Below are 72,089 nucleotides of genomic sequence, written 5' to 3' on the forward strand. Positions count from 1 at the left end.
CAGAGAAACCCTGTCTCCAAAAACAAACAAACAAAAAAAACCAAAAAAACAAACAAAAAAAATGGAGAAAGTATTATGGCTTATGAAGCTGTAGATGCTATTACCTATAATGCCATAAGATAGAGGTCAAAGGAATTTTATAGGCAAAGAATAGCAGAAGAAGGCAAGAAGGCCACAGAAGTAGAGCGTGTATTGGGCTGTAAAGAACCCAGCAGAAAACAAATGCAGCAAAGAACAGATTCTCCCACAAGACCTCAGATGGGAGCGTAGTCCTACTAATACCTTGATCTCAGAGCAACAGCGGAAATTTAAACTTGGAGCCTCTGGGGCTACAAGTAGGTAAATTCATGCTGCTTTAAGCACCCAGCTTATGGTAACTTTTACATTGACCACTAAAAGCTAATGCACTTGTGTTCAAAGATATTACATGTAAAGCCCGTCCCTCTGCCACTTTTCTCCATGGAAGGATAACAAGCAATTATTGCTACTCATTAAACTTTTGCTGATCGCTATTGGTAAAACATGGTGAATGTGGTTAAGAGACAGCCGTGTCTTTCCCGAACCATTGTTTAGTGCTCCCTTTCCATGGACCTTTCCTCTCTTGGCAAGCTTACTGCCAACCAGTCCATAGATGACTAGAGGGAAGACAGATTTTCAAAAGTGTAACTTCAATATGCCATTGTGTGCTAGAGGATCCAAGTGTTGACCTTGAGTCTGACCACAACACTATTGCATTGAAATTCTACATTTAGGAAGCTATCTAAAATTTATATTATTTATGTTCTGAGACTTTGCTTTTATCGTGTAAGAAGTTTAGCTCCAAGCAACATCCAATTACTTGACTGGAGAAAAGCCTCAACAATTATGCCAGTAGTGGGCTCTGCTGCCTTTGATTTGCAAAGATCTTCTCAAAAACCATTGTAAAAGAACTTCCACTTCATACATCAGGCTTCTAAAGGCCTTTGATCTGTAAAAAGGTATTCGTGGTCTAAATAACCACTGCATTCTTATAGAAATAAGTGAAATCTGGACTTAAAATAATTGACACCTAAGGGAAAACTTATTAAATGTAATCTTTATGCACCATATAAAAGGGTTTTTTAGATCAAACATTAAAGGTGACTAAATCCTTTATTCTTTATTCAAAATTAGTTATATCTGCTCACCATTAAATAAGGAACAAACTCTGTAAAAACAGAAACAATACAAGTGGATGCAGTCTTACAAACTTGGCCACATTTAAAACACACTTCTTCCAATTTAATTCCAAGTACAAAACAAAGGGGAAAAAGCCAGATGGCACATACACAGCAATAGCATAGAATGACAAATTTAGCTAACAAAGTTTTCCATCTTTTAACATAGCACCATTTTTCACACAAGTGTCCTAGATGGGCAAATCTCTGAAAATCCATCATTCTTAGAGGAGTCTATTTCATAGAGAATATCTTGCTTCTTAGAACATTTTACTTTTTTCACAATTGCATTTATTCTGATCATCTCATTGTAAGTTAAGGTCAAGAAGGAAACTGTTCTTGAGTATAAGGGATTTTTCTCCTGGGATCTCATTTCAGTTAGTAAAAGCCAGATGACTACAGAGTAACTACTTTCTGCGGCTTCACAGTGCAGTGGACGGTGTTTTGAGAGTCACTTAAGAGGAGCAAGAATTCTTTTAAGGATTTGGGATGAAAATAGCACACATGTAACAGTGGATTTGAGGAGTGGACCTGTGAAAGTAAAGCTGAAGCTGCCCACTGTATTTCACACGGTTTCTGCTGCTGTCAGGGAGGATTGCGCTTCTTTGTGAGAATGCAGCTTGATATGACTCTAGCTTCTATTAAGTAAAATCGTCTTGTTTCCTCATTTTAAGGCATGTGTCCAGTGGTTGTGAATGGTCAATAAAAAGATAGGTACTATTTTATTTCATGGCTTGACTTTCTTCCAAACAATGACCATAAAGTTCATATTTTTTATATATAAATATCTTTGCTTTTCATGACAAGTCATATTGATTCCATGTGTATTCCCTAATGAAGATGAATCATACTAAACCATGGGCACACATATCCATACACCCCTCAGCCTCAAGATCTGTTATTTGCCAGCTTGAATTTTATATGATGGTGGTTTCCCTAAGAAGCAGGAAATGAAGGTGTGAACTTATTTAGATATCAGTACCTATAACAGAAAACTACAACTTGTAGGAGAGTGGGGTGCTTGTTCTTTCCAGCCATCCGGCTAGCTTCACTCCTGAAATTCACACAGAAACTGTATGCATTTAAACACTGCCCATTAGTTCTAGCCTCTTATTGACTAACCCTTTCATCTTGATTTAACCCATTTCTAATAATCTGTATGTTACCACGAGGTCGTGGCTTACTGGGAAAGATTCAGCATATCTGACTTGGCAGCTCCATGGTGGTTCTCTCTCACTCTGCTTTCTTTCTCCCAGAATTCAGTTCTGTCCCCCCCACCTTACCTAAGTTCTACCCTGTCACCAGGCCCAAAGCAGTTTCTTTATTAACCAATGAAAGTAACACAAATGCAGAAGGACCTCCTACACCAACAATTCATTCTTTTGAGGCAAAATTATTTTATCTTTTTAATCTTTTATTGAAAATAGATTCTTTTCTCATATAATACATCCTCTCCTCACTCCTTTTAGTTCCTCCCTACCTCTTCTTCCCTCCCCTTCAGATTCACCCCATTTCTGTCTCTCATTAAAAAAGTACAGGCTTCTAAGAGGTAACAAACAAACATGACAAAATAAAATAACATGATATACTATGAATATCATATCAAAGTTGGACATGGTGACCCAACCAGATGAAAAGGGTCCTAAGAGTAGGCTAAAGAATCAGAGACCCACTTGTTCTGATAGTCAGGAGCCCCATAAAAATACTAAGGTATTAAATATAATAGATACACAGAGGGCCCATTAAAAACCCATAAAGGCCATGAGCTTGCTGCTTCAGTCTCTGTGAGCATATATGCACCTTGCTTAGTTGATTCAGAAAACCTTGTTCTCTTGGTTCCCCATTCCCTCTGCTTCTTACAATCTTTCCAACTCCTCATCCACAGACTTTCCCAAGTTCTGCGGGGAAGGATTTGATGGAGAACTCCAAGTTAAACTATTTCGATGTATGTAATATCTGGCTATGGGTCTCTATATCTGTTTCTTTCTACTGCTGGAGGAAGTTTCTTTGTTGATGACTGGATAAGGCACTGATATATGAGCTTAGCAGACTATCTTTGGGCACCATTTAAGTCATTTGACTGATTTTTTTAGACCAGTCATTTTTAACCTAGGTCTCTGAGTAAAGCTAGATACCCCAGGACTCTCAGCTATTTTGTCTTTAGTTCTCGATTACACAAGTAATGCCAGTTATGGGTTTCTTCTTGTGTAGTGAGACTTAAGTCAAATCAGACATTGGTTGGATACTCCTACAAGTTCTATGGCACCATTGCCCTGGAATATTTTACAGGCAGGAACGATTGTAGGTTAAAGGCTTGGAGACTGGGTTTGTGTGGTAGTTTCAATGTAATTGGCCCCCATAAGCTCATGGAGTGGCACTATTGACAGGGTGGCCGTGTTGGAGGAAGTGTGTCACTGTGGCGGGGGGCTTTTAAGTCTATGATCAAGATATTGTTCACTGTCTACTTTCCTGTTGCCTTCTCATCAAGATGTAGCCAGAACCACATCTGCTCACATGCCTCTGTGTTCCCCACCATAATAGACCAAACCTCTGAACAGTAAGCCAGCACCTCAATTAATGTTTTTCTTTATGAGAGTTGCTATGGCTATGGTGTTTCTTTACAGTAATAGAAGTTCTAAAACAGATGGGATTTTCGCTGTGATAGACCTGGCGATGTTTTTGTTTGAAGGAATTTGGATTTTGGTACTTTGAGTTAAGACAACAGTGGAATGCTTTAAATACTGCTTAATGGTCCATACTAATAGGAGCATGGAAGACAGTGGTGCTAAGGTATTTGAACTGTTTGGGCCTGGCTGAAGAGGTCCCAGAGGTAAAGAATTGTAGAATGTTGCCTCTTACTTGTGTGATATTGTGGTAAAGAATGTGACTGGTTTTTGCCATTGTCTGAAGAGTCTGCCTGAGTCTAAAGAGAAGAGTTTGGGACTAATTCTATTGGCAGAGGAAATCTCAAAGCAGCCTAGTATAGACTCTGATGTGTGAGTATTCGTGGTAGCTCTAATTAAGATATATAATGAAAAAGAACAAGCTGAGCAACTAAAAATACGAAATGTTCACATTGAGAAAAGAGCACCTGGAAGTGGAATAGATAAATCCTGTGTTCAAGGTGATTAATGAATTAAGAAATTGAATAAATTGAGGGGTGACCTCAGGGCAAGATCCCACCCAGCTAAGTTCCCAACTTGTGAAAAGAAACTAACAAAGAACTTAGAGCTGGATTTGGTGCTGCACGCCTTTAATTCCAACACTTGGAAGGCAGAGGTCAACAGATCTCTGAGTTTGAGGCTAGTCTGGTCTAGAGATCCAGTTTTAGGACATCCAAGTTTAGATGGTGAAGGACAGAGAGCAGATGAAGATGTCCTTGAGCAAGAGGGTCATGTACCAGCCCCAGCAGGCAGCAGAATTTGGCACCATCATCCATGTGGTTCTGGAGTTAAGAATAGAAAAAAAAAGGGGGGGGCTATGGCATCTGCCCTGGAGACTAAGGAAAGCAGCTAAAGCCAGGCATATAACAGGGGTGTCCCTGTATGGAGGCCCCATTTCTTAAAGCTGTGAAGTTGAAGCTTGGATTGCCTTGGAGAGTCTAAGGTACTAGAGAGTCAGTCCTGGGATACCTGCAGAGGAGAGCTGCTAACAGGGAGTGGAACTAATCAAAGAAAAAGAAATGTGTTTCAGTCCACAAGCTGAAAGGAACTGGAGATCTGAAGATCATTTTGACCTCAGACATGAAGATGCAGAGTTTGGAGTTTGCCCAGCTGGCTTTTGGTCTTGCTTTGGTCTAGTATTTCCTCACTATGCTCCCTTCCCTATGTTTTGTAATGGTGATGTATATCCCATGCCATTATATATAGAAGTGTGTGGTCTGTTTCTATAATTTTGGTTTTTATAGGGAATTGCACTTCAGAGGTTGCATGAATCTCAGAAGATACTTTGAATTTGGACTTGTAACCATTGTTGAGACTGCAATACACTATGGGGATTTTTGAAGTTGGACTAAATGTGTTTTGCTTTATGATATTGTTATAAGTTATGGGGTCAGGGTTTGGAATGAGGTAATTTGAATATAATTGGCCCTCATCATCACATAAGGGGTGTCACTATTAGTAGATGTGGCTTTATTGGAGCAGGTGTGGCATTATTAGAGGAAGTGCGCCACTGTGAGGGAGGGCTTTGAGTTCTCCTGTGCTCATGATACCACCCAGTGTCACAGTCCACTTTCCTGTTTCCTTCTGATCAAGATATTTAGAGACAGCACCATGTCTGCCTGCACACCGCCATGCTCTCAGCCTGATTATAGCTGACTGAACCTCTGAACTGTAAGACACCACCTCAATTAAATGTTTTCCTTTATAAGATCGGACAAGGACATGGTGTCTCTTCATAACAATCGAAATTGTAAGATAGTTGGTATTCATGTTTGTCTTTTGGTAACCTGCACATTAGCTTCATACACCAAAGAGAAAAGAATGTAGGGTTGAAGGCTTCATGCAGGCACCAGCTTGACTTCTCTATGTTCAATGAGTTGTGTGGATGTTGTCTTTGGCAATGGGGCCTCATTGTTAGTTTGCTAAGAGTAACTTTTTGTCTTAGCATTAGCTTGGGTTGTTAGGAGATTTCCAGAGGAACTGCTTAGTAAACGACTCGATTAATGCAACCCAGTCCCTTCACTACAAGCCTTGCCTGGTTACAAGAGATGGCCTGTTGAGACTCTGTATCCCCATTGCTAGGAGTCCTCATTTGGATGAGTATTGTAGATTCCAGGAAGTTTCCACTGCTCCTGAATTCCAGCTGTCTCTCCCATTTATTCTAGCTCACCCTCCACCTGATCCCTCCCACTTTCATCCCCAGTCCTATATATTAAATCTATCCCACTTCTCCTTCCTATAGAGATTCATGTGTCCCCCCACACACACCTCTTTACCTAACTTCACTGGTTCTACGTTTTGTTATGTCTATGTAGCTTTGTTACCATTTATTTAGCAGCTAATGTCCACTCATAAGTGAATATACACCATATTTACCATATTTGTCTTTCTGAGTCTGGTCACCTGACTGAGGTTGACTTTTTTGTCTAATTCTATCCATTTGCTTTTTAATGTAAAACTTGATGTAAATATGGTTCAAACAAAAGAAAGGATTTTTTTCTTTTTAACTCAAAGAGCAAGAAGAAAGTTTTAATCTTCACAGTGATAACAGTCACATGGAGAAAAAGACTACTGAGTAAGCTGGGCGGTGGTGGCGTACGCCTTTAATCCCAGCACTCGGGAGGCAGAGGCAGGCGGATCTCTGTGAGTTCGAGACCAGCCTGGTCTACAAGAGCTAGTTCCAGGACAGGCTCCAAAACCACAGAGAAACCCTGTCTCGAAAAACCAAAAAAAGAAAAAAAAAAAAAAGACTACTAAGTAAACATTCCTAAAAATGGGGAAGTAGCACTGAGCTCCCCCAGTTAGTAGTCTGAGATTTTGAAAATGTTGGGGAAGTTTGCTGTTTCTTTTGGGGAAGTATGAGAATGTGGGATGTGGCTGATTCAACAGTAGTTGGTAAGCCTGGAGACAATCCCTATAAGAAACTGCTGAGTCTCATAATGTGGAAAATTGGAAAACAAGGAAAATTACTTGCAAGTTTTAACAAACTCTGGAAGTCAACTGGGTGAAGTAATATGCTAAGTTTCCAAAGGCTTGTTCTAAAATATTTAGTAGTTGGCACAAAGGAAAACATGCCTTGCTGTATTATTCGTATCCTATGTGTGGTACACATCTGGACCCTAATGTCTAAGGGCTTGTGTTCTAAATTGTCTGCAGAAAGAAGAATGTTGTTTTATTGCAAACGGCTCCCTGCCCTCATTTGAAAATGGAAGCTCAGAGTAAAACTTATTTGCTGTAACCAAACCAACATCAAGATCATTGGAATTTGAGCAGTTGTTTTAGAGTACCACGGGATTTTCCTGTTTCCATATTTTCTCCTTAAATTATACATCACCTGACCCTTTTCCAAGACCCTGGTAGTAAGCATGGTTTAGAAGATCAAGCACAGGGCCTCTGAGAGAAACATCTGTTGTAACTATTGTTTTTCAGGTTCGGGTTGCCCAACAGTTCTCGTAGGCAGGACTTTCCAGTCCTTACTTCTGTATGACTGAGGCCTCTTGGTAACTGCAAAGGATAAAGGGCCTTTAGTTCAGTATTTGAGATAAATGGGTCCTGAAGTTCTTTGCACTGAAAATGTTTCAAGAAAAATAGATCTGTGGTGATTGTTTTGCCTTGTTTCTGCTTTGGTAAGCCATATTGGGTAAAGAACTCATCAAGCCCCATGGACCTGGAGCTGCCAGTGGTGAAGAGATGGAAGCAGCTGTTTCTTTAATTGTTTGTTTCTTTCCTCATCCAGTCCTCACCTCTTCTTTTAATCTCCAACATTAATAAAAAACCGAAGCTTCAAATTTTCTGGAAGTTGGTTCTTTCAGGTCAGTGTTTCTCTCTGACCTGATTTCTCTGTCCCCCTCCTCACAATCAGCCCTTAGCCTGGCTATTATCCCTTAAATGGATCAAACAGACAAGGGTAATCTGTACTCTAATACCATGACCTGGTTTTGTGTCCACTGCTAAGGGTGTATAGAGCTCTGGAAGGTAATTACTTAAGCTGAACAGCACTTCATCTGTTCTGACTGAGCTTTAACACAATGAAGTCTCTGACACTCAAAACCATCAGAGAACCACTCAAGGGAACTTCAGGGAACATTTCTCTTGTTCTTTAATGACTAAATTCAAAATTAATTACAAATTTTATTATTTTAGAAAAAACAAATAACCTGATGCCCTTAAAATAACATGCAAAATTTATTGCAGAGTCCACCTTGCCAGGGAAGTATGGCAGTAATCATTAGGCCTGACAACCAGAGCAGGGAAGTGAGATATCCCATCCTCAGTGTAAAGCACAAAGGGGAAAGAATGAAACACAAGTTGAGTGAGGCTTTAAGTTCTCAGAGCATTCGTCCAACTTCAAGCTTCCCCTGCAAGGCTGCACCTCCTAATTCTCCCCAGACAGCACCGCCTACCGGGGCCAGGTCTTCAAATGCCAGAGCATATAGGGATATTTCTCATTGAAATCACTGTCTCCTTTAGTTTGTGATTGACAGTCGTTTGGTCTTTTTTGACCATGGTAAGTTTTGGTACTATTGTGCTGATCACGGTTTGGGAGACTGCTGACACTTTGTGTTTGTTTGATCTTTTCTTAAAATGTGATTAAGGATGTGCTTTGGGGACAATTCTCCCTCCCAGATAAGCTGCATTTAACTGTGTTCAAGCACAGTCCACAATGTTGGTGTCTATTTAATCTTGAGTTAATGTCTTTTGTGCTTCCAAACCTCAGTAACTGCTTTCCCCTTTTTAATTAAGAAATATTTTCATAGAGATTATTTGAACCTTAAAAATAATTTCCTCCTCAATGTTAGTACATGACTTCTGCCATTTATCTAAGGGTCTTGCTTATGTCACCTGTTACAATGGTCTTCCGATGGCTATTTTCTCTCCCCTTATCCCTATATATTTATCTCTTCGAAATATTGCACAAGAAAGACTTGCCTCCTCTGCCTCCTTTATTTGTGTGTAGAGATTTGTGTTTTGCGGAATGCCAGGTATTTGCTTCATTGTCTAGTTGTCTGTCACACTCTCTGTACTAGCTAGGTCCCACACATGAGCACAACTGATACAACAGATATACACTAAAAAGGGATTCCTTGGTGTGGCTGACTTGATACAGCTTAGTTGTCCAACAATGGCTCTCCTCACAATGAAGAAGCTGAGAACTGGGTATCTGCTCCGTCCACGAGGTTGGTTACCTCATTATCTTCATGATGCTGAAGATTCCCAGAGAACCACTCGTTTCACTTCATATTAGGAATCTGATGGCACTGAATTCTGGTGTCACCAAGGAAAGCAAAGCAGCAGGAGGGACATGATAGAAAAATTTACCAGCAAGCTGAGATGTGATGGTAGTGAAGTAAGAGCAAAGATTTTCCCTGAAACCTCATTTTTTTTTCTCTGCTGCTACTGGAAGATGCTACCCATATTTAATATGGATGTTCCTACTCCAAATATTGTTATCAAGAAAAGCCCTCTCGGGTGTACCCGGAAGCTTATTTCTTAGTTGATATCAGGTGCAGTCATGTTGACTATCAAGATTTAGTATGACATTGTGATTTAGTATTTAAAAAAATCCTAAGTTCTTACATGCTTTGTGTAGTATTCCATTTACAATATAAGATGCTCAAGCCCACATAACATTTTTCCCTATCCTGGACTGAAACTATTGTTGATATTGTTGTCATTATTAATTTACTGAAGAGAAATATTTGTAAGTCAAAGCCGAGGTGGTCACTGCCACTGTTACTAGCATGTCATTTCTGTAGGCCCTTCCAGTGGGTAAAAGAATGTATGCATGTGTGCATGTGTGCACGTGTGTGTGTGTATGTGTGTGTGTGTGTGTGTGTGATCCAGCCACATACCTACAGGTCTTTATAGCATCTCTCTGTGTATCTATGTGAAAACATAGAAATATGCTGGCACTTCGGATTCCCCAGCATCACAAGGCTGTTTGGGTTCTCTGTATTTGGAAATTATGATTTCTCGTTAATAGACAAAGAAACTGAACAAGTTATCTCTAGTTTACATATTTTTTTAGCACTTGCAGATACTAAACTTATTGTAAGAATTATTCTTATATTTATTCATCAAGAAAACTTCCAGGAAATACAAGAAATATATTTCCATGCAGAGATTTCATCTTCTCAAATTTTTACATAGTAAAACAGATTAGACCTTTTGTTTTTCATTTGTTTTTCATGTTTATTCATTTGTAATGATGATGGGTTTGAGGATCACTGTTTTCTAATTATGATTGGTTACCCTCCCCATTAAGAACTGAGTAAAAATTTACAACTTTCCTGAAATTACATCGACTTTCTGTTTTATTTTTCTTTAGCTTTTTATCTGTCTTACATGATGCTATCTGGTCCATCTTAAGTTGATATGATGTGGGTCCAGTCCAGTCACTTGCTCTGAGTATATTGGGATAATTTTCTGCTTCCATATTTAAAAGGTCTAGCTATATGACCCCATTTTAAAAATCAGTAAATTATAGCGTCATGAACATATTTCTGGACTGTTTTCTGTTCTATTGATGCATGTTCTGTTCCTTCACTTTTACCATACTGTCTTGATTATGCGGATTTATATGTGCTTGCATTGGATAGTTGTATTTTTGTTCTTTATTTCTTCATTTTTAAGAAATGAAGATGAACTCAAAACCAAAGAGCCAGTTAACTTGGTGAAAGAAATTTCAACAGAAGACAATATTCAAGCTGAGATATAGTTTACTACTTGCTTATTTTAGCCAGATTTGCCTTAAAAAAAATCAGAACATTGATGTGTGATTGCCCTCTGTATACAGTAAATACCATTGGTTAACAAAGTAACTGCTTTACACCTATAGCAGAGCTATAGCAGAATAGGGGTAGGTGGGGGAAAAATAAAAGGAATGCAGGGAGAAAAGAGGAGGAGTCAGAGAGAAGTCATGTAGCCCTGCCAGAGATGGATGCCTGAACTTTAACCAGTAAGCCACAGCCACGTGATGATACATAGATTAATGGAGATGGGTTAAATTAATATGCAAGAGTTAGCAAATAAGAAGCTAAAGCTAAGGGACCAAGCAGTGATTTAAATAATATGGTTTCTGTGTGATTATTTCGAGGCTAAGTGGCTGGGCACAAACAAGCGGTATCCTTACTTCTGGACAAAAGGCACGCCAAAAGAGATGGGTGAAGAAAGAAGCCTTATTGCAGTTAGAAGTGTAGGCACAGCAAACAATAATAAAGCAATAGAATTTTTAGAGGTAAAAAGTCATTAAAGAGAGCTATGCAATTGTACTGGACAATAGACCAATAAGAATGGTTCCTGAAGAACCTGACTATGCCCTCAATGAATGCAGGATATAAAAATGCAATCCCATTAGAAAACAAAATAAAAGTCTCTCAAAAATTTGAAAGGGTATCTCAATAGAAATTCTACACAGAGGGGAAACATTTTCCCAGGTTTACGAATCTAGGCATATAAAGGCTACTGTAGCTATGCTTCAGGGACATCCAGCTGCATCTTGAGTGGGCACAAATATTTAATATCATTTATGTGTTCAGAATCTGCAGACATGCTGAAATCAGTTTATGGAGTCAAAGAAATTTGCAGTAAAACCCCAAGATAATCTTTGAGAGGTTAGATAAATTCTGCAGGAATGGATTCCCTGAAAAGGGACCTCTGAATAGACTTTACATAAAGTTTTAATGGTGAAGGCTAAATTTCCATATAAATCCTTGATATGGGGACACAGTAAACATGCAGTGTCTGTCACAGGAAGTTGCAGGAGCTCTTTGTGGCTACAGAGTGATCTCTCATGAACTACAAGTGGCAAGATCATAGACACACAGCTACTAAAGCCTGTTGGAGTTCACATTATGCCACTCTATGTCTGGATGTCTCTCATGGTGTCATGGAATTTAATATCTGTCACTGGGATCCAGTATTGTTTTTGTTCGATTTTTCCTTGCTTTCCTCCTGTTATTCCTTTTGTAGGCGGATTCTAACCCTGTGCCATTGGAAGTATGAAGTATATAATTTTCTTTTTGACTTTACAAAGGCTTACAGCTGAGACTGTTTTTTGTTTCCCTTGAACCTCAGAAAAGACTTTGGAATATTTGAATGATTTTATAATTTTTGTGATTATGAATTTTCCTATTTTTGTTAATACCTTTCTCCATTTGTGTTATAAATAGAATTAGAAAACACTCCATCTTCACATTTCTAAACAAAGTTTCTAAAAATTGCAAGCAGTGTTTATGAAGGATTTTCCAAATGGAACTTTAATGGTCTTGGGGCAATATTTTGGGCAATACATAGGAATGCATGCTGTTTATAATCCTTTCTACCTCTGCATTGAAGGGCAGTATAAGGATACATCCATACTAATTTATACTAAATGTTAAAGAAAAGGATGCTCTTAAGGTATAATGATGTGTTAATACTCATCAGTTGATTTTAAATAACAGTGATTATTCTGATGTACGATATGATCATCTAAAAGGTTAGAGAAAGAATAATGTTCTACAATGTTCAAGTGAACACATGTGCTCTCATATTGGAGATGAACAGCAGTGTGTGTGTGTGTGTGTGTGTGTGTAATGGGGTTTCTGTTTACCCACTGAGGCACGTGTGGAGACGAGAGTTGATTTTGGGATGTTCTCTATTGCTCTCCACCTTAGGATTTGAGACAGCATCACTCACCAAACCTGGAGCTAGATGGTTTTGCTAGACAGACTGTTCAGGAAGTCCTTGGGATCTGTCTGTCTCTATCTTCCAGCCTTGGGGATACTGATATGTACTGTCATGCCTGGATTTTAATGTGAGTGTTGAAGATCTCAGCTCAAGTCATCCTTCATGAGAAGCAGGCACTTTACCCACTGATTTATTTTCTCAGCTCCTTATCAGAATTTGAGGAATCATGAATTCCTTGCTCTAACCACAGACGGCCCATAAAGCCTTGAGGGAAAATGAATATTGAATTGGATTTAGCATCAACTACTTCCTAATTACATTTTCTGAAAGAGCCCCAGAATTTATTTACTTCACCAAGACACCGAGATAGTTTTACACTTTATGGGAACAGCAGCATTTTCAGATTGAAAACTCTATAATTATGCGCGCTGAAAAGTATCACTGTAGTTAAAAAGATAACCCATACTTATATGTCTTTATTAAACCTCCAAAAGGAAGATCAAACACCAGCACTTGTCTCAAGTGACAAGCTGTATATGCTTTCCTTAGTATCTATGACATTACCACGGTAAAGAGAGTGGCCTAGTCTCAATAACTTTATATGACCAGGAGGTAAGAGCATGGAGATGAGTCACCATGGTGGCCATTGCCACTTTCCTAACACAGCCTCACTCAGATCACAGTTACTAACCTGGGTCAGACAACTGGTTAGATTTAAGAGTTTACAAGAATTGGTTAACATTATTAAAATTAAATCATTGTATTTTATTTACATTAAAATGCACAAACATACCAGACAGTGGTGGTGCATGCCTTTAATTCTAGCACCTGGGAGGCAGGACAGGTGGATCTCTGTGAGTTCGAGGCCAGCTTGGCCTATAAAAGCTAGTTCCAGGACAGACTCCAAAGCTACGGAGAAACCCTGTCTCAAAAAAAAACAAAATAATAATAATAATAATAGTAATAATAATAAAATTGCACAAACATATTATCATTTTCACATTTCATGAAACCAAAGATGGAAATAACCAAAGACTTTCTTAAAATGAGATAGCATGAGTACCTTTCTTTTGTCTAAGTGGTGTTGGGAGGATACATTGGGCAAATAATTTCCTAGGTCTCTTGTTCTACTTCAAAAGTAAAATACTTACCATAAAAGTAAAAATAAAGAAAACCTATGATAGGTTCTTGCATATCATAATTTAATATGAAAAATGTATACGGAACAATAAAAAATCACAAGTTGTACTAAGAACTAGAATAATCATGAGTGAACGAGTAAAGGCAGTGAACGGATGACAACATAAAGTGACACACATGTTAAAATTACCCAGCTAGTATTTTAAGGCTTTTACAACAGAAATGCTTCCTAAAACCATCATGTATTCTCTTGGAACAAATAACACATTCGAAAACCTCAGCCAAGAAATAGTCATAAAAGAGCATTTCTCCAGTTTGGATCATAAATGTCCCCACAAGACCCATGTAGTAAAAGAGTTTGTCCCCACAGTGGCACTAATGGGAGGCTGTGGGGGAGCTTTGAGATGCACAGCCTACTTGGATGTCTTTCGATCACTGAAAGTGCTCCTTTGCAGGGGACTGCAGGATACTAGTCCCTGTTTTCTCTCATTTCCTGTCCTGGTCATGGCACAGGTGACTTTGCTCTCTGTGTCTTCTTGCTGTGATATGCCACCTTATAACACGCTTGAAGCAGAAGGGACAGCTTATTATTGGGTAGAGCATGAAAAATTGTGAGTCAAAACACTCATTCCTTCATTATAGATTGATCGTCCTATATATTGATTGTGAATATGGAAAGTCAGTACATACAAGAAATAGCAAGGTCGTGTTGAATTAAAAGTACAATTTATGGTTAGAAACGTGTTGAATGGGTCAGTGGTAGGCGGAGATTACTGAAAACGTGATGGAGGATGTCAATAGAGATAACTTATGCTATCTGGGGATAAAGTAAATGAATGAAATCAGTGAGCAATATATGAAAGAACGCTGACAAGCTACGTGCTGCATCATCCCATTCCGGAGCAGAGCCCCGTGTGACTGAGAACTTGTGCTGAAGGAAAGGGTGATGCTGGCCATGTTTGGCAAAAGATGTGACCTGACCTCATAGACGTCATAAGCCACGTGAATCTTCAGGATGGTGAATCTGAGAATTCACACTAACACACATTGTAAATAAATGCAAAGGACTTCAATAAACAAACAAAAAACGTGAAAACAAGCTAAGAAAAGATGTGGTTTCTTTTCTCTTCTCTCTCTTTCTCTCTCTTTTTTTTTTGTAAAATCCCAACTCATAACAACAGTTTTATCATTTTAATCTAGCAAGACAAGGAGAAAGTACTGAAAATATTTCAAGTATTTAAAAATAAGATTTGAGCCACAAATTTTAAAATCAGACATGTAAATTATTTTTAAAATGAAAGGAAACTAGAGCTATTTGAGGTGGAAGGAAATGGATAATTTGTTAGTAGGATCACGGTCTCATATAATGGCTCACTGATGTTCCATCAAGAGAACAAAATTTATAATATAAGAAGGCTTGGAACTTCACAAATAGGAATGAATGTTCTAATTTTCATAACTGCCCTAAATTCTATTTGACTCCCTACATATAAATATTTTTATTTTACTTTATTTTCATATAATATATTTTGATTATATTGTTCCCCTCCCCCAAGCCTGCCCAGATCCTATAAAACTCCCTACCCACCCAACTTCTTGCTCTCCTTCCCCTTCCCTCTCATTCTTTTTCAAACAGACACACACACACACACACGTATGAGCACACATGTGTGCAAAACAGGAGGGAGATGGAAACAAAACAAAAACAACACAAAAAGAATAAACAAACAAACAACAACAACAAAAAAAAAAACCAGTCCATTTTGTATTGGTCAAGTGCTTCTGCCATGGGGTCTGCCCTGGAGTTTGGCTGATAAACTCTGACCTCTATTGATCAATACTAATTTTCCTGTCCCAGAATGTCTCCATGGTGAATAGGTTCTTGATTAAGGGTGTCCACATTCCCTTTTCAGTGCTGGGATTTTGTCCAGTTTGAACCTGTAAAGGTCTAGTGCGTGCTGTCTTATGTGTGTCAATCGTATTGTGTCCGAAGATGCTGTTTCCTTAGTGCAATCCACCACCTCCGGCTTTGACCATATTTCTGCCTGCTCTTTTAGATAGACCCTGAGCCCTCAGGGGAGGAGTTCAGTGTTAACATCTGATTTGAGACTGAGTGTTCCACGTATCTCGTTCTCTGAACATTGCCCAGTTATAAACTTTTAACACCAATTGCTATGGTGCTCAATGGATATAAAGGAGATATTTGATATAACTATATTCAAATCCAAATGATCAAAGACCTCGGTGTGAAGCCGGAAATTCTAAAATGACACAAAGATAATACAGGCAGTAACTACCCAACAGCAAAGGCACAGGAAATTCTTTCTGACATGAACTTCCCTTGTTCAGAAATTCAAACCAACAGTTCACAAATGTGATGACATGAAACTACAAAGGTTCAGTGCAGAAAAATGAACAATTAGTTTAGCGAACAGCAAGCCCACAAGTAGGAAAGAATCTTTGTCACACACACACATGCACACACACACACAAGCACATATACTCACCCCCTAAATGTACATATGTGTGTGTGTGTATGTGTGTGTGTTCTGTTCTATCTTTAAGTATATTGAAAAGTATTCCTTAGTTCCTTTCTTCTCTTTAAAGCTCTGTGTTCATATATAGAACCCATATAAATATGTAAATTAGTTGAGTGAACAGCAAGCCCACAAGTAGGAAAGAATCTTTGTCACAAACACACGCACACACACACACACCTATATCAGGCAAAAAATTATTATCCATCATATACAAGGCAATGACATATATAATATCAAGAAAACAATATCATAAACATGGATTTTAGATATGAAAGGTGTTAAGGAACATTTTTTAAATGTTCATTCTTCTTAGCAATAAGGTGAATGTAAATCAAAGCTACTTTGAGATTTCATCTTACCATGGTCAGAATGGCTGGTGAGACAACTCATTGGTTAAGAGTAATTGCTGATATTGCAGAGGCCCTAGATTCAGGTTCTAACACCCAAATCGTAGGTCAGAACTATCCATAACTCCAGGTCCAGGGCATATGATGCTTTTTTGACTTTCATGGACACCAGGAACACATGTGGTAAGCATACAGATAGGAAACACACACACACACATATAATATTTAAATGCACACACACACGCTTATATAAAGCAGAACAGAATACAAAGAATAAAACTGCAGCTGATATGGATAAAAGGGAAACTAACTGTTGATGGGAATGAACAGTGGTCCAACTGCTCTGAAAATCAGTGCAGACATCCCTCCTGGACATACTCTCAATCTACTGTGCATCCTGCTACTTCCCTATTGGTTGCTGCTCTATTCACAATAGTTAGAAAATGGAATTAGCCCGGATGCTGGCCAAATGGTAAATGAATAATGAAAATGTCATACATATATATATATACACATTGGAATCCTATTCAGCTACAAATAGAAATGAAATGATGGAATTTACAGGTAAATGGATATAACTAGAAAATGTTATGCTGAATGAGGTAGCTCAGACCCGGGAAAAAAATTCCACATGTTCTCTCTAATATGTTGTTCCTAGTTCTGAATATTTAAGTTTCAGCGAACAAACTGAAGTAAATGTGGAAGCCAAGAAAGCAGAAAAGAACCATTAAAGACCTGTGGGAAAAACTTAACTGAGGAGGAACATGAGGGTTAAATCAGTTAGAAAAGGAGGGATGGGTACATACTACAAAAGTATTTGGAAAAGCTATAGGGAAAGACATTATTTTATAAGCTTAATTTAAAAATATATAACATATATCAAATTTTATATGATTAGATTATATGTATACATTAAACTGTATATGATTAAATTATATATATATATAAACAAATGTATAGTTTAATTAGATTTACCCCACATAGTCATATAATGATTCCCCTAGAGGGCATAGAGTATCAAACCAAAAGCACAGTGCCAGGCAAGAGACACCTCCATTCTAGTTGTTTTCCTGTGATCCCAGAGACCCTTCTAAACAATATTGGCTATTATCATTGGTCTTGGTTGCATGCCAGAACTTGAGGGTAGGATCCTATTGCTGAAGACAGTACCATACTTCAGTGACAAGACTTGAAGACAGGAAACTTATACTGATCTGGAAGACTCCTTCCTGAAGGGTCTCATACTATTGGAAGGTTATATGCAAGCTCCTACTGGAGAGAAATTATCAGTAATCCTAACCAGTAGAAAGCGTGTACACATCAATAATGACCACCTCAGTAGGTTGCCCAGCAGTGGGGCTGGAGAGATGGCTCACCAATTAAGAACACTATACACTCTTAAAGAAAACCTGAGCTTGGTTCTTAGACTCCTAGGTAGCTCATAGACACCTGAAGCTCAAGTTTCTTAGTAACTGATCCCTTAATTTTTCCTCTGGGAGTACCTGCATACATGTGTATAAACTGACACAGACAATCATATAGACAGATAATTCTTAAAAAAGATATGTTCAGTGGCACAAAGATCTTGAGGATAATCAACATCTATGTGATAAGATACAAGACTTACTCAGTTGTAAGGAAGTTATAGTTAATACCATAAAACTATCCAAAAAAAAATCTATTGATGAAGAGACTGTAGATCCTAGAGAAGAACCCACCTCTTTTCACAAACTGATACCGAATCCAACCACCTTCTAAGAGTTTATTCTTATATCCATTGTTGTGATTTGAATAAGAACATTCCACATAGGCCCATAGAGAGTGAAACTGCTAGGAGCTATGGCCTTGATGGAGGAAGGTGTGTTCTCAGTAGGGGCAGGCTTTGAGGTCTCAGATGCTCAAGCCAGGACCAGTGTGGCATTCTCTTCCTGCTGTCTACCAATCTAGATGTAGAACTCTCAGCTTCTTTTCAAGCACGATGCTGCCTTCACACCACCATGAGACTCACCATGACAATAATGAACTAAACCTCTGAAATTGCGAGCCAGCCCCAATTAAATGCATTCCTTTTAAGAGTTGCCATTGTAATAGTGCCTTTTCACAGCAAGAGAAACCATAATGAAGGCAACTATAGAAAAGTGCCTCTTTCACTCCTCACCTAAGAAACTTCATTGTGCAGCGGTAGAGATTATTATATTATCACAGCTGGTCAAAGTGCAGAGACGAAATGACCTTGGAATATCCATACAGAACATCTATGCAACAACTCCTATACCCAAGGCTCAGATAACATTGTGGAAGAGATGGCAGAAAGGCAGTAAGAGCCAGAGGACCAGGAAGCCTTCTGGACAGCACTAGGATGTTACATCAGTCACACTCCTGCATGGATAGTGAAAGTGATCTATAAGAAAACTGAATGAACAATATTTCCATATTAAATTAAATTTAAATCCTGAGAAAATATTAAACTGATCCACTGGAAAGAAGAGAAGACATAAGAAATGGAGACAAAATAAGCAAAATAAATGAATACAAATAAATAAAGGCAATAAAGCATATTGGGTGTAAACCATAATGTACCAATAAGTATCTTAAATATAAACTGTGTTAATGTGTGAATTAAGAATTTGGCAGAATGGAAAAAAATATGTTATTTACAAGACATTCGCTTCAAATATTATGATACACTTTAAATGTAAACTCGTAGAACATGTTTGGGATCTAGAATTACACTAGGAATTCTTAGATGACGTAAAACACACATGCTTTATACTGAAAGTCATAAACTGAAATAAAAGTATTAAAACTTCTTCGTAGAGAAATATGCCAGTTAAAGGACGAATGATAGACTACAGACTCCAAGGAAACATTTTCAATGCATGTATTAGACAAAAACATTGTATCTAAAATGTTGCATGGAGAGTCAAAAGACTCAAGACTAAACGGATAATCCATTTGATGAGTACGCAAAACTGTAGTCAGATATCTTAGTAAAGAGGACCCAGTGAGAAACTACATGCAAAGAGATCAGCATCGTTCGTCATTAGAGAAAAACAAATTAAAGCTATAATGTAATATTACAACCATATTAGCATGTTAAAATAAAAAATAAAATTAAGTGTGAAGTCATAAAACACTGAAAAAACTAACACAAAATATTATAAGCACACATACAAATGCTGCTAATTCCTGTGGAATTCCATCTTAGCAGCTTTTAAGTGACTGAAGAAATAAAGCTTTAAGATCCCAGGGAAACAATCTTCTTGGTGCATCCCGGGCTTTGAGAGCATCTAGCATTTTACTCCCAGCATCAACAATGGTTTCTTTTCAGCTCTTGAGGCTGTTGAAGTGTGCGCATGTGTGTGTGTGTTAAGGTATTTATACTCCCCTGCTGAAGATGTTCGCTGGTTTTGTGTGCTCTTATCACCAAAGCAATCGCTTTAGTGTTTGTCCCCAGCCTTCCTTTGGTGGACACATCCTTATAGACTGAGAATCAGCTATAGCCCTCAGCGCTGGCCTCTTTTGATGACTGTAAACAGTTCAGAACACTCCTAGAAAAAGATCCCAACAGGTGAAGCTGACCAATGTTAGCTTCCTGCTCAGCACAACAATGTGTAGCATGCTGCTGGGGTAGAGTTTGCAAAGAGAGTGTCACAACACTGGTAATTTAGCAGCCTGTGACCCACATCTTTTAGCGTTCTTTTTTGCTACTGATTCTGTCTTCTATAACTCTTCATCTCCTCTGACATTTTAAACTCAGACTAGCATTTACATGACAGACTCTGTTACCCCAACAAATTATTTCTGAGAGTGGACTCTCACTCTCGAGGTCTTCCCATTTCTTCAAATGCTTCATAGACAACAACACAAGTCTATTCTATTTTAATTAAGAAAGCGTATTTGTGTGTGTGTGTGTGAAGGTGCGATGAGTCCTCTGTAAAAACTTTAGAATGATTCCACCTTTGCCTAGTGAGATTGGATTATAGGATATTTCTAACCTCTATGGAAGAAATATGACTGTAGACTCTGTCTGCTAGAAGGAACTCTCTTCTTTATCTTCCTATTTAGACTACAACGGGGCTGGCAAATTGGGGCTTCTTGTGTTATAGAACCCCAATGATCCTGACTTCATTTATTATTCAGGCATCTCATAAAAGAAGAGCATTTTCTTCTTTAATTGGATATTTTCATCCTGTTTAATAAATTATCATAATTTCAGCAGGGTTTTTGTTGTACCTAGAGATAGAAGCCTATTGTTGTGGTGACAGAACTGTCAGGCATTCAGATAACTACCACTATATAAACTGCACTGCACTTGCCAAAGGACCCTCAGTTTGTCCTTTCTTCAAAATGGTTTCATCAAAATAACTCTGTACAAATTTTCATGACGACTCCACTGTAGAGGGTTTCCATTCAAATCTGTTGGAGGAGAGGGCTACTTGTTTGTCCTGGCCGCACAGAACCAAAATAATTACACAGAAACTCTATTAATTAAACCACTGTTTGGTCCACTAGCTTTAGCTTTTTATTGACTAATTTTTATATTATTAATTTAACCCGTTTTTATGAATCTGGGTATCGCCACATGACAGTGGCTTACCTGCAAACTTCATGTCTGACTCTGGCAGCGTCTTCATGGCTTTTCTCTAACTACACCTTCCCCCTCCCATGCTCTTGGCCAAGCTAGTTTCTTTATTCATTAACCAATAAAAGCAACACAGACAAAAAGACCTCCCACACCACAACTCTCTCTGTGAATGTGGACCATCTTGAAGCTATAAAAGCAAAGGAGGAAAATCACATTGATTTTATAAGTTTCCATGTGTTATCTGGAATCTGGACTATATACTAATTCCACAACCTTACCAAAACCATAGCTAAATTGCAACAGACCCCATTGTTATAGTGGCTACTCTTACATCACTTAATTTATAGCTACACACTCTAATATCTTATCCTTCTGTTTCCCACTAAATAGGAAATGTAGTATACTAGAATATTAACCAAATTGCTTTCATGGCACTGGCACTGGTTATGGCTTTATATACAACAGGGAAAAGAAGTATTGAACTGGTTTAGTATCCAGGAAAAGTGAGGAAATGTGGCGTTTCTAGGGATCCATGCTTCCAACATGAGTTGAGTTTGGACACTTATGTACGAACTTGAATGGTCTATTAATGTTCAGTATGTAAATTTGCCTAGGTTTCACTGCTACAAAGTAACAGTTGAGTCAGAAGCCTTATTTTAAAAAGGTCACTTATACCTGTTTGGGAAGCTCTGTGCTGGTATCATACTGTCTATGAAATTGAGAGAGATAGCATTATGAGACAGGAGCTGAGACTTGGGAGGGGCTGCTTTTTTTCTTTCTAAGTGACTTTCTCTTGAGTACTAACATGTGGGTCCTCTCAGAATCACCTCTGTCCTTTCCACAAGCAATGATGTCAGTGACCTAAAGACCTCTCAATGAGTCCCCACTGCTTGAGTGTGCTGCCCTAGCTTACTTGCCATACTGGCCAGCAACCTTCAGACACATTAGTCTTTGAGAACTACAAACAACCATAGACAAGCGACATTACTACACATAATAGATTATGGATGGGCTACTGTTGATATTGACAGTTGGCCCTGCCTCGTGCCTTTATTTTCTTGGGTAGAGGATGGATTATAGTCATGTTAGAATTAATATCAGAGACATCAGAGTCGACTAGAATGACAGGACTCTACCTGACTTCCCTCCTACAAGAAGCTTTTTGTATACCCTGGTTTATTTTCCTAACATTTTGTTTACTATTTCATGAGGCTTAAACATGATTCTGCTTTTAGTGTTATCTGTTCTAGTCCTTTCCTTGCATGCCTACCTTAATTCTCATGCCTAGCTAAAGCAGGATAAGCTGGTTTGTGTATATATTTGCAGCTCTCCCTTTTGTAAAAATCCTTCTGTCTTTTCCACTCTCTCATTAGATCATAAGTGCTTTTGCAATCCCCCACAGTTCTATGTATAGTCAACTCTTGATTATCTGAGCTAATGGAGGGGAGCATTAGCATGGATGATATCAGAGGACAAATAAATTTCCCAGGGGTGTGCATCAATTCTATGAGAGCGTCTGAGTCCCGGAGGCAGCAAAGTGAAATAAGCACAGAGCAGGAAGCATTTTGAATGAAAGAGTGAGATGTCACATTCTCACAGGGCCGTGAACTGCTGCTGCAGCTGCTAGTGAAATTTCATTCCACCCTGGCCAGGCTGTCAGGAGATTCTCAGTAGAGGGGCTCTGGGGCTCTTTGGGCATGAATTCTTTTCCACTGGACCTCTTGCTTTTGGCACCAGTGTTTGGCATGGCACAACATGGGGCCAGGACAATGAAAATGCAATGAAAGAGAAGTAATAGGGAATTCTTGGCAGAGCAGTCAACAAAATAGAAGCCTTTTGAAGCAGGGCATTGGAAGCTCTGTTAGTGAAGGTCTTGCCTTCAGGGGAGAGCCCGGTAACTGGATAAAGTTTCCTGTTCCTTCGACTCCAGCTGCCGGCTCATGCATTCAACATGACGAGTGTTTTATCAGCTTTGAAGGAAGGTGAACAAGCAAACAGGAAAGAAGAAAAAAGTGTGATTATAAGTAATAGAAGCTCTCTAAGTCACCCGGAAGCCATTATTTAAGAAATACGCTTTCTGTGATCACCACAGATACTTTAGGAGTAATTATAGTATGGTTTTCTGATTTATCTGGTTGAAAATTTTCTTTGATATTTGAATCATGTCTAGACTTCTTTCTGCCCCTCTTGTGTCTTCTACCCCCACCTCAAATGTGTGATCTTTTCCTATAATCATTGGAATATATAATATATATCTGCAATGTGAAAGATGCATACACATCACAATATATATGTGGTATCTATACACATATGCAACCTACTATATATTAAATATATATATATATATATAATGTATATTCTCCTGCTGAGTCCAGTTAGTGTTATATGTACATGTGTTTAAGGCTGATTATTTAGGATTGGAGCTCATATCTGAAGAAAACTTATTCTCCCTTCCTCAGAAGCCATTGACTTTCTATAGATCTTTGGAGAGTGGCATTGTGAAATTTTTCTCTTTTCATGTAGGTATGTTGACTGATGTGGTTTTTTGCAGTGCTATGGGATAATGATCTTGTACCCTGTACAAAATTTGTCACTCATATTGGTTTAATAAAATGCTGATTGGCCAGTAGCCAGGCATAAAATATAGGTGGGGCAACCAGACTAGGAGAATTCTGGGAAGAGGAAAGTCTCAGTCTGCAGGCACCACCCACACACAGAGAAATCAAAATAAAAATGCTACACTGAAAAAGAAATGTACCAAGTCACATGGCTAAACATAGATAAAAATACGGGTTAATTTAAGATGTAAGAGCTAGCTAGAAGCATCCCTGAGTCATCAGTCCAATGGTGTTGTAATTAATATAGTTTCTGTGTCATTTTTTGGGTCTGAAAAGCTGGAAAATGAAAGCACTCTCTGTCTACATTGCAGGTCTTGTGAAAGCAATTAAAGTTTTGAGAATTTATGGGAGCAACATCCTTGTCATCTTAGTTGTCCAGGTCCACAGGTTATTAAAATAGCCCCACCCTCTCTTCTGAGGTGTTCTTGGGTCTTAGGCCGTGTTTTAGATATCTTATTTAGGATCGGCCAAGCTAATGCTATAATCACTTGTTCTCTCTGCATTTTGACTAGTGTGGATCTCTTTAATAATTTTCTTCTGCTATGAAGGAAACTTCTTTGATAAGTAATGGAAGCTTTACTTGAGTATAAAGGTAAGAATTCAGAAGTCATTTGTGGCCAATATTAATTTAACAACATGTTAGTAGTTGGCTTTCCTCTAGGGCCTATGACCTTTCTAGCCATGGTTGTGTTTATAGTATCAGAAATGAATTCCCTTCAATTGATCATGATTTAGGTTCAATTAGACTAATGTCTTTATATTCAATATATGAGTCCTACTAGTGCACCACTGAGAATTTTGTTGAGGGGGGAGGTCTGGTCATTGTTGTGGATCTCAGGCTTTACAGTCAGATAAAGGAAATGTACTTTTGATATTTTATTCTACCTTGGCAACTGACATACCATCTTTCAACACTATGAGCACTATTGCTCAGGAGGAAGCTTTTAGGTCAATAGTAGTTCAATTTCTCCTACACTTGTTAACAAGGAATACGGTGTCTTCAGCAAAGGGGTCTTAATTCATGTTCTGACAGAAAATAAAGAGCAACAGAATCATCCTATATTAATTTTGTGGTCTCTTGACCCACAAAAACTTGAATAGAATTATTCTTTGCCAAGTATTTGGGCTTTAGTAGATAGTCTATCTTTTCTGGTAGATTATTATCCCACTAGGTGGAATGCTTGATTAATATGTAATGACTGCTGGGAGAAAGAGATTAGCCTTTTCTAGGAATGGGCCCCCTTAGTGCAATGCAGAGGGTACTTCCTGAAAACATAGACACACAAATAAATCTGGACTCAGAAGTTTTTACTTATGTCTTTGTTCATAAATATACATGGATGTATAAATAATGATAATTATCAAAGTAAAAGAGGGTATCAAATAGAAAGTGGGGACCATAGGAGTGATGAGAGGCAAGGTACCTAGAGATTGTGGGATGGAGGAAAAGGAGGAAGAAAATGATGTAATACTACTTCAATTAAAACATATTTTTAAAAAAATTGTATATATTATAAACATGTATATGCTTCTAAATTAGAAGGGTTCTCTATGGCTTTTCTAAACATCCTTGGTTTTTAACGTTGACAAATCCCTTCAAAAGCAGCTCTATTTGGTTATGTGACAGGGACACCAATGACTTTACCACTCTTTGAACACAGACTGTATTTCATGATACACTTAGCCTGTTTAATCTTAGCAAACCTAATTAATCTTAACATTTACAACAACCTCATGAAATAATTACTATTACAACCACGTTATATTTGAGGTAATAGAAAGTCCATTTTTAATTGCTGCTCCTAGTGTCACTCTGCTAGAATTATTAAACTGGACTGCAAATCTTGGTTTTCCTTAAAAGTGTTTAGTCTTCCTTTCACATTAGACTTTCTTCTTGTTAATCCTAGCTATAATTTATGAAATGTTTCTAGTGTGAGTACACTATACTAGCATGCTTTTTCCCATTGCTCTTAGCTTAGGTACATCTTGTCATATCCATTTCACAGATGCAAGTGGATGAGAGGAGTCAAGGTTACTGGCATGTTAAACTCAAACAACTTGTTGGGACCTTTGACCCTTGTCTTTCTCTATGGTGTGCTTCATTCTTCAGGGTGGCATTATTTAACTCACATGGACTTTTCTATAATTGATCCTAAAATATTGTTTTCGATGGTCACTAGAGCCTCATAACTTCTTTATTCTTGAGAAATAGTGTATTTCAATTGCAGAAGGATTGTTTATATATCCTTATCCACTTAAACATGCCCATGTGCCACAGGTACCACCCTCTTATCCCAGAGTCTAGTTCCACACACTGCCAGGCATGTCTCTAAAGAGACTGGGGAAAAAAGAAACTCTAACATTAACACAACACGACTTTATATAAGAGAGGCTTTAGTAGGAGTCTCTTTCATAAATTTGCTTTGATTCTACCTTGTGGAAATCAACTTAGATCAAAGGAGAAACAGCACTTGCCTTGCTGAGTATGTTACTCACTGTCTGTGAAAGTAATGAGGCACCTTTGATCATGGAATTGTTGATTCACAAAATAGGGGAAGAGGCTAATGTCCTAAGGACATCAAGATTCTTTATATTTACTTAAGAATATAAATTTCTTTCCTTCTTACAGATGTGTACACCATCAGGGAAAAGGCACAGACCACGCCTTGTGAGAAATAGAAGAAGACTTGCTGTCCCATCCCATGTACAATGAACATCTGTCTGGGCAGTGTCTCCTTGGGTTCATGAGAGAAGTTGATGGCCTCTTTAGTGAGGAGATGGCTGGAGCACAGGGCAAAGACAGGATTGAAGTTCAATTGCTTCTTTCCCAGGGGTGCAACTACCCCTGATATCTTGACCATCTGACTTCCTGGCACAGCTGACTACTGTCTCTGGTGGTTAAGGAGAGTTGGATGAAAAGCTTTTAATAAGACAAAATTAGGGGCCCTAGAAAAGGCATGAATCTCATCTGTTCTGCATGGTCTAGGTTGTAACCCACAGAACTGTCCAAGTTGACTCCTGTCCATTGTTTTCCTGCACCACCTCATAGATCAGGACTCCATGTCATACACAATTACCACTTGGGTAAAACTCCAGTCAGAATCTTGAGATCTGTGTACTGGCCCCATCATCTGTTCTTTTATAGACCCATCCTTCCATGAATGAAAAGATTGAAAAAAGAAAGAAAGAAAACAGAAATGCAAACAGACTAAGTTTCCGTGTAATAATTGCTCACCATCTCCATGATGAATGACTACTTGGTATTTATTTCCTTCAAGGTGCAGAAGTAGGGTGTCTCACAAAGAGACATACAGGTCTTAGACTTGTACTGAATAGGCTTACAGGGAATCCTGTAAGGATTACAGGCTTCAGGGTTGGATCTTCTTCATTGTCCCTGAACACAGAGGCTGGTTCTCTGACTTTCCTTCAAGGTCATCTGCTCTTCTTTGTACTCATATGTCCTTGCCGAATTTTATGCTTTCTTTTTGATCTTTCTGCTTTTCAATTTATTTATGTGTGACAGCCTCAATCATCCAGTGGTTATCAATTCAGTAAAATCTGTCTTGCAGAATGTCCATTTTATCATTCAAGCCTGAAATCTGTTCTGCAATCCTTTTATTTCCTTCCTGAATTGCTTTCAAAGCCCTCTAGGGAGCTGGCCTGCAAAAATAGAGAATTCTCACATTGTTTCCATGAAAGGTGCTATATAACACACAGCAGGGTCATTGTTCCCTTTTCGCTTTCATTTTGGTCACCCTGACTGATCTGCTCTGCATTGCAAGCACAGTGGCTTTTTCTATCTTAATTTTATTCACTGCTGTGGTTACTTTCTTTCTGAGACAGCAGATAGGTGTTAAGTAAAAGACAGGCATGGGTGTTACAAGGGAGGCCTAGGCACCTCTCTTCTCTCATTACTGTTTTCTAACACTGACCATTTAACTGAGACAGGCCTCGTTGCCCTGGTTCCTTCCTGGATGAGATTCAGTTCAGTTTCCCGTGTACTTTCTGCTTTGTGCACAGAACTATCCTCACCCAATCAAAGCAAACTACAAAATTAAATTAATTTAACTTGTTCATCTAGTTTTCTAATGTAATATTTTGACAGATATGCATAAACTGAACATCCTAAATTTTGCATAAGGGAATAAAATTGATGGATTCAAATTCATTTCTGTTGGTGAAATGTGGAGATTTGTAATCCATCAGCTGTTCTCCCTGGTGCACTATCAAGACAGCTCATACTGCCTTCAGTTGGCATTACGTGCGAACACCACTGCCTCAGCAATAGTGCCTGCAGAACAAAAACTACCAAAAGCCATGTGTAAATGAAGATGTGACATGAAGTCACTGTTTAAAAAACAAACCAAAGCAAGAAAAAGTGGGAGATAATAAAAATGATGTTTTTAAAGCCAAGAAGTAGGATTGATGCAGATAATGCAAAAACATTAACTATTAAAGACAGAACAATAAAAATCTTGTTGAAGTTTCTGTGGCTGTGGAGATGGTTTATGTGCCTCCAGACGTTGGCTTTGTGTATACTGTTTTTGTTTGAGTTGAATGTGTGTATGCAGATTCTTTTTTTTTTCCTAGAGGATTTTCTGATAAAATTAATTGAAGTAGACTGTGCATAGAATGCTGACCGTAAAATAACGAATAGGAAATGACTGTCATTCTGAGGGAGGGGCCGCTTCAATAAATACAGCATTTATCAAGATGTACCAAGCTATTCAAATATACGATGTCTGATTTATAAGAGTAAAAATCTAGCATGGTGTGAAAGCATATGAAAAGTGGCACAGCATTTATTTCTAGCCTTTGATAATGTGTATTCTGTCATGCTGAGCAGGGAAATTAAGCTCCTTATTTGAAGAACTTTGGTGGAAGACCATTTTCTCAGCCAGAAAAGAGTGTCTTCAGGCGAATGTGCATGTTTTAGTGGCATTTGAGTTAGGTCTGAAAGGTATTTGTGTGTGTGTGTGTGTGTGTGTGCGTGTGTGTGTTTGTGAAGTTGCACACTCATGTACATTCAAATATTATATATGTATGAATAATTGTATGTATACATATATATTATGTTTCCCAGGTTGATCTCAAGCTTAACTGATCATTTCATTGTTGCAGGTAATAGGGGTTCTTGAAAAATGCCACCATGTCTAGTTTGTTGTAATGTTTCCATATCAGCTATGAGCCTAAAAATTCAGACTATTTTGACCTAAAAAATAGTTCTCAAAAATCAGGTTGGTAGTGTATACACAGTACCAATATTCCCTAAATAAGAATCATTTGAAAAGATATGTAATGATTTCAGTATAAGAATGAGTACTAAAAGCAATAGTGTAAAATCATAAAAGTTGTGGCAGTTTCACTGAATCTGAAATGCTTTAGCATTTGGGGTGTGTTGTTGACCTTTGGGTAAATAGGAAGTGAAGGCTTTGTGTGTGTGTGTGTGTGTGTGTGTGTGTGTCACTCACAGCTCTGTTTGGCAGAAAGTGAAAAGCCCTGACTGCAGGAAGCATCTCCATCTCAGAGAGGTTGAAACATAGCAAAGACAGTGCATTTTGAAGTTTATAAAATGAGGTTCTGCAGCGATCTTATCTGGCTGAATCATTTTATGAAAAGTGAATGAAAGGTACAAGATGTTGCTTAATAATGCAACTTGGCTTGCTCCTTGGCCATCTGCTCAATTTTCTCAGGATGTCCTAAAAGCCTGCCCTATGACATCCACCCTTTTACTTTACACACTCACAAGTTAATAACCTTTTCTGATTCAAAAAATAATAAATAGTAAGGTGTGGTTGTTGGAGGGAGTGGGCTGCTTGTTCATCCCAGCCATCCAGAACTGAAATAATCACACAGAAACTATATTAATTAAAACACTGCTTGACCCACTTGCTCTAACTTCTTATTGTCTAACTCTCACATCTTAGTTTAACCCATTTCCATTAATCTGTGTATTTCCATGTGGCAGTGGCTTACCAGCTAAGTTTTGGCAACATGTCTTACTCTGGGAGCAGATCCTTAGTGTCTCTATGGCTCTACCTTATTTCTCCCAGAATTCAGTTCTGTTTTCCCCACCTACCTAAGTTCTGCCCTATCAACAGGCCAGGGCAGTTTATTTATTCATTAACCAATGAAAGCAGCACACAGACAGAAGGACCTCTTAAACCATGTGTATGTGTGTGTGTGTGTGTGTGTGTGTGTGTGTGTGTGTGAGAGAGAGAGAGAGAGAGAGAGAGAGAGAGACAGACACACGGACAGACAGACAGACAGACAAAAAGGTGAGAGATTTAGAAAAAATTCTGTAATGTCAGTACTGGGACAGCCACATTAAATGAAAAAGGTCAATGTGACTTGATAGTATCAATATTTTTTAGTTCTAAGCTTTTGTAAAACAACATTTTTCATGTTTTTTACTGGATACTAAATATTTTTGAGCATTTGATTTGTGTTGATAAGGGTTCAGCATCATGCTGTAACTTCAAGGATAATTACTCAGATGATCACACATTTACAATTCTGGCAAGTGAATAAAAGGCAGTGCATCTTGTGTGAGTGTACAGCAGAGTTTTTTTTCTCAAAAAACCAAAAATTCAAAAGAAAAGAAATAGAGTTTAAATAAAATCATGTAATGATGAAAAATACACAAAGAATCTAGATATTTTATGCTATTGTGTTCTCTTTGAATGGTTTGATGGTTGAGAAAGGAGCAACAGCTGCTAAAACACATTTGATTACAAATGCTGCTGGATTTATCCAACATATATATTTTGAAAATGCCTTAACTTCAAAATTTAAGACAAATGATATGTTTCTTTGGAAAAGAGGTTTTGATTTTGTTTCCATAGGAAAGGAGAGGCTGAGGATTTATTCTGGATTAAGGAAAATCAGATTTGACCAAGGAGAAGACCCCCTGAAAAATCTCTGATAGGAATAAACGACCCCGATGATACAACATTTCAGAGGATCTCTGTTGGACATTTTTCTGAGTTCTACATCCAGAACAGCCTCAAGATTGTTGGCTGAGATGATCAATCTTCATAGAATAGTCCAATCAGGACCTGACTGTAATCCTAAATTTTCTTTAGGTTTCCATAAGATTATCAGCACCCCCAATCAGCAGGAAGTAGTCTAGTAAATTATGCTCACATTCCCCCCCCCCAAAAAAAATGGATTACGGGTGCTTATCTTTGTTTAGAGTGTTGGTTACAAGCTGTTATGGATAATGGTGAGGAAAAAGCTAAACAAAGAAAATTAGATTCAGAATTTTTGTTTTGAAAAGAAATAAAAAGTGAGGGAGTAGTGTGGGGCAATGGTTTTTGCACCCTGTAAATATTTGTCATTTGCATTGGTTTAATAAAATGCTCATTAGCCAGTAACCAGGCAGTAAGTATAGGTAAGGCAACCAGAATAGGAGAATTCTGGGGATAAAAAAGGTTCAGTCTGAAGTCGTTATCCAGACACAGAGGAAGCAAGATGAGAATGCCTCGGTGATAAAAGATATGCCCCATGTGGTTAATAATAGAGGAATATGTAAGAATTAATAAGAAGCCTGAGCTAATAGGCCAACCATTTTATAATTAATGTAGGTTTCTGTGCGTTTCTTTGGGACTTAATGGCTGCAGAATTAGGCAGAACAGAAACCTCTGTCAACACAGAACTGTGGGATTTCTCTTGTGATGGATTGTCTTTTGTTTTGTTTTATTTTATGTTTTAGAGGCAAATTATAAATACAAGTTTAAAGATGCTAGAATAAAAAAATGATAGCAGTCCCAATAACTTAGGTACATTGGAAACAGTGATTAGTGCTGCAACTTGAAATAACATTGCATAGGCACAGTTATTAGCATAGCTGAAAATGCTGTTTGTTATGCTCTGGATGGGAACTGGATTTGCACTCTAGTCTGTCAGTTAATGCTATCTGATACGGATACTCTTTCCAAACACAGCTTTCTAGCAAAATAAATGCACTGTAGAAACTAAGTAAAAAGTTTAAATGAAGGATAATGACATGATTAAGAGGTATAACATATTTCTAAGATTTTAAGTAAAAGTTTGAGAAATATGAACTATTTGTTTGCATTAAAAGCTTTTAGTAAAGTGATAATATTATACTTTCTGCTTTTATGTGCCCAAGTCAAAGACCACAAAATGACAGTGTTCAAATTAGTAGAAAACCAAGTTAAAAAATATTTTGTTCCTACATTGAGCAGATATGGTTAGAAGAACAATTAATAAGATGGCAAAGGAGTCAATAATCAGCTATGAAAATAACTTCAGGGGTAAAAGCACTAGTTCACATGATGGAGGGCTGATCACAAGTACAAAGCTCTGGGTCTAACACATAAACCAGGTGTGGTGGTGCATGCCTGAGGTTTTGAAGCTGAAGGTCATCCTCACATTGATGCAAGCATGGGATACCGAAGACTCAATTTCAAAGACAACAAGGGAGAAAACAAAACATACTTCATTTTTAAAAAGTTTCATATGAATGGGTGAAGTCTCTTTTGAAAGGTTAATGCAGACTGAAAACTCTACAGAAATGATTACTTTGAAGATTCTCAATAATAAACATTAAATGTAGCATGAATTCTATTTGTTCTTAATAAATAAAACCTGGAGTCTGATACTAGGGTGTGAAAACTGAAGGAACAGAGAAGCAGTGCAGCCAGTCACTAGAGAGACCTTTTACCTCTACCACTGCTCAGACCAAAAACTCAGACCTGTTGTCAGACTATGTCTCCACCAAAGCTCAGACTGCAATAAGTTCTTGTCTCTTCCCACTTTCTATTCCTTTTGCTGCTCAGCCATATCATTCCTGTTTCTACCTTCCTAGTGCTGGGATTAAAGGCATGGGATTCCAACTGCCAGGATCACCTTTGTGTGAGCTCTGTTTCTGTTAGACAGATTCAATCTTGCTTAGCCCAGGGTGGCCTTAAACCAACTGAGATCCCTCTGCCTCTGTCTTCCCAGTCCTGGGATTAAAGATGTGTGTCATCACTGCCTGGCCTGTAGTGGGTTGTCTCTACACGCTGATCTTCAGGCAAGCTTTATTTGTTAAAACACAAACAAAATATCACTACAACGAAGAGTGTCAATATTTGAAATGCTTGTTTTCTCCCCAGAAGCTTTTCATCTTCTCGTATATTTGCCTCTTTCAGATGGAACAACATCAGCTGAGGACAACTGGAAATACTGACTTATTAATTATAAATTTGTGAGAGGTCCAGGTGTTTCAGCAATGTGTTACCTTATCCCTTAGCTCTTCCCCTCTCCCCATCCCCATTTTTCTTTACTTCTTCTTTTATGGTACTTGGGACTCCATCGCAGAATTACATTCTCAACACTTCACTGAATTATTCTTAATCTATAAGAGTTTAATTTTTTCAAAAGCCACACAAGTCAGTATATGTATTTAGTAGTGTTAATAATAAAGTTAAAAATAATCCCAAGTGAGTCTTTTCATCTATTGTACCCAGTAAAAGTTTGAGCACCATATTCCACATCCAGTTATTATTTAATGTAGTTTTAAATCAGGTTTCTAAATTTAAAATTATTATCATTTTGTATGTGAGTATAAGAATGCATGTTTCATACCATGTGTATTAACATCAGAGGAAAATTTTGGGGAGTTGATTCTCTCCTTCAACTGTGTGTGTTCTAGTTATTGAACTTAGGCTTTCGCAGCAAGTGCCTTTACAAGTAATATTCATCTTGCTGGCACAAGAAGTGGTTTGCTTAGAAAGCATACTCATAAATAAAACTTCAGCTCATTCACAAGAATATCAGAATCCTCATTTTGACTACTGCTAGACTGTAATTTAGACTATGTCATTATTTTTTTTATTAAACTTTTAATGCTGTGTTATTTTATACAGACAAGAGTGGGCCATCTAATTAATGCATATCTATCTTTGCTCTATTTCTTTGACCTGCTTATATGTAATGGCTTTGCCTTATATTCATGTGAGTTCCCAACTTACTCATAATTAGATATGATGATGGCATAGCTATGAATTCACATTAGCACAGCTATTCTATTTATCATACAGTGATATTGTTATATACATAAAATGATAATTGAAGACAGATAATGCTGCTAGGAATGTAAAATGCTTAACAAATGCTCGCTTTGTTAAAGAGAATCTTGAACACAAATGGTATGCATAAACATAATTTAAGAATCAGTTGGATTGGACTAATTTTTATTTCTTATTTGTGTATTTATGCATATGAATGACCTGCTACAGAGTTTGTGAGTTAGGAGCAGTTCTGACCACATTTCCTATGACCTGTCATAGTAATAGAATTAAATAGCTACCCTTCAAGATCAAATGGGAAATCTAGGTGATTTAATTCCTTGTAAATTGAAAAAAAAAAAAAAAACAGCCAACCAACAAACAAACAAAAATTCCTTTCTTCTTCCACTAAAATCATTAGATTACTTCTAGAGCATGTATTTGAGAATTAAAGCCTAATTCTTAACCACTACACATTTTTAGGGCTCAGTTTAAATTAAATTTTAGGTTATCATTAGCAATGAATAGCTATTCTTAGCTTTCTTTCATACTCTCTTGTTTTGATGACCTTTTTGTACTTCAATCCTTTGCCTAATTGTATTCAGTTAGAAAATATGGTAATTTAGAATAACTTCTTGGTAATTCTGCAAATGAAAAGGAAGTTTATAAAAGGCAGATTTTGAAAATGAATCAATTTGATTCCAAAGCTGATATTAACATATTTTAATACAGCGAAAAGAGCAAGATGCATCTTAAGGTTCTAAAGGGTCATCAGACTGACCTACATATGCTAGGAGAAGTTACATGTTTCCAAAGGCCAAGGAACTGTTCCATGACCTTGAAGGGTATATTAGTATTTCTATTTAAGTCATTGCATTTTCAAACATTGGAACTGCTCAGGTTTGGTTCACTGCACAAACCAATCACTTAGAATGTTAAAGAGCATGACTCTGGGCTCCTGGAGACAGCTCTTCTGTAATTGAGCTCTCGTTTGCATGACCTGTCTACCTTCCCTGCTAATGTTTTTTCCTTTGATGCTTCTTCTTTTTCTTTTTTTTTTTCTTGTCAGCCTACATTATGAATGCAATAGATAGAACAAACAGCAACCTTCCCCTGGAAATTGTCTCCCAAGAACGCATTTAAAACACAAGCTGAGGTTCTCAAGTTCAAGTTTGAGAAAATGTCAGAACATTTTAGTAATAAAGTGATTGTTAAATGTACAGAGCAATGGCATGTGTGTGTGTGTGTGTGTGTGTGTGTGTGTGTAAAACCAGTAAGCAGCAGTCACATTTTGGTAAAGTCTCTTGAAATTTTCTGGGGTTGAAGGAAGACACATGTATTTAGAAAAGAAACTATGCATGTATTTTTTATGTCTGGGGAACTCGGAGAACCATCTGACTAATCCCATTTGATTAAATGAAAACACTTTAGGATGTATTTAGCTGGTCTTAGGTAGTGAGATTAGAAGACAGTGAAGTGGCAAGTGAAGGAAATATTTTCTGATTTTATGTGCTGTCGTTTTAGTGTTTTGTAGCTAATGTTTGAGAGGTGTTCTCCCATAGAACTTCAGATATAAATGTGCCCTGAATGTCAGTTTGGGAGCTATAGATAGTAAAGTGCCTCTTTCTTAAGTGACCAATTTCATTGGCTACAATACATTGAAAGGTAGTTTCATTTAGAAAATTCTCCATATTTTGTACAAAGGAGGAAGAATAGATATTGTTCTGACTGATAAAGCAGGGAATGTCTAAATAGTCTGTGCCCTTAAGAGGATTTCAGAAAAGCTGAGCAATCAACAGTATAGTCCAATCCCTTTGAAGCTATGGCAAAAATGTCTTGCTAAGAATTTGAACCAAATCAATTTCAACAGTATTATTCGTAGCAAATCATTGCTGTTGATTGTTCACATGAAAATGACTCCACAATTGCAATGACTCATCTTCTTTACAGTGACAGAATTTACAAGAGCAACAGAAAGACATGCACACGGAGATGGTTTAAGGGCGGGCATTTAGCCTTTGTTTATGGAGCTCTATCTGCTCTGCCTGATGCTGATCTCTCAGTGTTGGGAACTCAGGTGGATATTCTTGACAATGGCAGTCGGACTTTTTGCTTGCTATTAAAATTTGTTTCTGTTTTGTGTTTATATTATTGTAAGGTTAGAGTTGTAAGCGTTTTGTACATTTCATAATTGTTTTAATAATGCTTTGGCAAAAGAGTGCAATTTCACTGGGAATGCAAGTGTCTAATGTAGAAATACAGAATTATTTTCTTTGATTTAGCCTTCTATTTTTTTAATAAAGCATTTCAAAAACCATATGGAAAACAACAGGTCAGTTCAAGTACTAATAATTAAAAAATTAACAAATTCTCCACATTGCTGATCCAAAAACTATGAGCAGTTTGGCTCTCAGTGCATTGTTATGGATTTTTATAATGTGACACATTCATGAAAAAGCAACTTATAAACTCAAATTCAGATTGTTTACTTCCAAGTGAAACACCTCATGAGGAGTTAAAAGAGAACGCCATAAAAATAAAAATGTTGGAATACTGAAAAGAGATTAAACGGCATGTAGACGACTGCATGCATTTCTAAAGATTTTGATTATTAAGTATGACCAGGAAAAAAACATTTATTAAGAGTTCAGTTAAATACTGTGGGTTTGAATATCATATACATACCATGCATATTGAAGAATAAAAAAAAATGAACGAATTAAGTATCATGAGACTAAAAGCTGATTTAATTTTAAGAGGTACTAGAGGACAGAACGAAAAGATGTTCTTTTTAAAAGGTGGAGTTTTGAATTGCTAATTTAGAATACAGGAAGAGTATTCATGAATTAAAGAATTAAACTTCAACCACACATATATACATATATATGCATATTGCTATTTTATGTGTATTAATTCCAAATAATAATATAAAAAATGTGTCCTTTTCATTTAAATGAAGGGAGATATTCCTATTTTACTGTGTGGGATGAACTTCTATATATCTGGAGATTTCATTTGACTGGAAGTGACAAAAGGTCTGTAAGTCATCCCATCCAAACACCCCACTAATGCTGGGCAGTACTTCTTCTTATGCACCAAAGTCTTCATGCACGTTGAATGCATTACCCCCACAAGTGCCGCATTTTAAGCTAAAAGTAAACAGACAAGTTATTTGATAGAATAGCCTTTTCTTCTCCAAGTCTACAGATGTCTTTTCTTCTAAATTTGAAATACGTGAGGCAGAATGTAATATCTCTCTTTGAGAGTTTAATCCTCAAGGATTAGCAGCAGGTCTAACTCATTTGTCCATTGTGTACTTGTAGAAGCGAACACTCCATATGCATGTATTGAAGGCAGCTGAGGATGGATGAATAAATAAATTATTAGTATATGAAAGTTAATGTCATATATTTTCATTCTGTGTTTTTTCTCTTGATAAAGCAGACTTATATGGTTGATCACAAAATGCTTAACTCTGCAACTTTGGTACTATTTTCTCCTTCAAAGGAGAGAAGAAAGAGTGGTGGATAATGCGTGTTCACATACAAACTTTCGAAGGGAATTCAGATTGACCATATTTGCTTTCCCTAATAAGTCTGCTTTAGTACCCAGAACTCCAGTCTATCATCTAGAGCAGAAAGAAGAATTTCACCAAATCTAGAGAGAAGCAACGGTACATAAGGAGCAGTCAGATTCGGAGAAGTCAAGTTGAACTAAGCTAATGATGAGAGTTCACGCTGTACATACTGACAGTTCATCTTTGAAACCCTTCTTAGTCTCTCTGCTTGTCCTAGACAGTCTCATTTACTCTGAAAGCTTCAATTGATGTCTTAACAGCACTTAATTCTCCCCTCTTAGTCTCAAATTTTCTGCTATGTCTTGTTCTCATATATCCAACTATTACTGCGTATTCCTCCTCAGGTGATAGACTTCTCAAACCCATAATTTCTAAGATTAAATTCAACAGTTTCACAGTGAAAAGTTTGTCAGTCTGTACGTAGCTTTAATTGACTTGTAATGCTTTGATCTATTTAAGCAATCCAGAAGCTCGGTTCTGGGTAGGAAGTGCTTCCATACCCTCTCCAATCACCTCATCAAAGACATTCACTTTAGCTTTGCCTGTGTTTTTAAGTTTTACCTTTTGTTTCCAAAAAGGTCTGCATCTCAGAAACTCAATGCTTTACCCTTCTACTGCATATCATCCAAACTGTTCTCTCAAACATTTCCTCTCTGGCTTTTCTTGTTAGGTTTTGTCAGCTTGACATGGGGCAGGAAGAGGGAGCTTCAACTGAGAAGATATATACATCAGGTTGGCTCAGTTTATTGATTAATGGTGGCTGTGGCAGGACCTTGATCCACTGTTGGTAGTGCTATCATCCTTGTGCAGGTAGTTCTAAGCTCTATAAGAAGGCAAGCTGAGTAATCCTGGGAAACAAGGCACTACAGCACCATTTCTCCCTGGTTTCCACTTCAGTTCTTGGCTCCAGTTATCTTCACTGCTTGAGTTCCCACCTCAGCTTCCCCTGATAATGATGGACCATAAAGTACAAGATAAAAATAAAATAAACTCTTTCCTCCCCATGGTGCTTGGGGTCATAGCAGTTATCAAAGTGGCTGAAAGCAAATCAGGACGCTACTATCGTTATTCTATTCCTTTCTTTCTCTCCTGCATATAAAGCTTTCTATATCATCCATTCATTCAGTTTGCTCACTGGCTCCATTTCAGCCATCTGTGCAGCTCACACCCTGGTAACATAAAACAAGATGCCTCGCATCTAAAATCCTTCCTTCTAGTACTCATTAACATCCCACTACATCTAATTTCTCACAGTTTTTATAAGTCAAGAAAAATAAAGCTATTACTTGCTCTCAAGTAACACAGCAAGGTTATGGGTCTCTTCTCAGCACCGTCCATGCCTAGTGTCTTCTTTCTCTTTGGCTACCACAATCCTATGGCAGAAATGTTTTACCTTCAAATCAAAACCCACATTTTCATGTAACATTTAGTAGTATTTTCATATTGACGTCATTAAAACTATGTATTAAAATTCCACTTGATAGTTTGCAAATCATTTTCACATAACTGTCGTACTCCAATGTTATAGAACTCTATATGACCAGTAAAGTCTATCTTCAGTGAATGCCATGGTATAAATTTCAAAAGACAAAGACTGTTCATTAACTGTAATATGAGGGTTTGCTTGTTGGGTTTCTCTCCTCCCACCAGGTTCCACAGCCGTTTGGTCCCAGAGAAAAATTACACAGAGATATCCATAAGTTATAAACTGATTGGCCCATTGACTGAGGCTTCCTAATAGCTCTTATGACTTATATTAACCCATTATTCTTATCTGTATTAGCCACATGGCTCAGTACCTTTTTCAGTGGGGCAGGTCACATTCTGCTTCTTTGGTGTCTGCACAGGACTGCAGGAGAAGCTTTCTGCTTCCCAGAATTCTCCTGCTCTCATTGCCCCACCTCTACTTCCTGTCTGGTTGTTTCACTTATTCTTCCTGCCTGGCTACTGGTCAATCAGCGTTTATTTATAACATAATTGGAAGAATACAGAATTGTCCCACACCAATAGACTATATAATTTAGAATGTACACACACACACACACACACACACATATATACACACATACATACACGGGGAGGGGGGAGGAGAGAGAGAGATTTGTTGGGTAATAGGAAAACAGAAATAAAAGTTATAAATCACTCTCTGTGAATATGTAAAATGTAAAGCAAACATATGGTGATTCCCAACAAAGCATTTTGTACAAGAATATTGGAACTGTTTATAGGTTTATGTCTAAGTTGGAGAGACCAAGATGAATTAAAGTGATTTTAGTTTTTAATCTTCGGGGGTCAAGCTATTAGACTTGCCTTCTAGATAGCTCATAATTTCCTTTTGGAAGGAAAAAGATGGCATTTGGGGTAAAATTCTATGATCTCATAAGACCTAAACAAGGAAAAAAAAGATGAAAAATAGACAAAGCCAGTGAAAAAGTGAGCTAGTTCTTGGGAAACAGGGATTTCCATTTGTCAAGTGCAGGTGTTAGCTGAGAATGTGAAGCACTCTGAAACTGTGATTACAGGCTTTTTGAAATACTCTTTCTTAGTTGGTGATTTACAGTCAGAGTCTCTTAAACACTTTCATGGTTCAGGAGCTCTCTAAAGGTTCTTGGCCACAGGAGAAGAGGGTTCACTTTCATGATCACTTTGCTGCTAAGTTGGAAGGCCTGTATTTACATGAAGTTTTTCTCAGGAAGATGCTAATAGGAACCTAGATGCAAATCTGAGGAGGTTTCTAGCCTTCTTATTTTTCTGTGGTTTCCCCTCAATAGGAAAATCCTGTGTACATAATCAATGGATGAACCTCACTTGCTCTAAGCTCAATAGTCAACTAATTAATGTCATTCAAGCATTAAATGCTTGGCATCGACATTTGATCGAATTTCAAATCCTCTGTTTGAATGAATTGTACCTTAAAAAGAATTTGTTTTGTATTTTATTTTTTAGTAGAGTTTGGTTTTAATCCCCATACCCGTCAAGGAGGTTTTAAATACTCTTTTGGAATAAACTGAAGCTACTGAAACTGTGAAAAATAGATCCCCACCATCTTTACCTACTGCTATATATTTGCTTGTGTGTATGCTTGATAGTGGTGTGCATGGGGTTGGACACGACTCATCACTGTGTGCAGAAATTGAGTGCAAAAAGTTTTTCTATGAACCAAGTGTCTCTGAATGAAATTCAGAGAAAACAAGAAAGCCCCTTCCCATGTGAAGCAGGCAAAAAGACACCTAGGAATGACTTAACCAGTTGATGGATCAAGATTCTGAAGCTTTAATCCTGCACTGTGCTGAATATGAGAAAGGAAAAAGCAACCTTTTAACTAAAGGTTTTACTTTAAGTTTTAGCTGAAAAAATAATCACAGAAAATGCCTTTTAATAGACTCCTTTGTTCTTCTTGGATTCATTATTGCACTACTTGTGGCAAATTTTTACTTTCTGGAAAACGTTATAGTAGTAGCTCCTATTTTGCATTTTCTTAAAATGGAATGTGCTTCTTGCCTATCAGCAAGGAGAGTATAATCAGCTTGCTCTAGGCTTACGATGAGTTCTGAACTACTCAGTGTAGATGGAGGCTGCTTGTTCATTACAGGCTGCCCAGACCCGAAATAATCACACAGAAACTTTATTAATTAAAATATTGCTTGGCCTATTAGCTTAAGCTTCTTATTACCTAACTCTTATACCTTAAATTAACCCATTTTTATTATTTTGTATTTTATCACGAGGCTCGTGGTTTACCAGTAAGGTTCTCTGCAATCTGTCTTCTTTGGCAGAAGATGCATCTCCCTGACTCTGCCTTCTTATCTTGTCTGTCTCTGCATGGAATTCTCACCTTGCTCTATTCTGCACTGCCATAGGGCCAAAGCAGATACTTTATTAACCAATGATAATAAAACAGCATACAGAGGTGAATCCTACATCACCTCCCCTTTTCTGCCTAAATAAAAAAGAAAGTTTTGACTTTAGCAGTAAATTTCTGTATAACAAAACATTTATCAAGCAAGAATTATACTTACATTATATAGTCATTTGTATTTGGCAACTTAAGGAAAATGCTCTATCGTTGTGAGTCTAAAGTTTTATATCTAATTTATCTTTTATAATTTTAACTATCTTTTTAAAACTCTATCAAAGACATTCAAAACTTTAGCAGACATTCAGAAGGTACATTTTATAAATAAAAATTTACTTTGACAGATGTTAGCATTGTAAGGGAGATTTGACTAAAACCTGTTACAGTAGAGGTGAGAAAAAGCAAGGCTATACTCAAGTCTGAATATCGCAAGACAAGTGGGGATTTGTAGGTGATAAACAAAAGTGAGGGATACAAGAGATGACCGCTTGGAATTTCTTCTCCCCATTACTGGTGATTTTTATTTAGATTGCCTTCATGTATATATATATAATAGTAACTTTCTACTGTATTAGGTTTCTATACTACCCATCAAATGCCTCTGAATGATCAAACAAGTGGGTCTCTGATGTGTGATGTCATTCTGTAGGCTGCGAATAAGTGTTGCTTTCATTGGTTGATGAATAAAGCTGGTTCAGTCAATGGCCAGAAAAGTATAATTAGGGGGTAAAACCAAACAAAGATACATATAAAAGGAAGCAATATAGCTGCTGAAAAAGTAACATGCCAGGGCATCACTGTAAGCCAAGTCATGTGGAGAAACACAGATTAGTAGAAATGGGTTAATTTAGTTGTGAGAGCTAGTCAATAATATGCCTGAGCCACTGGTCAAACAATTGTAATTGATATTATGTCTCAGACTCTTATTTCATAAGTAACTGCAGGTACTTATTTTTGGAAAAGAAACTGGTTCAGGGGACCAGCAGTAAAGAAAAAAAATGTATTCAACTACAGGTATCTGATTTTTGTGCCTTATTTTAAGCTCTTTCTTTTTCTGTGGGTTTGTCTTGTTCAAATCCCATTTTAAAGTTTTTATTTTATCTTATTATATTTTATCTAATTCAATTTAAAATAAAAATGAGTGAATGGGTGAAAGCAAACCTGGCCATCAGGTTAAAGGTTAATAGCTGAACTGTCATTTACACCTGCTGGGAGAGGGAAATCAGTTTTTCTCCACTCGGTATGCCAACTGCTACAGGACAGGCTTCACATTCAGGAATAGTGGACCAACTTATTATTGGACTTCACAAATCTTATTTTTCTTTTGTGTGTGTGCTTTTATTTAGTTGCAGTTTTGCAATTTTTCCTTTATGGACATATTGTTATTTTGATTTCTTGTTTTGGAAGTATTTTGTTGTTGCATAAATTTTTGTTTGTTTTTGGGGAAAGAACTTAAAGGTGGGTAGGTAGGGAGGAGGAGAGAATCTAGAGGGACTTTGGAGAGGGGAAGAATATGATCAAAATATATTTTAAAATATTTTTTAATAATAAAAGCTAAGATATAATGATGATTGATGATGATGATGATGATAAGAGATCACTTACTGCTTTTGAAGGAGATTGGGGTTCACTTCTCATCACCCACAAGGTGACTTTCAGCAATCATTAACTTAGTATTGCAAAATAGCTCCAGGGCATTTGGTACCTTTTCATGAATGCCACAGGGTCAAGACATACATGTGGTATACATACAGACATGCAGGTACAACAATTTTACACAAAACATAATAAAATAGATAATATCTATAGAATCATTTAAAACTAATGAAACAATGAACTGGGAGTTGACTCAGTGGGCAAAGTACCTTCTGAGTAAGGGTGAAGACTGAAATTTGATTCCTTAGAACACAGTTACAAACCGGATCTGACAGTATGCCTTGTAAAACCAGTGCTGGGGCATCACAGGAAGATCTCTGGAGTTTGCTGGTGAACAAATGCAGCTGAGTAGGAGAGCTCTAAACTCAGTGTAGGATTCTGCCTCCAAACATAGACAACAATGAGGACCCTAAAAGAGACATACATAGATCTAATTGACATGGGTAGTAGACAAGATCTTGTGAGTATATTGGGAGCATGGGGACCTTGGGAGGGGGCTGAAGGGGAGGGGAGAGGCAGGGAGGGGAGCAGAGAAAAATGTAGAGCTCAATAAAAATCAATAAAAAAGTGACTGTAACAATTAGCACCTAAATTAAAATACATTTAAATTTGTATATATGGCAAACACAATATGAAGAAGACATCATCTGATGTTTACCTTTGACCTTCACATGCTCATGCATACATACGCAAGTTCCTTGACTCATACATGTGAACCCACGCAAATGAACCCCCGCCACACAAGTGTACACACACCCAAACACACACATACACATGCACGCACAAGAATAGAATAATTGTTTGTCATTTAGTAGTTGCAGTAGTTGCTAAATAGATGGTAGCAATCACTGTTTTTGACAGTAAAGAAATATTTTTGAAGGGGAGTTAGTCAATCATAGATACTGGATAAATAGTGTAGCTACCTATTATTCTGAAAGCCAAACCTACATATCTTACCACACCAAGTAGGTTTAGTACATTTTGTTATGACTATATGATGTTAATTAGCCACACTCGTATGAAAAGCTTATATAAAATTGTGGCCTATAACTACACTCTTGCATGAAGAAACGGGTCAACCTGTAGTCTATAACCTGAGGCTAGTCTGCTTGTTAATCATCTACTGTGGATTGGTAAACCCTTCTTCTATTATATTGATAAGCATTTAATGTAGATTGCTTTATACAAGAAGAACATTTTCATATGAATTCTTCTAAACTGGTAGTTACTTGGAATACTAGACAGTTATTCCATTCCTCATGTAGCATTATTAGACTGAATTCCACATATACTGACCACTTTTTGGAAATCACATATGTCTGTGACAATGACTGTGATGCTTTCTGAACTAATCCCATGTGGATACATTGCCAATAATTCACATATGCCATCTCATTAATTTCCCCAACAGATTTGCAGTAAATACAACTACACTCCATATATTTTAGGAGGTAAAAGTAAGACACTAAGTTACTTTCTCAGTGTATTAGTTTTTTCATTATCATGACAAAATGCCTGTAATTTAAGGAAGAAAGATTTATTTTGCTTTACAGTCCCCGGGTATAGACTGTCAAGGAAGGAGAGTAATGGTAACAGGACACTTAGGAAGCTGGACACATTGAGTCTGCAGTCTGGAGGCAGAGAGAGATGAATACTTGTGCTCAACTTATTTGCTCCTCTGTGTTCTGAGACATCAGTCTATGGAATGGCACTGCCTATAGGTAAGGTAGGTCTCCTCACTTCAATTAACCAAGTCTAGAAACTACCTCTCACAGGTGAGCCAGGAATTTTTCTTCTAGGAGATTCTAGATTCTACCAAGTTGATAATCACTATTAGTCTTTATTTATAGCTAATATGTTTACAATAGTTTTGAGCTTAGTTAATGGGAACTGGTTTTGAACTTAGATTGTGTTACAATTACCTTTCTTTCTTACCATGTTTCAGGTATATATGGTGTTGCTGAGGACAAAATGCTGTGCATTTTACATTTCCCGATGGAATAGCTGACTCTAATAAGTTCTTGCCAATAATCTCATCTCTACTCTCAACAAGAAAATAAATATTTAGAAACACTGAACTCCTGAGGCTTCAAGAGATAATCATTTTAACAAACCATTTCATATATTTTACATTACACAAAGGATCTTTCAGTATGGACACCTGGAATAGGAATTTAATGAAGTTGTAACAAAGTTTGGCAAGCATGTTCTGAGCCTTAAAACTTTTTTATAAAGATATATTTTAGATGGTTTTCCATTAATGTAAGGTAAACTTTGTCTTCAAGGTACCCGACTCTTCAATAATAGAGGTGGAAAGTGTCCTCCCAAAGGCTCATCATATCCTATCCTGTTTCTTTCTTAAAGGTGTTTGACATAATAAATAAAAGTTATTAGAGCATAATAAATACATTTCCAAATGTAAGCATATTTCTGAACTCTTGAGGAATTTTGTCTAGAAGCAGTAAGTTTCATAAGAAGGGGAGAGGAAAAGCTGTTGGAACAAGAAAAGCAATTTTCATGTGCAAAGTATTTTTTTCCTGAAGGAATTCCACAAGTAAAGAATGTGAAACATGGTTAAGGTCAATTTAAAGTTTTATTTTGTACAACGCCTCTCACCGTCCTGTTTTTATCATCTTGGTATTTGGGTATGCAAAGTAATGGAAGACTGATAGGTAGAGGTTTATAAAATCCTTACGAAATTCCAGTAACTGATATCGGTGTTCTACACATGTCAAAATAACTTTATCCCATGAAAGACCCATGAGATCTTCCTATTGCAGGCATGGGTCTATCGCTCAGGAGCAACAAAGACTTCTAAGTGCTCTGCTCTAAGTCACCGTGTGTAACTGCTATGTTGTTTTAACTTATTAGGAGCCACAATCTATTTCTCAAAATCTTATAGTTAATTCATTTAATGAATATTATTTTGACAATGACAACACTTTTTCATGATATTTAGTTTTAGAAAATAAAAAACACTACTGTCTCAGATATTTTGCCTCATATTTGTCAAGAACATCCTATGTTTAAAATCATAGATTCCCCCCCCCACAGAGATGTAATTTGTTTTAATTAGGTCACCTTAATGTCAATTATTTATATTGACTGCAGCAATCCTAATTTGGGGATTTCACAGGCCTTCATTCTTGCCTGGTATTCTGGCAATCTTTTCTACTTTGCATAATCTTAATTATATTACTTTATTGAGGAGATGCAAGAAAAATGACATTCTTGTAAAGTGACTTCTCAATTAAATCAAAAAGATCTGATAAGATTAAAGAAAACGCTGGCAAAGCACTGAGTGGGAAGAAAAAGAGACCATCCATGTTAAATGAGTTACCAGGGACAGAACACAGAATTCTATCAGGATACTGTTCACTTAGCATAATTAGTAGCTTTTCTTACCATTGAGCTAAATGATTTATTAACTGCCAGTGTTAAGAGGAAATGCTGCAATAATTATTCCAAAACACCACATTCTGATTTATGCAGCAACTTTCATTTCCAAATACTTTAATCCTCTTCAGTGCTCATGTTTTGATAAAACAAGAGGAAGGAAGTCTTATAGATATAAATTTAAAGATAGCAATGAGGTCACATCCCTAGTAACTGGATGAGAATCTTGGAGGTACAGCACTGAGCCCAGAGTTGTGTCTCTTAACAGTTGGATTTAGAGTACTTTCAACCAAAATGGTGCTGCCTCTGACGAAAGGAGCCATAGTGTTGCTACTCTCAATACTTTTGCTTCTCTCCTGTTTCTTTCAATAAATGAAAGTAAACACTTCACTGCCTACTTTTAAGGAGCTGTATCATTTAAGACAAGTAAAATTAAAGACAAGGGATTATAAATCACTAAGCTTTGTGAGCTTGTTTTTAAATAGCTTTTCACATCAAAATGCTATCAACTTTAATCAGAACTTTGAGAGCTATATGTAAGCATTTCTTTCTTGGCCCCTGAGAGGCTGAGACAAGAGGATTCCAACATAAAGGAGAGCTCTGATCATCTAGAAAGTTATAGGCCATTCTGGACTATAAGATCATCTTTGCTGAAAGGAAAACAAAACTTGATTCTTCTGGTTTTCTTCAACATATATTTGTTTTGTGGCATGCCTGGGTAGATGTCAAATGTGCTTATAGGAGACTGAAAGGCATAATATTAACATATTACATGTAACCACTTAAGAAACTGAGTGCTCTTCAGACTGGAGATGGAGGGGGAGGGGAGTGGGGCGTGGAGAGTGGGGGGAGGAGGAGGGAAAAGAGAGGTGGGGAGGAGGCGGAAATTTTTAATTAAAAAAAAGAAAAAAGAAATGTTATGTGTGATTCCCCTCTGTATGCTTTGAATACCATTGTTTAATAAAGGATATGTCTTGGGCCTGTGCAGGGCAGAATAGAGGTAGACAGGAAAAACTAAACTGAATGCTGGGAGAAAGGAGGCAGAGTAGGGAGATACCATGGAGCTGCCAGAGGAAAAAGATGCAAGCCACCAGCTGGAACCTTGCTGGTAGGCCTTGAATCTCACAGTAAAATATAAATTAATAAAAATGGGTTAAATTAAGATCTAAGAGACAGCCAATAAGAAGCTAGAGCTAATAGTACAAGAAGTGATTTAATTAATATAGTTTCTGTGTGGTTATTTTGGGACTGAGCAGCAGGGAACAGTCTCCCTACAACAGAAATGAATTTATATTACCATGTTACCCTAGTCTCACTCACGTATTAGACATTTCTCTTAAAATAAATCAAGACGCTAGCCTTTATTTCTTTTCTATAAAATTAGTTGAGGATATTATTCACATAAAAGTTATGAAGTATACACATGTCAAAAGAACCCCAAATTTCCCAGGTACAGAGCACTCATTTCTATCATTATCGGCTTTTGTATTCATATTTCACTAATATTTATCTCTATCTTTTAAGAGAAAATCAAACACATAGAACATGAATTCTATAACATCTTTATTAATAACATATAAAAATACTGATAGCAAATATAGAACCACATCATCATGTTAGTATAGGACTAGGCTTTCACTGTACACACGAAAATTCATTCAACCAATTGCTGAACAGCTGTGCTGTGCTCAGAATCTGCATACATTTTAGTAATATTGAAACCAGCCGTACCATTCTTTTTTGACAACGTGCATGCCTAGACAAGAAACAAATGGTTTCTCATCCTAAAATTGCGAAAAGCAATGTAAAAAGTAAATGTAATGAAGACTTCCGCAGCTTTTGATGCAACTGACAAAACACATGTGAGGGAGAGCAAATCAATTTATATTTCCCCAAGGAATGCATGTTGCCTGTCAACCTGGACTTCTGTATGTATGTGCTATTTTGTGCATGTGTGCATACATATATGCATTTATGTACACAATATGAATATATAAATATATAATATTTAAACATATTATATATTGAATTTATGTATATATATTAAATTCTGTATAATCTAGTAAATAAGTAAGGGCTATCTCTAAGCTTAAAAACAGTACTTAGAGTGTGGTATCAGGGCCATGACAAAGAGATAAATTAGAATTTTACAGACATTGGGCCAGAAATGCTGCTTCATTCATGCTTCTGGTTTTTATTTGTTGTGATAACATGAGTTATGAAGAACCAAGGAAATGAATAGTATTTGTAGAGATTGGAGATTTTTACTAATGTCCATGATCCATATTTATTGTTAAATATTAGTAATGTCCCAGAGAATTTCCTCATGTTTTCTTTCTAGTATTCATGCCATCAAATAAGATGTCTGTGCATTATTTTTCTGTAATTCAAGTATATGTATATAGGCATATATAAATACACCTTTTTCAAGAGTGTGACATTTATACGTGATGTTCAACATATAAGTTTATTTAATTACTCTTCTACTGAAGGAATACACAACAACTATCTATTTGGATGAGTCTCTTGTTATTAATTTTTATAATTTTATATTTGTAAAATGTTTTCTTTGAATTATATTTATTTTGAGAAGAAGATCTTAAAAATTAAGCTCATTATATAGACCTCTTTAGATATTTCGAATTTCTGTTTTTATCCTTTGACCTTTGTTTACAGAGAGAAATTACTTAAAAACTACATTTATTTCTAGGTGTCTTTTATTTCAATTAGCAATAATAACTTCACAGTATTATTTTCTAATTGTCCTTAAATAATATGAAGAAACAGCATGGAACTTTTTTTTTTTTGGAGTTTTTAAAAATTTATTTAAAAGGTATTTTTTAATTTTATATACCAACCATGGTTTCCCCTCTTTCCCCTCCTCCTGCTCCCTCCCACCTTTTCCTCCCCCAACTCCCCCATCAACTCCTCAAAAAGGATAAGACCTCCCATGGGGAGTCAACAGAGTCTAGTGTATCAACTTGAGGCAGGACCAAGTCCCTGCTTCCCAGTATCAAGGGTGAGAAAGGTATTCCTCTATAAGGAATGGGTTCCAAAAAAGCTAGTTCATGCACTAGGGTAAATCCTGGCCTCATTGCCAGTGGCCCCACAGTGTGCCCCAGCCATACATCTGTCATCCACATTCTGAGGGCCTACTTTGGTCTATGCTGATTTCTTTCCTGTCTGGTCAGAGTTGGTGGGTTCCCCATTAGCTCAGTTAAGTTGTTTCAGTGGGTATCCCCATCATAGTCTTTTTTTTTTTATTCTTTTTTAATTAAAATTTCCACCTGCTCCCCGTTTCCCATTTCCCTCCCCTCCTCCCAAATATTGCCCCTCCCCCCACTTCCCTCCCCCTATCCCCACTCCTCTTCTCCTCCCCCCACTCCATTCCCCCTCCCTCTCGATACTGAAGAGCAGTCCAAATTCCCGCAGGGCAGCATGGAACTTTTTATGTTGATTTTTTTTTTTTTTTTTATTGAGTGTGGTCTCTCTTTGAGGCAAGCGAGTGTAGCCTGCAGGCACATCTATGGAGTCAATAGTCACCTAGACATATTTTGATATGTACACTGTCCATGCTGAGAAACAGGAACAGGAAGGAGGGCAAGTGTGCAAGAGCCAGCCTTCCTGCAGCAAGGTCCTTGAAACCTCTGTCATGTGCTATTTAGGTAGACCTATTTTACACACTCACGTCACTACAGCCTATTAGAGTTCTCTATGTCTTGTAAGCTGTGATTATTTTCTCTTTTGTTGGAGGGGAAAGCTATACAAAGGAGAGCAGGAAAGATGTGGCAGTCTGCACTAGTAAAATGGACTTGAGAGAGCAGAATGGATACTTGCCATGTCCCTTTGTTTTCAACCATATCTGATTTGGGTGGTTTGCTGATGTGGAATTTCCCTCTGCATGTTATAAATATGTTTTATTACCATTGGTAGAGTAGAGCCAGGCAGGAACGCCAAGCATAGAAAGAGGAGAAAAGAAGTTGGAATCAGAGAGATGCCAAGTAGCTGCCAAAGGAGACAAATGCAACCAAAAACTTGCTGGTTTGCCACAGCTTCATGGCTATTCCACTTGCCTGTTCACTTGCGATCAGCTCACTCACCAGGTTTGAAAAGAGATTATCTTCTGTTTGATGTATCTCACGTGCTGTCAGGGCTGAAGAAGTGAATTCTAAGTCATTTTATGTGAATGAGTGCTTTGTCTTGATTTATGTGCTCCTTGTGCCTGCATTGATTGCAGAGACCTGAAGAGTGAGTTGTGTCCCCTAAGACTGAAGTTATGCAGAGTTGTGAGCTACCATGATGGTGCTGGAGATTGAGTGCTTGGGTCCTCTCAAAAACCAGTCATTGACCCATTTCTGCAGTCTAAAGAAGATGATTTAACGTGCGTTTATGTTTTAGTTTTAAGAGTAGTTATTGTTTCTCACTGATAGTACTAATAGGCCCTTCAAGTGTCATTTGACCAAAATAATCTACTAACCCACCAGCAGAGTAACACGGTAAGACTCAGACAGATGATAACAGAACTGTTAGACAGTGAATTTCATACTTATACAGGATACATGGCATAACCCACCTAGGGAAAGAAGAATTTATTTTGGCTGGCTGCCTCTGTGGTTTCTCCAGTGGTAAGGAGAAAGCCCCTAATAGAAGGGCTTTTGGCACAAAATACTTCATGGTACCTAGGCAAGGGGCAGACAGAGGAGAAGTGGTTGGGCATGGCTTATTTTTTCAGGGAATAACCCCCGTGACATAATGGCCCCAACAAAGCCCACCTTCTGCTGTCCCCACCTCTCAGCAGCCTATTCAGATGTTGATACCGCCAATGAGTTAATATGTTGCTGAGAGCGGACCACTCCAAGTGCAGCCCTTCTAACCAGTGTTTGGTCAGAGACCATCACTTCAGAGCTGGAACACATGTGGGGCTCTTCAGTCTTTCAACCAGACCAGCAGCTCAATGAAGAAACAAAACCTTCTTTTTACACAAATGTTATGATTGTCTACATAGACCATCTCAAAAATTTATAGCCAATTTTTTTAATTAATAAAATTTAGAAGCTTGTTGAAACAAATCACTGTAATAATCAATGTTTTTCTGTACACAGCCATAGGACATTAAAAATAGAATCTTCCTAAGTATGCCATTAATAATGGCAATAAATGCAACTAAGCACAAGCAAATAAATTTAGTTAATGCTATTAAAATTTTTGAAAGATAATGTTACTCTTGGACCTAACAGAAGATTGCAAAGAGGAGATAAATTCTAACTTATTTAGGCAGAATAAATATTATAAGGACAACAATTATCAAATACATCTATTTATCCAATTAAATTCGACTCAAAATGTGTAATGGCATTTTTTGAAAAATTTAAGCCCTGCCAACTGTGTCTAAGACCTTCAAGAGAAAAAGCAAATCAAAGATGAAATGGCAAAACCAAATTCTATTGCTCTGTGATAACATCTATAGTTTCACGTATCTTTGTATTTAATATTCATGCCAGGCAGAAATATTAAGAATGAGAGCTGCTGCAGGCTTCTGTGACCTCTTCAGAATAAGAAATGTTTCTTCATATTCCTAGTTTGCTGTTGTTTGATCTAAATGGATGATGATTTTTATCAACATGTTGGGCATCTGTTGAGAGATAATTACAACCTTTATATTTCTCTCCTTTTTTGGTATGGCAAATATGCTTTGTGTCATTAACCTTTCTTCCCTTCCTTTGATAAACTCGGTCTTACTGTGATTTTAAAAATAATTGATAAATATAGCTTAGTAACTTTATTATAAGAGTTTTGCTTCTAGTTTGAAATTTAAGTTTGCTTACATTCTCCTGTGAAGTGCTATGCAGAGTTTGTGTGGAGATTTCTCTGCTTCTTTCTCAGGAGCAGGACTTATTGAGTACAGACCATGAAATCCTTTGAGAATCTGTGGAATTTACCTAGAAAAATCTACTGAATTTGTTGTTGTTATTTTGTGGCTATATTTTAAAATGGTGGTTTGGGTAGAGTCCTTTAATATTTTCAGACTTTATTAATCAGGATTCTCTAGAGGAATAGAATATATATATATATATATATATTATACTTTATACACACAGAAAGGGGATTTATTAGATTATCTTATAGACTGTGGTCCAGCTAGTTCAACAATGACAAACTAGCAACCTAAAGTCCCAGAATCCAGTAGTTGTTCTGTTCTTGAGTCTTGGTGTCTCTGGGGATCTTTAGTACATGCCTGGATCCTGAAGATGTATTCTCAAATGCCAGTGAAGAAATGACACTGTCAGGAAGAGAGAAAGGAAGCAGGCAAGCAGAGCAAGCTTCCCTGTTTCATGTCTTTTATATTGGCTGTCACCAGAAGGTGTGGCCCAGATTAAAGATGAATCTCCCCACTTCAAATGATTTAATGAAGAACAATCCCTCACAGGTATACTCAGCTGTGTGACTTTCAATAATTCCAGATGTAGTCAAGTTGACAACCAGGAATAGCCACCACCCAGATGTATCTGCACTCATCCAGATGTAGTTCGGATAGGCCTCTGGAGCCTTCCTAACCAAGGTCCAAGGTCCACTCCTCCATTCAGTTCAGCGATCTAATGAGCTGTGTAAAAGCAGCTGATAATTAACTATATTAGCTTTTGTTTCTGGCAAGACCCTGGAACAAGGCCCTTGATAGTCTTCTCAGTGAGCAGTCTCCCTTACCCTATAACCACTGCCATGTGGGTGCTGGGAACTGAATTTGGATCCTCTTCAGGAGCAGGCAATGCTCTTAACCCCTAAGCCTCTGTTTTGACTGGCTTTTAAAATTTACTCACTGTCTAGAACTGTTTGTATCTATTTACTAAGATTTCTTAAAAAATAACTCCCTGTAGCAAATTCTTGTTTCTTGTTCTTTTTTTAGTAGAAATAAATAAGCCACTTTGCTCAAGGAAAATGGATTGCACTCCCACCTGCTTGCAACTACTCTGCTTGGGATTGGAAACCATGCCCAGATGAACTCGGGTCTATGCCAAAGCTCTTCCCCTTATTCCCCATCCTCTCATTTCTGCAAAGATGTTCTTATGTATTCTTTCTAACTTTTATTCCCTCCCTTCTCTTAGAGTCATGTCTAGGGAAAAGACTTGTACAATTATAAAAATAATAAAATAAGGTCACTTCTGACATCCTTATCATTAAATTCAGTCATTAGTCCTCAGTCTTCCTTTGTTTGTTTTTGAGTTAGGGGTTCTCTTTGTATAGCCTTGACTGTTCTGGAACTTGATTTGTAGACCAAGCTGGCCTTGAACTCACAGAGACTTTTTTGCTTCTGCCTCCTTATCACTGGATTAAGACCTGTGCTGCCACCACCTGGCAGTCTTCCTTTTCTTGATTGACTCTGAAAGCAGCTATTCCTTTCTCATCTGTTTCTTGAGTCTTCCTTTTTACTGGTCTCTGCCATTATGGAGATTTGGAATTTTGTGTTATTGCCCTTTGTCCCTGTGAAGTTTGTCTCAGCGCAGCAGAAGGCAGAAGAGTGCTGTCAGTTTCCTCTGCTCACTCAGGACTTCACCTTGAAATTCCCCCTCGTGCAGAGCTTCTGCCAAATTATGACAAGACGATGGTGAAATTCAGACAGATTTCACAGAACTCTTAACCTACTTTTTGTTCTTAGTTAAGTGAATTATTCTTTTCTGGTTTGGCTTAGGAGTTAGAAGCCTAATGTGAGTTCATTCATATGTGTATCAGCTCTTTTGTAAAGGAAAGACTCTGTTTCCTTACAGTCATACTCAATCACCAACTCTGGCTCTTACATTCTTTCTGTCATCTCTTCTACATAGATCTCTGGAGCTTTGAGGGGAGATGTTTGATGAAGGCATCCCATTTAAGGTGGGGTGTTCCAAGCTTTCTCACCCTCTGTACCTTGCCCACTTACGGGTTTCTGTGTTAAACTCTTTCTATGGCAACAAGTTTCTCTGATGATGGTTGAGAGATGGACTGATCTATGGATATAGCAATATGTCTTTAAGATTTAAAACAACATATAGCAATATATCATTTTATTCATGGATTAGGTTCAGTTCCAATAAGAAATGGTTGGCTATTCCCATAACATTTGTGGTACAATTGCACCAGTATTTCTTGAGGGCAGAATGCTATATTAGGCCACAGTATTTGTAGCTGGATAATATTGATGATTACTTTTCTACTTTGGTAGAGTACATAGTACCTTTTTATTATCTCATTTAATTCCTTTGCTTCTTATGTCTTTGAAAAATGATCCACAAAGTTTCATCGGAGCATGAGTAAAGAACTGTTCATCGAAACATGGGCTACATCACTGAAGAAAATATGTGTTCTCCAAAAGCCATTAAATATTAAAGTTAAAATAACATTTTTATGCTCAGGCCACACACATTCATGCTGGGCCTTTTGGCTTCAATAAATCATGTCTTGAAATAATTTCACAGACATATACAGTGGTGGGTCTTCCAAGAGATGTGTCATCAGGATGATTTTAAATCGAGTCAAACTGACAATGAAAATTAGTCACCACCAAGGAAAAGGACAGAAAATGGATAATGTTAAGAGTTTGTATTATACCCTTCCTAACATGCTCTGCTAATTGGCTCTGGGTTTATTTTAAATGCACATGGAGACCCTAAGTATTAAGTACTTAGTTTACAGGGGTGCCTGAGGTCTGTCAGAGGGGAGCTGTTCTTGAGAAAACCTTTATATACTAACACTCAAATTTCTTATTTCTACCTATGAGTATGTTTTGGATTAGCAAATAGGCATCCAGAATAAAACTGACTGAGTGTGGCTCCTAATATTATGAAAGGATTTTCAAGGTGGTATCATATCACCTTGTATGTATTGGCTTCCATATGCCTTGAAAATTTTTGTAAGTATCAACTAAAATGCATGAATGGTATTTTCTATCTGCCAAGAAGGAGCTGATCTATAAACTCAAGAGCTTTGATCCAAGGCCACAGTCCAAAGTAAGCAGAGCCTTTCGTGTTTAGTAGAATGAATCCTGGTAATGATAAGACAGTAGGAAGCATTTCAAAGAAGACTGACATGCCACAGAAATTGTTCCCAATCATCATTTCCTAGATAGCTCCACGACAATGGAGAGCTTGATTCTGATACTCTTGTCAAATAAGCATTACAGCATTTTTGCATCTGAAATACGTAGATCGAGGTTGGGGTGGATTAAAGCAGAGACAGAATCTTGTGCTTGTAACCTCTCAACAAATGTTAATTCTCAGCCTTAAATTTTCAGTGGCAGGTAAGACCATGTAATGTAAATCTCCCTTTCAGTTTAATTCTATAAAGATAATAAAAACATTATGTTTATATCCTCAATACTTATGCATAATAGTTTATTATATTAATCATTTAAGTAAAATAAGTATTTGTAATTATGTGTCTATTACAATGCTTTGCATGATCTACATGGTTTGAAGAGAAAAACTGTTTTATATGTCATTTATGATTTGTGTGAACACATTTAAACTGTAGAAGGAAGTTCTTGGAAAAATGCAGAGGTGGGTCCCAAGAGCTCTTGATTAACTTCTGTATCAAGTCAATTTCTTTTTTCAAAGTCAGCTATGCTATTGCAGCCAAATTTCAAGGTGACCACCTGTCAAGAGCTTTTAGGGAGAAGAAAGCAAACTGACTGTCTTATTTGTGTACGTATTTTATCAGCATTTCTAATTTACCATAGGGTATGTTAGGGTAAGATTTTAATGGGATGGTAATAGTTAGCAATGAGGAAATATGAATTCCCAGTTGAGGTAAGTTTCATATTAGTTGTGATGATGAAGATAAGCGCTGCTGCGGAGTCTGGAATTGTGCAGGAGAGATAGACATGAATAATGATACTTGTGCTATTTATGGCCAGTCTCAGTTTCTCCTTTTCCCTGGAAGCGTAGGTCACTTAGCACTGAGCTGTGTCATGATCAAGCTGTACAGAGAAAACATCCGAGTGACAATGATTACAAATAATGATCAAGTTATTGTGAGCTTTGCTTAGGGCTTCATCAGCTGAAGTGATTTCGCGATTATAACCATATGTCTGTTAATATGTCTGAGTCAAATGTAAAGCAATTACAGATATTTGAAAAGCTGGACGGAGCAATTAAAAACAAATAAGGTTGTTCCTGTGTGTTGTTCTGAAAACAAATGAAGAAACTAAAATGATGAAAGTAAATGCTCTTCGGCTAATGAGTACAGGCTCTGATAAAGCCACCATTCTTGGATTCTCATCCTCTCAGATTGACTGTGTTGACTAACCATACAGGATGGCTGGAATCGAGTGGAAATGAGAACTCTGAAGATACTGTGCGAGTTTCAGAGGGACTATCCAGGCATCCAGTATTTATCTCATGCATATTTCAGTGAGAGAGGTGGAGAAAGATCATCAGTGCAGTGGAGTTGCAGAGTAAGTCATTTGGGGCAAAATGTTGTACTTGCCTTTTATGAGTCACAATGTTGGTAAAATGGGGAGGAGGTGAAAGGAAAATCTAGGGTAATCATTTCCAGATAGGAACTACTGAGATATCTGACCTCATGAATTAAGTAAATATCACATGTTGGCCTTTCCAGAGTGAGATAGCCATTGCTGAAATACTTTAACCATATCTTGTAATCCAGCCTTGTAAAACTACACACACACGCGCACACGCGCATTATTAAATTTACTTATGAGTGAATATTTCTATTTCTTTAGAGAACACAGATTAATATAGGACTCCTTAAAAGTATTCTGTTGCTCAAAGTCCCACAATCTCTTATCACACGGACTAGTCTAGTGTGCTTGAGAGCACTGACTAAAACGCTGCCTCATCCTTAGAAATTTATTATTTTCCTGTGGGTGGTGTGGCTATAGCTGCAGACTTCTCCCTCACTTCTTACAATATGTGCTGACAGCTGCATTAGCAAAACTGTAAATCTGGGAAAGAAAGCCTTGCTATGGAAAGGTCAGTGCATGTCGAAAAAGATAACATGTGGAAGATGGAGGAAAGCTACAGACTGGAAAGGGCTCCAAGAAGGCACAGGACCCTGTGGCTGGTTCAGTACATTTAAGCTTTTGAAAATCTGACTGTTGGCATGAATGATTTTGAAACTTCTGGCAAGTAAAGAATTTATGAACACCTCTGGGGATACTTCTAATTCTTGAGTTCTTCTTTATTGATTAAGTTGTTTATATCTTAGATAACTTTAAAAATATAATATATATAAAACCAATACTGTTTAAAGAAAGATTTACCATTCTTATCCAAATTTTCCTTGAAAGGCAAATTATCTCTTAAGGAAAGAAACAGTTTTTAAATCATCTTTAAAGGTTTATTTGAGCCTGGCGGTGGTGGCGCCCACCTTTAATCTCAGCACTCGGGAGGCAGAGGCTGGCGGATCTCTGTGAGTTCGAGTCCAGCCTGGTCTACAAGAGCTAGTTCCAGGACAGGAACCAAAAGCTATGGAGAAACCCTGTCTTGAAAAACCCAAAAAATAAATAAATAAATAAATAAATAAATAAATAAATAAATAAATAAATAAAGGTTTATTTGATTGTGTGCGCGTGTGTGTGTATGTATGTGTTTGACTGTATGCAACATTTGTGAAATCCATGAAGGTCATAAACTTATCCCTTTGAGATAGAGTTTCATGTAATTATGAGCCATTCAAGGTAGGTGCCAATAACAGATCTCTGGTGCTATGAAAAAATAGCAAGCACTCTTAATTCCCAAGGCATATCTCTTTTTCCCAGTTAGTTAATCTTAAGATCTGCTGTAAGTTCTCTTTATAAAATCAGTGGTAAATTTTGCTATCGAAACCAAAGTAAGTGATAGTTACAAGACGTGCCTTACGGACACAGGGATTTATGATTGCCTTCTGACAGGTCTGAAGGATGAAGAGAATTTTTGGAAAATGGAGAATGTTGACAGATTTAAGAGACATAAATAAAGTAATTCAGCAATGAACCTGATACTACCTGGAATGCCTTTGCCTTCTCTGTTACCTAAAAAATGGCCTATTATAGCTATTGACTTAAATGACTATACCTTTACAAAAATGATATGGAAAGATTCACCTTTATAGAGCCTACTTATAATAATCCTCAGTTGGTCAAGAGATATCAATGAAAGATCCTCCCACCAGGAATGTAAAATAGCCTCACCCTGTGCCAATACTTTGTAAGTCAGCCATTGGAAAGAATCTGTAAACAATTTTCTCAATCTATAATTTACCACTATATGGATGATGTTTTATTGGCTGACTCTAATTAGAAAAGATGTTCAAAAAATGAGAAATTCCCTACCTCTCTGGTGATTGCAAATTACTCCTGAAAAAGTATAAAGAAGAGACTCTATGAATTACTTAGAATATATAGTAGGTTTACAAAAAATTAGACACCAGAAAGTACAGATCTGGAGAGATAGATTGCAGACTCTTAATAGTTTTCAAAAATTGTTAGGGGAGATTTCCAATCTAAAACCCATTATTGGACTGAAAAATCATGACCTGAAAAATTTGGGCAAGATCCTTGAAGTGACAAGGTCCTAAATAGTTCAAGAACATTATCAGCTGAAGCCGAAGAATAATTGGCTCTGGTGGAAAATATGTGAAGCACATGTGAATTGCATGGATCTAAATATTCACTGCATCCTGGTTATATTATCCTCTAGGGAATCCCCTTCAGGGATTTTGATGCAGAGGAAAGATTATATTGGAATGTGTTGAATAAAGGCTGTTGGTTGGTTCCTGGCTGCTCAGCCCCAAAATAACCACATATAAGCTGTATTAATTAAATCACTGTTTGACACATTAGTTCTAGTTTCTTAATGGCTAACTCTTACATCTTAATTTAACTCATTTTTATTAATCTGTGTATCATCACGTGACTGTGGCTTACCTGCTAAAATTACACGTCTGTCTCCAGTGGGGCTACATGGCTTCTCCCTGACTAAACCTTCTTTTTCCCAGCATTTTGTTAAGCTTTCCCCTCCTATCTCTATTCCCTTTACAGGCCCAAGACAATTTTCTTTATTAATTAATGATAGTCACAGCATACAGATGAGAATCCCACATCACCTCCCTTTTCTATTTAAATAAAAAAGAAAGGAAAGTTTTAAGTTTAACATAGTAAAATTACATATAACAAAACAGGTATCAAGCAAGAATCACAGTTACATTTATATCTATTTTATTTTTACTATAACTAAGTAAAACTATATTATTGCTATCTATTTTTCAACTGCATCAAAGACTCCAAAAGGGTGTAATATTACCTAAGTTAACTGGAAATACATTGTAAACAACTTGCAAAACTATAGAAATGACAGAAGCATCTCAATAACTGGACAGTCACCCAAAGTTCTTCTGTATTATTGGAGCATTCATCTTCAGCCTATTGGCCCATAGTATTCTGCAGACTTTTCCATGAAACAGGAAATTTCAAGACAGTTCCTCCTATATTGGCAATTTGTCAGTAACTCTTCTGTGTCCTGCAGAATTTCTAGCAGATTCTTTCTATTCTTGCATGAAGCAGGAACCTCAAAGGATTGTTTCACCTTTAGGCAAGTTCAGCAGTAATATCTTTGTGGATCATGCATGTCAAGTTCATCAAGCAGTCAAGGCAAGACCAGTTTCTTGCCCAAATGGCTAACCAACTTCATAAGGAGCCTCTTCGAAGCCCATCTTCCTCTTGAGGTAATTGGTGCTGCTAGGAGCAAATGTGTCTCATTGTTATGAAAAGTCCTAAGTGCTTAAACATTTTTAATGCCATATTCTGTAGTTTTTGAAAGGTTTGAAAAATACCTATCTATCTGAAATGTCTGTACATCTAGAAAACCTAATTAACATGACTATAAACTTCACTATTATATTTCACCTATATTTCTTAATTATATTCTACATTTTTAAATAAGTTATACAAACACAATACCTTAATCAAGAGAATATATATATATGTATGTATATTATTGACAAAATTGACCTCTAATTTGTCTCAATAAACCAAGACCCATACTAATGCAAATCTTTATAGCAGCCATGGATATTTCTACCAAATAAACAGAAGAAAAAATAAAGACATATATCAAAAATATTTACGATTTTCTTTTAAGAGGAAATTTAAGAGTTTGTCAATAAGGTATGGACCTAGCAGAAATTATAGTACCTTTAATTAATGAGGAAATTTTCTCTTTATGGAAAGATAATGAATATTGTCAAGGAAATTGCAATAATATTTTGGGAAATATTAATAATAGTGAGAGAATTGCACTTATAAAAAATACCAATTGGATCTTTCTGTGCATTATTATGAAAATACGAATCTTTGGAGCTCCTATGTTCTATTTTGATGCAAATAAAGCAGAAGAGGCAGGATATGTATCAGAAAATTTATTTAAAGTGTTTCAAAGCCCTTATAAATTTGTGCAAACGAGAGAACTATATGCCATTCTCATGGTACTAATGAATTTTACAGAACCCCCTCAATATAATTACTGACTCTCAATATGCAGAAAGTGTTGTTTTACACATTGAAACTGCTGAATTTATCCTATGTATATAACACACATCAGATCACATGAGAGTCTGACAGGTCCTCTAGCAGAAGGCAATGATAGAACTGATTGATTATTAATAGGAGGTACATGTGAGGCCTCAGAATTCCATAAAAAGCACATATTAATAGTAAGAGTTTAAAAAGAATGTCTCTATCACTTGGCAACAAGTCAAGGAAATCATAAAAATGTTCCAATTTGTTCCTTCTATAGCCAAACCGTTTTACCTTCAGGAACCAAACCTAATGGTATGCAAAGAAATAAGATTTGGCAAATGAGTGTGTTTTGTATTTCAGAATTTAGAGGATTAAAATATGTACATCAAACAATAGACACATTTTCAGGATTTCAATGAGCAGTTGATTTGAGTTCTGAAAGGGCTGATTTTGTAATTACACATCTGTTAGAAGTTCTGACTATCATGGGTATACTTGTATGAATTAAAACTGACAATGTTTCAGTATATGTCTCTAGCAAGATGAATCAGTTGTTTGAAACTATAACATAAAGCATATTACAAATATACCACTAATCCTGTAGAACAAATTTTCATTGAAAGACCTAATCCCACCTTAAAGGACAGGCTTAAAAAACAGATAGGGGGAATCAAGACCCCCAAAGATAGACTGCATAATGCCTTATTAACCTTTAATTGTCTTAATGCTAATGAGAAAGGAACAACAGCTGAAGAGTGTCACTGGACAACAGAAAAACGTCTGAATTAATTCAGCCAGTGTACTTCAAGAATGTGTTGACATCAGAATGGAAACCAGGATATATGCTATGTAGGGGAAGGGGTTTTGCTCTAGTTTCAACAGAAGGAGAAAAATTATGACACCATCAAAATTAATGAAGATTCAGTTTGAAAAGGAGAAATTTCTTGATAAAAGGAAGTGATAGCTCATCAAATGAAGTAACAATCTTACAAGTTGTAAAGATGCCTCTCAAGGGTTTGGGCAGGGTTCTGTTCTTGTATTTGCAGAAAAATAGAAAAAATACTCATTTTTAAGAAGTCAAGAGACCTTGGACATCTAGACACCTAAAGAAGAAAAGAAAGCTATTCAGAATGAATCACAGAGTAAAGAAAAGTCTGATTTCTAATACCTATATTATCTGCAGGGTAAAATCTTACCACATAAGCATCCATATCTCCTTACTTCTCAGGAGAATGGTAGTGGCTCACTTAAAAAAATAAAAACTGTAGTCCTCATTGTCCATTATGTTCAGCGAGACAGGTTTTGTCCCATGCTTTTTCAGTCCCCGGCCAGCTGGCCTTGGTGAGTTCCCAATAGAACATCCCCATTGCCTCAGTGTGTGGGTGCACCCCTCGCAGTCCTGAGTTCCTTGCTCGTGCTCACTCTCCTTCTGCTCCTCCTTTGGATCGTGAGACTTCAGTCCAGTGCTCCAATGATGGTCTCTGTCTCTGTCTTCTTTCATCGCCTGATGAAGGTTAATATTCAGGGGGATACTTATATGTTTTTCTTTGGGTTCACCTTCTTATTTAGCTTCTCTAGAATCACGAATTATAGTCTCAATGTCCTTTATTTATGGCTAGAAACCAAATATGAGTGAGTACATCCCATGTTCCTCTACTGAGAACTGAAGAACAATGGCAATGGGTTCTTGATCCTATTGCACGTAATGGCTTTGTGGGAGCCCAGGTAGTTTGGATGCTCACCTTAATAGACCTGGATGGAGGTGGGTGGTCCTTGGACCTCCCACAGGGCAGAGAAACCTGCTTGCTCTTTGGGCTGAGGAGGAAGGAAGACTTGATTGGGGGAGGGGGAGGGAATGGGAGGTGGTGGCGGGGAAGAGGCAGAAATCTTTAATAATTAAATAAATTAATTAATAAAAAAATAAAAAATAAAAAATAAAAAAAAATAAAAACTGGCTTTGGGGCTGGGCAGTGGCTCTTCATTTCTCTAAATCCCAACATGTTGTTAAAAGAAAAATTTATCCCAGCACTTGGGAGACAGTGACAGGTGGATCTCTATGAGTTCAAGGCCATCCTGATCTCCAAGAGCCTGTTCCAGGACAGGCTCCAAAGATACAGAGAAACATTGTCAAGAAAAAAAAATCAGCCTGGCGGTGGTGGCGCACGCCTTTAATCCCAGCACTTGGGAGGCAGAGACAGGTGAATCTCTGTGAGTTCGAGACCAGCCTGGTCTACAAGAGCTAGTTCCAGGACAGGCTCCAAAGCCACAAAGAAACCCTGTCTCGAAAAACCAAAAAAAAAAAAAAAAAAATCAGAGTTTCTGTTTCATATCAGAAGAGCCACCTATTGTGGGACAGAAGGAACAGAAAAGCCTAGGGACTAAGGTTATTAAAACACTACTTTCAAAAATTTCACTTCTCCTCACATCTATTTTGTCTCTATAACATCTTTCCTTGGATCTATGTTTATGAAAATTCATGTTTTCTGTCTTGGTATTAACAATGTTTAAGTTCTCCAAAGTGAACAATGAATTTTCCTACACTAATTTTTGAAGTCTCAAAAAACATTATGAGTACCACAACAATGATTGCAGCTGATTCATATGATGACATTGAGCTGATAAATACTACTCATAGATTGCTTTGGGGCTACAAACAGCTCAGGATGATTCTGCCTTGGCTACTTGAGATGGTACCCTTCTTAACAGCACTCTGACCAAAACTTCAAATAAGAACTTCAGGAAAAACCCTACCCACTACTCAGAGACTGTCTACAATTTTTACAGACCATACTCCTGAGACTTAACCATCTTTTTAGTTCTTACAGAATCCCATAGATAATGTATTGACCCATGACAGCTAGAAGTAATTTCAGAAAACAATGACCCTTCTCCCAATAGACTGTTTTCTCAGGGTTCCGGGAAATTATCATTTGTTAGGGATTGGCTATCAGTTGCATAATGTTTGGGGTGGAATATGGAGTAGGATCAGGAATCTCCTTTTGAAAAAAAAATGGGAGTGAAATGGATGGGATGTGATAATAGGGAGATTAGTGTATCTACTTGTGAGCTATTAGTTGCAAACAATTTACATTAGTATAGGTTATTGTTTATTGATACATATGTAAAATTATCTTTGTATTCCTCACAATAAGCATAGACTTTTTGGTACCTGCCCATTAGGGCATGGTCTAAGTTATTATTTGTAGACTGATAAGCACAGATGAAAAGGGTGCTGGACTTTTTGGGTAGTGGTCAAATTTTATTCTCACCTTCTAATGCCCACAGAGGACCACAGCTGTCTATGCTTATTGTGGGTTTTATTTATTTTTTTTTTCTAAAAAAATACTAGTTATCCTTTATTCTGGGTTCTTGTGGACTTCTTTGTTTGTGTTTAAAATTTAATAGTCACACTTTCACTAAGGGTGCCCTGGTGAGAACATGGAGTTTTAGATATTGATAATCACTCTGAAGTTATTAGGAGCTAGCCTCTGGAAATGAACATCAGTCAATTTTCTGTATGGCGTAGAAAGTTTTGTGTTAACATCATATTCTATGGAGACAATTGCAGTTTTTATAATGCTTGTTTGGCATTCTATCTGGAATAAGGATTCAAGATTTGATTTTAAAGGCAGGACAGCTTTTATTGCTTCCTTACAGATTAACATAGTGAGGTATTAAGAAGTAAAAAGAATTTTTCAAGTTCCAGTAGAGAAAGAGATGAGACTGAAACAAAGGATATTTAACTTTTAGTTCAAGGCTTCCTAACATTACAGCATTGGATGCCAAATATATGTATATATTTACAACAGACTTGATAAATCCTTAGATGTCAGATCCACAGCAGATTATTAAAGGTCATCAGGTGTTCTTAATATACATCTCCTACTTCTTCAGGCTAATGTCATGGAAGGTAACCATGCAAGCCTCTATAAAACCCTTTGCTATCACTGCTGGAGACAGAATCCTGGACTCCAGGCCCATTGGCCTATCCCAGTGAGTCATTTCTCAAGTCCTTATCTTTTGGATACAGAAGCACATTACTGAGGAGTGTGAAGGGGAAGTTGACTTTAATCTTAATTGACTGCAAAACACTATTTATTAAATGATCTCTTCTGTAAAATATCACTACCATAGAAGTCAGGAATCCTAGGGCAGAGCAAAGGTTATTAGAAAAGTCATGCTTGCAGTAACTATAACTTCTATCACTCTGAAATTGCTAACAAAACACAGATGCAATTCTAAAGAGACCATAACCGATTACAGAAGGTGCGATCTGGTGCTGCTGGACCTCTGCTGGATTTACATGTCAGTCCAGAGTAAGGTTCTATCTGCGAACTATTTGAGTCTTTGTTGTTGTTGTTGTTGCTGCTGCTGCTGATTTGTTTCCATGTTGCTAGAATACACTTAAATTTTTCCTCTCTAATTAATCTGTGAAACTGGCTCAATGAAATTTATACGTACAGCACATGTGGCCTCTGTAATACCTTTAACTTTTCCATCACTATAAAATAATTAAACCATAGTCTACCTATCTAAGAAATTATCTGTTTGTAGCAAAAGAAGTATGGATCACATCTTTCCCTTATCTATTAACGTATCTGTATCTTTGTGTTAGCCAGTATGAGATAATACAGCCCAGCTTCATTAGTTAGCAGTATATTATGGTGAGTATAAGCACTCAACCGATGATAGCTTATTGTTTAATATAATAAAAAATATTAGGCACATGATGTGTTTAGTTCCGAAGTACTGAACATGTAATGTGGGTGGTATGGATATACTTGTTGCTAGACTGAATTTACGTGAAGGTTACGATGACTCAGGTGTTACTTTGCCCATCACAAACAGAAAGCTTATGAGTAAACTGTGATGAGAAACAAACTTGTATGGCACATGCCAGATATGAGTTTCAAACATTCCCTGCTCTGTTTGGGAGAGTAGAAGCTTTACAGGTTTTGCATTAATTTCTTTTTGTTCAAGATAGCTGAAAAAAAAGTGATCATATGAATGAACCCCAGTGGCTTTTGTCTGAAGTACATGGTTTGTTCAGCAATAGGAAATGACTGTCTACCTCTAAGGGGCAACTAAGAGCAAAAACAATATCTTGTAACATTTTGAGAGTGACAGAAAACCCTGGCTAATAACTGAAACGGCATCTTCTTGTGTCTGGTGTTGAAATTTTTGTTAGAATGTCTTTGACTCTTAGGGAGGAGCACTGTCAGCCCAGACTTGAAAATTTTAACTATATATTTATACTTACACAATAACTTACATGTATTTTAGGTAGATAAGTAATAGTATGATTCCTTATGACTTTTTAAGTCATCTGTGCTGTTATTTTACCCTCCTCCTACTTCTGTGTTTATCTCCATCCTCCTTTTTCAGTTAGATCCCCTGATAATCTTCCTGTTTACCCATAGGATCATTTGTATCATGTCATCGCTGCTCCATATCCCATCTCAGCAGTAACCTCTTTCAACTTTCCTGGCTTAAGTATTTACTATAGGATATGTACTTGCATGTGAAAATTTGGAGCTAGGAACCTCCAATAAGAGATCACATTGGATGGTTGTATTTCTGGGTCTGGGATACTTCATTCAATGTGTCTTTTTTAAATTCCATCCATTTACCTGGAAAATTTATGATTTCATTTTTTTTTACTGTTGAATAAAATTCCACAGCATATATGTATCACATTTTTGTTATCCATTCATTGTTGAAGGACAATAGAAACTAACCAGAAATCCTTCTTCTTGAGGGTTCACTGTTATGGTAGCAGAAAATGCTGTGTGGACTTCCAAAGAAGGGAAGCAACCAACAGTTCTAACTAGCTATGATATCTATGAACCATAATGGCCAGCATAATATGATAACCATAGGGATATAGTCATTGTAAAAATTCCTTGGTGGTAACCAACAACTCTGTATTGGACTTAAGATCCTCTCAACAAGAGGGAAGTCATGTCTGCTATAAGAAACATAGACAACTACCTCCAGATAGTGAAGGGAGCTTACAACCTCCACTTTCCTAACTAGCACAAAAGTACATTCTAAATATTTGTCCTTATTCCTGCTGATAAGTGTAGTTTTCACCGTTTATCAAGGAAACTTCTTTTTGCAATAGACAAAGACCATTACACCGAATGGCAAATAATCAAAATGCAGAGCTGTGGAGTCAAGCTCCAATTGATATCTGTACTAAACAACTTGTCAATCTAAGGCTTAGGGATCATTGAGAAAGAGGATGCAGGAAGATTCTAAGAGTCATAGAAACAGGGAGTTTGCTGTGAGATTCTGTCTCCTAGTAATGGCAGATGCTACAGCCTTAAAGTCGCACCAACATGACTACCTCAATGTGAGCTGAACAAGTGCAAAAACAATATGCATTTTAGCATAGATTGATGGGGGAACAGGAGGAGAATTGTGGGAAGTTCAGGAGACTTCAACTCTACAGAAACATCCAACTAAGAAACAACTAAGAAATGCTGATATTGGAGAACTAGTCTTCCCTAGGAAACAGCATACCAGTTGGTAATGCTATACCAAACAGTCAAACCTGAAAACACAGGTATGCAGGACATTATACATGATTTAATGACATTTGTAAGTATTTTCCAATTGGTCATAAAGGATGCTATCACAAGATACTTTGTATAGTAGAGGTCCATGTAAACAATCTCATTAATACAGCTGAGGGTGTCATTTGTAGCATGAGGGAAGGATTGATAGAAATAGGCCCTACCACACCATCCCCACAGTCTGGATATATTAACAATTTAGGAAAATACATTGGAGGTTTCAGAAGGACCCATTTGGGTGCCCGATCTGCTTTTTACTCTGGTATCATTTCTCTGATCATTCAAACTTTTTAGGACTTGGTAAAATGTGTTATAGAAAGCTCTTAGTGCAGGGGTCATAAGAAGGAATTTTGTCTTAAAATACAGACATAAAAATATTATCAAATTAGTTAAAAGGTGAGAATATCAGGGTATTTCATGATAAAAAGAATAAACATGCATATTATTGCATCTAAAATATATGAAATTAATTTGTCTAATATATGACTTGTTTTGGAAGAGAGTAGAATATTAGAACTGAAATCAATGTGCAAAAGGCTAACTTAGTAGTATATTATTCAGCTATGTCTAACTCATATTCAGTATTTTGAAAATTAGTTTCTAAGTCATCCTACATCATTTAATTTTCTCCATGAATCTGCAATTTACATAATTTTAATTTTCATTTAATGAACAAATAGGAAGAAACAAACTAAAAATATTTATGCCAACAAAAAGTGTCAGGGACCACGAGAGTTGCAGCAGGTGACAACTTGTGTTCAGATGTCAACTCACCAGGGAAATGGTTATCTGATGGTGATTAATCCTGTCCTAGAAAGGCCTGCAGGACTGTTGACTCTAGAAACTGTTGCTCACTTTTGCTAAAGTGATTTTGGTGTCTCTCCAATACTTGCATTGTAGTATGTAACCTCATGTGGTGTGTATATTTAATCTCATGATTGCATATCAATCTTATCGGCACATGTATCTATGGGTAGTCAAGAAGATGACTTTTCATTTACCTATATAGTTTTAATAGGTAGAATATATTCTGGGACATGCTTCATAACTGGATCTATTTGTCCCACAAGAACTATGGTTACTTAAAAGCCTGCCTTGTTCTTTTGCTTATTGGGTAAATATCTCCCCCACCCCCCCACACACTCTGTGAGACACCCAGTGAGAAAATTTAGTCACACAGAAAAAACCTTGATTTTCACGATCAAATCTACTCTCCACTCCCTGAAGTCAAATCTTAGAAGCCAGCTCCCTGCAAGTATCTTTTATTTGGCAGGACATTTAGTCAGGAGAGGAGTTCGTCAAATAGATCACATTTGTGACCCTCAAATATACTCCAAACTTATTTTATTCTTAGTCCTTCCTCATAAGGGGATTGGGTGTCACAAATTCTTCTGCAGTCAAATTGGGAAACTGCTAATCTTAGTTGACCCCCATTTCTAAACCTAAAAAAGCTATTACTTCCCTACACCTACCCTCACCTCAGTGTATTGGTAAAGGATTTTAACCTGGAATGTAGTATCATGCATGAACTCCCTTCTCCTTTCTTAGAATGTAAAGCCTCCTAAATTAACTTTCTTGATTCTTAATACTGCCAGGGTATCTTTCAAGCTAGGATTCCCTGGGGATATTAAGAAGCTGACAGTGTCACTTTGAGCAGCTCTTATCTGTTCTATGACCCTGAGGCATTTGGGCCTTGTAACTTTTTTTTTTTTTTACCAGAGAATTGCTGATATTGTGTGTGTGTGTGTGTGTGTGTGTGTGTGTGTGTATAAACTGGAAATCTTTCAACATGAGAGAAAATAAGAAACATGCTTGGAGAAGTACAGAGTGAGAGAGTTTGTTTGTTTGCCCTCAGATAGCCAGAGGAAAAAAGTCCTTTTTGCCTCTTGTAGCTTCTAATCTGAACCCTGAGAAGGCATTGAGGTTATCTCTCAATAAATCTCATTTAAAAAGTATATTGATCAAGATCATTGAGTAAAAGTTTTAGATTATTAGTTTTGTTATTCAAATATAATATTAAATATATAAATACATGCACATATATGCTCATATATATGAATGTATTTTCATAGATATAAAATTGGTATATTTGACAAATCAAATCTTAGCTTTAAAAACTGTGTACATATTATTAAGAGAAGTTTCCTGCATGGGAGGCTAATGTGGCCCCAAGAAGATAGATATTAAATGAAAATCTCAGTTCTGGGCACAGACATCCCTATGTATTATTAATCAGTTATTAGAGACATAAAAAATCTAGGCTATTGTTATTATTCTTCATTGCCTGTCATAACTACATTTGTGATCCTGTTGCTGAAAACACTGCACACTTAAACTACAGCACATAGAAAAACAAACTAAACACACAAGGAAAGTTCTTCTGGCTAGAAGTGCTATACATAACACATATTTAATTTTTAATGTTTTCTTTGTTTTTCTTTAAGTCTGAGTAAGATTTACATGACTTAATCACCAATAAAATTATGTTCAACATCTGTGTAAAAGCAGAACCACATGCTTTCCAAATGGTCTATGCTGTCACAGAACTTGGGGTGAACTGAACTTTTATTTTATTGATTTTTATTGAGCTCTACATTTTTTCTCTGCTCCGCTCCCTGTCTCTCCCCTCTGCTTCAACTCTTTCCCAAAGTCCTTAAGCTCCCTATTTACTCAGGAGATCTTGTCTTTTTCTACTTCTCATGTAGATTAGATTTGTGTATGAACTGAACTGCTTATATGGATCCATATATATTTACCTAGTTAAAGAGCTTAGATGTAGGGCTTTAAACCACGACATGTAATGTGTTGGTAACTATGCTTAACTCTTAAGATTTTTGTGAGTAAAAAAAAAATACCACAGTAACATGCATTTTTTTTTAAAATGATGTTTTATTCTCCTTACCATTGGAACATTCATCTTGCAATTGAAACAGGTAGATCAGGGATCACCAGAAACAAACTCATTTACAGAAGATGCTTCTCCTCTAGCAATGGTATTCTTTAACACTGGGAAAGGCAGGGAATGGTGCAAGCTAAGATGATACTCTAGAAAAATGCACACTTTAAGGGTTTATGATCTATGTTATAACTGACAGCAGAACTGCAACCTATTGTATTAGGACCATCTGGAGACAGCAAGTGATGGGGTGAGATCTAGATACACAGAAGAGTGTAGTGGACAGGGCACAAGAGTATGAACACATTCATATGAACAATGCAATGAACCCACATATGCCATTTTTATAGAATTTGGATATTTATAGGAATCTCTAGTAACATTACCACCACTCTGCATTAAATATTTTTATTCTAGGTTCATTCATTCTTTTTCCTTTTTATTTTTATTGAGTTTCATATAAGTTACCAGACCTGAATAGCTCCAGTCATCTTTATTTATATAACAAAACAAGCATTTTTTTCCATACTAACAAACAAGTCTTTCTTATTCTCCAATATTAACCTCCAGCAAAATCAAATATAACAAATATGTTTTTTCCAACGTCTACATCAAAACACCTTTAAATATAAAACAGCACTTATTTTGCTAGTTTGACCAAATATCGAGCCAGCGAGCCAGGTACATTCTGTCTTTACAGAACTGCAGGTAAATCACATAGGCACACATTTTCAAAAGCAACAATCCTGATCAAAACGTATTTACGAAAATATGGGTGATCTGTCTCTGATCCTGTCAGCACTGAATCAGAACAGCTTCCAGAATCTGAAGTGGAAACTGGCATTCCCAGATAAGCAAAGGGTCCAAGATCATGATGAAGCTACTCACAGAAACAGCTGACTCTAGCGAGTGGGAGTTCATTGACCCTGGACTGACAGCTGGGGAACCATCTTGGTTAGCAGTGGGATCCTGTGTCCATGTCCCCGCTCAGTGCTGGGATCCCATCTGAGTTGTACCTAAGAGGCCTTGCTCATACCGTTTCCATCTCAATCATGTTTATATGTGCATCAGTCCCATTGTGTTTGGAGTCTACTGTTTCCTTGAATTCATCTATCACTTCTTGCCCTTATAATCTTTCTGACTCCTCTTGCACATAGGTCCTTGAACTCTAAGGGATGGGTTTGATGAAGACAACCTATTTGATACTTAGTGCTCCATGTTTAAACACAAAGCAAAGAAAACCAGCCTACAAATCACAATCCCAGATAACCTAGAAAACAATGAGGACCCTAATGAGGACCCTAATCTACGTGGGAAGTAGTAAAAGACAAGATCTCCTGAGTAAATTTGGAACATGGGAACCAAGGGAGAGGGTTGAAGGGGAGAGAAGAGGCAGGGAGGGGAGCATAGAAAAATGTACAGCTCAATAAAATCAATAAAATAAAGACTGAGTGCTCCAAAGTCCTTCACTGATACAAGTCTCTGGGTATGTGAATGTTTCCATTTTCTGCAAGAAGGCTGTACTTGTAAAACAACTCCTATTTTGGTTGGCCTTGGGGGTTGAGACCTACTGTGTTAGTAGGAGGCTATTGTCAGAGGCTATTGGTTTGAAAAATACGGAGAATAAAAAAAATTTTCTTTGGCTTGCTCCAAAATTATTGAGCCCAAGCCTAACATATTTAAAGGGAGCCCTCTTCTAAAAAGGAATTTTACTACTAAAATAACACCTATAGAATGATTAATTTTAAATTGTATTTTGTGGACCATCATAATACAAATTATATTTTCTTTTGGTGTAGTTTTTGTTGGTTTTAATCCACTTGTAATGTTATTATCTTTAGATAATAAATTACATAATAATAATAGT

Source organism: Chionomys nivalis, chromosome 16, assembly GCF_950005125.1.
Source record: "Chionomys nivalis chromosome 16, mChiNiv1.1, whole genome shotgun sequence".
In the NCBI taxonomy this organism is placed as follows: Eukaryota; Metazoa; Chordata; class Mammalia; order Rodentia; family Cricetidae; genus Chionomys; species Chionomys nivalis.